Genomic DNA, 72,089 nt, shown 5'->3' with positions numbered 1-72,089 from the left:
TATATATATATATAATATATATATATATATATATATATATAATTATATAATACAAACACATGCATGTATATATTTACGAAAAATATGTAATGTTTATATATAAAATATATTTTTATATAATATAAATTATATGAATATAAATATATGCATGTAAATAGTACATGTAAATATTTTCTAAATATATACTGTATGTGTGTGCTTTTATATATACAGAAGAAATATACACAGTATGCACACATATAAACAAAAGCTTTTATTTTGGGTGCGATTAATCGTTTGACAACACTAGTTTACTTTTAATTTAATCTTCAAAGATATGCAGATTCTGTATGACAGAGCTTTGTCATGCCCTCATATCCTGTGCCGGTATAACCTGTTGCCTGCAGACTGTTTATGCTCCTGATAAACCTATTACCCTCTCGGAGGCTGCTTTCAAAAGGAAAGCTCTCAGCAATGGCGCGCTGCTATATATCAAAGCATGCAGCACCAGAATTAGCAGCACAGATATGGCTCAGCATGGCGCTTTAGTGAGAAGAGGGATTGAATATGCTGTATATCATTGTCGCTGATGTATTTTGTGAAGCTGTCAGCTATGCCTCTGTTGTGGTATGGTAGGGAGTTCCCCCAAATTGCTCTTTCCTTATATGTGATTTCCTGCTAATCAAGAGCCTATCGTCTAGTTTCATCTACAGGCCCTGAAGGCACATCAAAGAACCGAGGAATCTTCTTGGCGCATGTTTTAGTTGATGACGCTGCTTTGAAAGTAATCACCTAAATCACTTCACCTCTCTGCTTCATCAGGCGGTTATAAATTCGCCACTTAACGCAGTGTTATTGTTAAGGACTGGATGGATGCTGTGCCCTCTGGGGAGCGTGATATTGTCCAGACACTGAAACATGAGAGGAGCCACACGGTCACAGTGAGTGTGTCCTTCGTTCATAGGCGGATGGGGACACTGGTACAGAAATGGCATTTAGGATCTGTCTCTAGGATGGCTAGATGGGCAGAAGACCCAGCTGTGCTCACTTTAACAATCTGCCACTTAAAAACACCCTGTAAGATGCTTTATATGCTGTAAAACTGTACATGCCAGCTTGTGAAAGGCCAGCTAATAAAGTCAGAGTAGTGGACCTGTAAAAAAAAAAAAGAAGAAGAAGAATTACAAACAGTATGTATGTATGTATATGTACACACATATTGCAATGATAAAGATTCTACACTGGTAGTATTTGTTTTTAATTACTTGTGAAATTGATTTATATTATGCTGATTTTGATTTTATTATAAAGTTTCTTTAAAATTATTACAATTAATAAAGTTACAATTTTCTAAAAGTTTCTAAATTCTGACTTCATGTATGTCACTATTTAAAATACTTTATATATAATAATATTTGATTAAATATTATACATATTAAATATTATTACAAATAATAATATTGAATTTAGATAGATAGATAGATAGATAGATAGATAGATAGATATTTTTATTTGTTATTATTATTATTATTATTATTATTATTAATTTTTTCTAATTTCATTGGATGATTTTCATTACTGTGCTATAGTGAAGAATATGAGGTTTATTAATTTATTAAATTAAGTTGTAATAAAAAGACTGTAATGAAAAAACTATAATATATCTAAATATGAGATGTTGATGAGAAATATAAATTTGAAACCTTTTCCTGACACCGGTATTTCATCTTTGGGAAGAAAAAAAAATTTTTTTCCATGCTGTTGATTCTTCTCAGTTGTGTGTTACTGAGGTGCTTTGGAGCTGAACTGAAGTTGGGCTGCAATTTATTGATGCATCTTATGAAAGAGATCTAATCAAATCTCTCTTTACTGTTGGCCATGTTTGTCTAAGCAGGACACTGTGCAGACCCCTCTCTTCCCGCCGCATATCCTGAGAGATGGAATGTGCTGGCTCAAACTGAAGCGTTTTCAGTGAAAAGAGAGGAATAAATTTCTGCTGTATTTTTTCACTGCTTTTCTGCATTTGTCCACCAAAACCAAATGTCTGCACTATCTCACCTCAGAGACAAGAATTAGATCTTAGTTGAGTGTGAACTTTTCAATAATGCAGAAGTGCAAGCGATTGCCCATTTACAACATGCATTAACACTGCTTTAGTGCGTAAAATGAAGATTTGAAAGAGGCAAGGGAGGTGAAAGATGAACCTTTATAGTTTTTTAGGGAATAACATGCAGTTTCATTAACTAAAACTAATATTATTAAAAAAAAGTTACTTGGAAAAAACATTAACATTACTAATTTTTCTTTAGCTTTACTTAAAATAAGTAAAACCAAAAATGTAATTAAAAACTATATAGACAATTAAAAAAAAACTAAAATCAACTTATTACTGTTAATTAAACCTAAAACCTTAAAAAAAAAAACATTTTTGTTACTTGCAAAATAACAATAAATAACCTAAAATATTGTACTAAAATAATGAAAATAAAATTTATAAAAACTATATATTAGACATTAAAAAAAAATCTAATAAAATGACACAACCACAACAAAATAATTAAAGCTTAAAGTAAAAATAAAGTGAAATTATAAAAATATCTAATTTAAATATTGACAAAACATATCATTATTAATTTATTATCAATAACTAAAAAAAAATACAAATAAAAAAACGTAAATGTTACTTTAAAAAGTAAAACAAATTGTAAAAACAAACAAACAAAAAAACAATGTAAAACAAAACTAATAAAAATATATGAATGATACTGAATAAGCACTGGTCCCACTTCTCTGATCCTTTTGAGTTACGGAGAATCGTCTTTATGTCATAATTGTGACAAACTATAACCAAACGAGAACTTAAAACGAAAAGGAAGATCTGTTTGCAACTCATTTTGCTTTCAAAATCTGTTGTATATTTAGATTGTTTGGATGATGAGAAGTCGTCTCTAACAGGTACTGGAGAGAAGAGGTTACAGAAAGTCAGAGAAATGAATTCTTCAATTAAATCACCGACAAACACTTTATCTTTGAAATAAAGTGCACCAATGAATCATGCACAATAAGACCAAGAATATGCTTTAAGGGGTAAAAAGGGTCAAATTTAATGTCAAGCCAATTTTAAGCCTGCCAGAGTGAACTCTTCATATCCCGACTTGATCCCTATGCAGAGACGGCAGCCTTTCAGAGCACAAAACAAATATATAGTCCTCTTACAAGATCCTTAAACAGCTCATTCAGCATGGAGTGCCCAGTGCTGCTTTATCTTCTCTTCCTGTGCAGGAGCTGGTGGTGTTGTGTTCAGCTCTTTGATTGGTTCTTCCAGTCCTCTGACCCTGTGGAATGCTGAGAATTCCTCATCCTGCCTTGCTCAAGTGGATCTGTCATGGCTGCAGGTTGGGACAGGACCGAAAGAGAGGCAGAGGCATTTGGGAACCCGCTACCTCTCAAACAGAGGAGGATTACAGCGCTATTAGAGGCCTGCGAACCAGACATGCACAGTCATTTTCTGCCTCGGAGAGAGAGTTTATTAAATGCTGCGCTTTTGTTTTTTGATGGAGAGTAAGCTCAGATCGATGATGAGTCACACATTTAATTAAATGAAGGAAAATGTGTTGCTGAGCCGGACCATACTGTAACTGTCTGCGATCTATAGCTCAAGGCCATGTTTTTTAATTTGACAGGCATGATCTTCTCTCTCAAAATAAATCCATTAATGAGAGTTTAAACTCTTAAACATTCCATGAATGTTTCAGCTCCCTCTTATAAAACATCACTCTCGCTCCATAAATAATTCAAATAGTCTTTTTCATTCTCAGCTCCCACAATCCTCGCTGGTGTATACCTCCCTCTTTCTGATTGTTTACAATGAGATAAAAAAAAAAAAATGATCTCTAGAGCAAATGTTTGCTTGGACTTTCACATTCCCAAGATTAATTTCATGTCACTCTATTTAAACGAGAAAAATGCATATGTTTATGGGGGAATAAACAGAGAATGAGCTGTTCAGTGCATGGCATGAATACATGAGATTTGGCAACCCTCCAGCCTTGTCGTTTTTCATCCCAGCCATTCCTCTGTTTGATTCAGGTGTGGGTCTTTGAAAGCTCCAGCTGTGTACTGTGATGATGATCCCCTGTGGGATTCTGTGCTGACTTGTTGACTCATGAGCCTGGGTCGCCATCGAAATGTTGACATTTATCATTTAGACATTCGAGACATCAGCAGTATCTAATACTTGAGTGGTAAGTCTGTGCCAATTCTATTTTAAAGCAAGTTTGAAATGATCACTTGCTCATCCTCACATCATTCCAGACCAGTAGGATTTTTTTTTCTTCCTTGGAAAACAGTAAAAGTGAATTTTTTGTTGAATATCCTGGCTGCACTGTTACATATAATGAAAGTGAATGAGGATGTGTGCTGTCAAGATATAGAGTCATCATTTTTGCGTGATCTATGAATTGTACAGGATTTGGACTGGAAGTTATTAATTGCTGATTCAGACTCACTTTGTGATTCTTTTATGTATGTAAAATGTCACAGCTGGTCCTGAACTCAAGATGACACATTAAAATGATTTTTTTTTTAAAATAAACAAAATTAAAATAAAATAAATATAATAATATGAAATATAATGCTTTTTTATAAGCATAATAGTTTGTCTTACACAGTTACCATGACAAAATCAGTAGCCAGTATTATTTTAATATCATTGATATATATTATAGTTTTTGTTAATATTTTGTATTAATTTTTTTATATATTTTCCTATTTCACTTTCATTTTAAATTTTAAAGTTATTTATTTTTGTTTGTTTATTTGTCATCCGTTGTGTTTTATGTCATTTTTATTAGATTTTCCTATGTCTGTTACTTTTTATTTTATTTAAAACACAAAAAATATAAAATGTTGCCTTTTTTTACATTTTATTTTATTACATTTCATATTTATTTTATTTCAGTAATGAAATGTTTTATTAATCATTTATTTTTAGATAACAATACAGAAGAGCAATATCACAAAAATCACTTTAAGAGTGATTTTTTTCCCCCGCCTTTTGAACGGCAAAAACTTTGACAGCCAATCAAAATCTACACACTGAGAACAGCAGTGAGCTTAGAATAGGCATAGCGTTATAGTATGTTGGTGTGGATGTAAATATAGTTATCATTACAGTTACTGTTATAGTTTTCATTCTTGTTGTGAACAGGTGGTTTCATGTCAACTGAAGGTTTATTTTCATCCTATTTCGAATAATGTCAGTCCTCTAAGAGATGATACAAAATAACAAAAATTCCTAAGAGGAATTATGAATTTGTGCTTGTCCATTAAGTATTTGTCAGCATGTTGCTATATTGTTGCTAGGGTGCTCAGGATTGTGGTAGGATGTTGCTCGGTTTGTACTAGTAATTGTCCTAACAGCGTTAGTGGTTCATAACATTTGGGGCTGAAGTCTGTTTTGCAGATCATCTTAAGCTGAGCTGTAAAATATCCATCCATCAAAAGACCCCTGTTGGGAACATCATGAAGTCCTCACAGGGAACTGGCTTAAATATCTCATCCTGAGCAGATTATATCAGATGAGAAGGAGTGAAGGTGTCTCATGCATAAGTGTAAATGGTCACCTTGGGAGCTGGATACGTCTGGTTCCTCACTCATCATTACTCAGTGCTCTCAGGAAATGTAATACAAAAGGCCCACCTTTCAACACGTACAGGAGAATACAAATTAAATGAGCCCAGAGTCCCTCCGAGAGCAAACACTGCTCACAACACAAATGCATCATCAACCATGGGACTATTTTGTTCCACATTTGTTTAAAAGGAAATGATTTAAGGACTATAATGGTTTATTAAGATCTTTGCAGTCATGTACATTCCACAAAGGTCAGAGGTCTCAGTGAAGTCAAGCACACACTATAAGACTCAAGCTTGGCACCTTTGATGGTTTCGCATGATGACTGGTCTACTACAGGAAGTCTCCCCAAGCACTGTCACGTCTCTATTTTTGTCTGTTTCTATGTACGTATGTGCAAATCAATGCAAAGGTGACCTTGTAATCTTCAATTAGTTGTGTTGAGTGCTCACCAGCATGGAAGAAAAAAAAATAGGGTTTTAAGTGTGCGTAGCACTGAGTTATTTAATTGGCTTTTTCAGCATATTCTTCTGAACACTCCCACCTCTACCAATAAGAGAGCAGTGATGCATCCAGCATGAACTAGCTAAACAAGTTTCAGGTCAGCAGCTATTTTAATCTCCTACAGAGGAAGCGTGAGGTTCTGGATGTGCTTTTCTGTACCTCTCAGCATGAGCTTCTGATCTGTATGGATTAGAGAACTGCAGCTGAAGATGTTAAGGTCACCACGAAACATGTTTTCATTGTGGCCAGGTCACGGTCTCGCACAGCCAGACTTCTGCACTTCAATGTCTGGTCTACATTGAATCCTATTCTGGCCACAAAATGACCTGAGACTGACAATTTTTATGCATGCATGCATGTATTTATTTATTTATGAAGTAGGAAATAGTTGATGACAATAATGATCTGACTAATGACTTTTATTAGGACTGCATAAATAATTGCATTTTAATAGCATTTTGCATTTCTAATAAGAATAATGATCTGCAGTATTTTCCCACCTGTTATTTATCCTGAAAATAGTTCTTACATTTCAGTTAACTTGTATTGGTAAAATGTATAAATGAGGCATGATCATGTATAAAGTCATTTGTTTGTCATATAGCCTAAATATCAGTTATCTTTCAAAGACCTAATGCTTAAATATGGTAAACTTGGGAAAATCCAGTGATTGTGTTTTCATCAAAAGCTTTCTTTACAGAAACTAGCTACTTTGGCAGATAAAACAACTACATATTTTCCAGGTTACAGGACCTTTTGAGTCACAAATACTAAAAAATTAAATTTTTTGAAACTCATGTTAAACCAAAAGAATTTCCCCAAATATTGTCTTAACTAGTCAAACTGTTGTCTGAAATATTGCCAAAAAGTTAAGGGGTTGTGACTTACCAGCATGCATTGCAGCATGAATAAATTATGCAGTTGATGTTTTGTCATTATTGTGTTATAATGTTAAGAGCTCATCATTTTGCATTTGTTGATTGTCATCATTCTTAAGGGTTGAGGTCTCTAAAACTACTGTGCTTTCAGATAGCATAGTTTATTTCACACATTAAAACGAAATATTATGGCTACCAAAATTAATGACTTTGTCTGTGAGACTAATAATGTGACTGATAAAAGAAAGCCAATAGTTGAATCTGTGGTTTCCTCGATTAATGCAAGAATTATTAATTAATCAATTGACAAAACATAGGAATTACAAAATTCTGAATGGATATTTGGGACCATTTATAACCATTGAGAGTCAATTAATATAATGTTATAATAGATGATACAGTGTTGATATCATCAATCAAATCATAATAGCTGATACAGTGTTTAATTCTAATGCGTAGAGTTCAGATGCAGTTGTTTTGGGAGGTTTTCTTCAGGATGTTATATTCTCTGTTGGAGGTGTGTATATTGTAGCCCCTGCTCATCTCTTTATGGTTGCTGTTGATATTCTGTAATGATCTCATTGATCTCTCGTTAATAGAAATGTGCCTTGTCTTAAAGTTTGAAGAAAGGTTTGAGGAAAGATTAGCTGAATTTGCAAAAACTGTAAAGCTGAAAAAATGACTAGGTCAAAATAAGATGAAGGATTATACTGAGTTTGACAGAAGAGTTTAGTTACTTGTAGAAATGTTCTCAGGCTAGAGATATGGGGGGGGGGGTAATATAATCTTCTGTTATGAAAATGTTATGGAAATGATGGAAATATCTGACATTTTGACACCAATTATATTTCTCTGACTAGGGGAAACCTGCACTTTTGCTTAGTGGTACTATTTTACTTTTTTGTGAATTTATGAACAGTTGAATGGCAGTAATGTTGATAGATGATTCATAATCAGGTTGTGACTCTTCTGCTCAGAGTAGTAATTTTGCCATTTACAAAAAGCTAAATAGATTAAAGACTTTGTTCCTGGCTTGTGTTGTCAAATTCAATATGCCATCTGAGCGGCTGTATTACCCTGTTTACGGTATTTGTACTGAAATGATTATCTGGTCAGCAGGGAACTTCACTGAATAATCCAATCACCAATAATCTAATCCATTGAACAATCTATTTATAGAAAAGAATCGACATCAGCGAGGAGTAGAGAAGAAGCCCTGGCGTGACGGTGCTTTTTAGTCTTCTTGTTGTGCCAGTAAATTTGTCTTCAATCAGGGCTGTTTATGTCTTTCAGGCTATGTTAAATATCTTAAATATTATAATATATAAATATTATTTCATATATTTTATATTATATAATATAATATTTCATATATTTTTTCAATGTGTGAAATGTAAAAGCAAATATACAAAAATATAAAATGCTGTAAATACATAATTAAAGGTTAAAATAAAAATCAAGACACATTAATGTGAAATTTTGGATGTCATAAAAATATTGCATATAACAAAAAAAATGTATTAGACTCTTTTATATTATAGTAAAAAAAGCCTTAATTTTCACAAATTTTGATTTCTTTTTTTTCATTTTGACATGTTCTGACATGCGTTGTGTGAATGACCTGATATCAGCTCAATCATGTCTGCATGCGGGCGGAAAGATCCCGGATCCATCTCGATCAGTCGTCTGTCCCCCATTCAGATTAAGTGAGCGTAACTGTGGTGGAATCAGTGATTTTGAATCATGCGGGTTGTTTGGGTGTTCAGTCTCAAACAATATGTCTGAGTATCTCCTCTGATTAGTTTAGTAAGGATCAGCATGAACCTAAAAGTTGTCACTTTGTCACAGCACTACAACATTGCATTCCCAAATGCATTTTTAAACTAACAGCACATGTATCAATATGTGTTCAAAAATCAGTATTTTTGACCATACTCTTAACCTACTGATACTTCACCTAGTTGCTACTAACAAAAAAACACCTAACATTGTCCTGCAAAGCAAACATTTTAACAGTGGGTCTGTTAGTCACACTTTATTGTGAAGTTGAAGCTTGTCACAGTGTTGCCAGTTCTTAATGTCAGTCTCACAGTTCACTAAACAGCCCTGCTCTCAGACATGCCCTAATTTTCCTCAATTAATTGGTGGGAAAAAAGGTGGTGTTTTTTGTTTGTTTTTTTTTTCAGAATGCTGTTGTTGTTGGTGGAAGTTGTTGGAGTTTTTTTTGTTGTTGTTTGTTGCATGATTACTTTAAAGGGACAGTCCACCCAAAATTAGCAGTCTGTCATCATTTACTGTTGTGTTAAACATGTACAATGTACTTTGTTCTGGTGAAAACACAAAAGAAAATATTCTGCAAAATTGATCTTCTTTTGTCTATAAATGAAAAAATAAAAAAATCAATATGGTCCAGTTTTTTTAAAACCCAGAAAATAAAATACAGGTTTGGAATCACATGATTTGTTGTCAGAAAAAGTAGGAATCATGGAGACAAATCTTATTAAAGCTAAAATGTAGTGAAGATTAAAATACAGAATCCCGATTTTTTGTGTGTATGTGGCAGTGACATTATGTGTGCTAAAACATGCATGGTGGCTAAGAAGGGTCAAAATGTAAAATAGAATCAGGTATGAAGTGAATAATAAGTGATATTATGCTTTGGTTACACCCTGATTCTGTGCTTTTGTTAATATGGGAGGATTTTTAAGCTATGTTTCAGTAGATGAACCAGATATACAGGAAGTGGAAACTTGTGAGAAAACAGTCATTATTAACATAGTTTTGTTTGGTATCACTAGTGATGCAGAAATGATCCACTTTACTTTCAATCTGTGTTACTTGTTCATTTAATCTCATTGCTGTCCAGGAGAAACAATTGAGATATTAAAGATATATTATTTGTGCTTTTTTTCTGTATGGGAGCAGTCATCTCACTGTTCACTTTTCTCTCACACACTTACACACACACATAGCTGTGATGCCCATATCTGTGATTGTCTCCTGCTCTGGGAGTGTCTGTGGAATCTCAGATAAAGCTGGTAGTGAGTGATCCTCCTCAGAGCCAAGGCCTCTCTCTTTCACAGGATGAGATCAGACTCTTGCTGCTGTAAACCCAAACTATGCTTCTTACTGTTAATGCGGTACCATAGCACAGTTTTGGTCTGATGTGTGTTCAAGGTACCTCAAATATATATACTTAAAAAAAAAAAAACTTTTATAGATAAAGATAAAAAAACGTTTTGGTACTTTTCGATTAGTGATATTGCCTGTTAGTGAAATATTTCATGCTTATAGTTTGATTTTTTTTTCTTTTAACTTAACTCACACAACACAATTTTCAGTATTAAATAATATTGAAATATATTCATCCAAAAATGAGGATTCTGTCAACATTTACTCACTCTGATGTCATTTCAATCCTGTTGAACTTACTTTCTTCTGTGGACCACAAGTGTCTCATTGTTTTCCAATGTAGTTTGGTCAGTTCGGACAAAATATTAGGCCTATCTTTTGTGTTCATACAGTCTCAAGTCATACAGGTTTGTGTCGATTTGAAGGTAAGGTAGAAAATTTAATTTTTGGGTGAGCTATCCCTTTAAGATATGTAAAGAATAATGTAACAGGAGCTTATCAGGTCATCCTTTGTCTCTTTGTTTTGGCTACTCTGTAGTGTCTGAATTGAATGTGTGACATGTCATAGTGCTACACGTTACCTTGTTTTTTTTTACGTTACTTTTTTTATCAGGTGACTTACATGGTTCAGTATGGTTCCTTGATTTGCCGTGTGACTGTGATCATGTGACTTATATCATCCAATATAGTTGATTTAGCAATGTAATCAGGCATGAGAAAGGTCACCTGTGACTGAAATGCGCACTTTGTGATTTTTGTAGTGTTTTGTTTTTTATTTTGTTTTTGTGTTTTTGTGATATTGTGTAGTTTTTTTTTTTTTTTTTTTTTTTTTTGAACTACAACCATATTGTTATTTTGGAATTAATTCAATAACTTAATGTGAAAAATGATGCCAGGGCTCATTGGGAAAGCATGCCTGTTGCAACATTTCTGCAATATGATGTTATGTTGCCTTTTTATTGGATGTATTGGAAGCAGGCAAATTTGAATATGGCATTGTTTTATTATGTTGCTTGTAGTATATCTAAAAGGTTAAAGAAATACTTTAACCTTTAAAGGTTAAAGGGTTATTTTTGTTTTCTTTGTGTACAAAAAGTATTCTCATCGCTTCATAATGTTACGGTTAAATCGCTGATTGCAGATGGACTATTCTGACGAAGATTTTCATACTTTTCTGGACCTTGACACTGTTATTTATTTGGCAGTCTATGGGACAGTCTCAAGCCTCCCAGTTTTCACCCAAAATATCTTAAACTATGTTCCAAAGACGAACAAAGCTTTTACGGGTTTGGAACGACATGGGGGTAAGTGATTAATGACAAAATTTTCATTTCGGGATGGAGTAACCCTTTAATGCTCTACTGCGTTTTTAAAAAAAGTGCCTAAACTAAACCCAACACTACACCTAACCATTGTGGCTTGTGTTTCACCAGACTCGAACCCAAGTTCAGTGTACCAGGTGCGCTACCGAGCAAGTTTACTACGTCACAAAAGGCAAAAATATAGAGCTGGTTATGTGATGCAAATGAAAAAAAAAATTTATCAAATCACGTTCTTCTATAAAAGTGTTTTGAGGTAATAACATAGTATTGTGTGAAAAGTAGTCTTTATTGATCGATAATCTGCCCAATGTTAAAATGAATAAACATTTTGTTGCTTTACTACCACTATTGTTAATTTCGACTGGTAAGTGCAGTGAATTGTATATTCAGGTAGATTTTTGTAGTTTTGCTAAAATGTAAGATCCAGCATTTCTGCCGTTGTTTTAGTTCTTTCATTAAGTGCTTCTCCCACTCCTCTGTGGTTTGCTCAGTGTCAGCACTAATGTAAGCAGCAGGGTATCCGTGCTAGTATGAGACAGGTACTTTAAGTTTGGGGAGTCATTCCTGCAAAAACCACTGACAAATATTAGTCATGACTGATTGCAGGTTTGGTTCAGCACTCTCACCTGTGAAAAATTCCTGTAATGCCATTTTACTGTGGGGGTCTTGTCTGAACATGAGTAAACTACACTCCTTTAAGAACCGCAGCCCATTATGATGGCTGTATTCACTATATGAGTGTCAGAATGGAATGTCTTCCACTGATGTCCACTAGAAGATCACTCAACACTACTACTGCTCTTCTAACAAAATTTTTAGCAAAGAACAATCTCGGACAGGAGATATTGCACCTCTGATAGTATAAGGAAAGCTTTGTCATCTGCTATCATTGAGGAATGGGATCGAGTTTAACAACTCTGCAAGTCCAAACTATTCTTGCTAAGATCACCGCACTGACATCTGGCGATAGAGCGTGTCCCCAGGGCTCAGAAATAGCTCCCGTCTTTCATGACATCATTCACGCTCTCAGAGCAGAAGCTTAATTTCTTAGCTCCAAGGGCCAATAGCTTGTGGTTAGCAGCACTGAAGAAGAAGGTTAATATTGAAAAAAGTAAGGAAAATTTACTGTTTAAAAACTCAGTTTTTCTTGTTGATATAAGCTTTACACATACTGAGAAAAAGAAAAAAATTAATAAAAGTTTTTAAATAGGTTTTTAACCTTTATGCTAAATAATTATTTTCAATTTATGATCTTGGGGAAGTTCACACCACAATAATCAAGACACAGAGGAACAATGTTTTTTGCAATTTAATTAAGAACGTTTTTTTTTTTTTTTTTCAGCTGATAATTGATACATAGACAGCCAGTCATGGTGTTCAGACTTTAAAGAACACAAAAAAGACAGACACATAAATAGCACTTATAATAAACAGAACACTTTCATCCGTTGGTGTGAACACTTATCGTTTAAATCATCTTAATAATTATAGTTTTTGCTGTGGATGGGTTTGGTATTTAACCATTGTAAAATGTAGAGTAGCACATACATTTTCTTTGTTTCTTCCTATTATTTTCTTGTTTGTTTACTATTTTTTAGGGAAAGATTTTGACAATTCTGATTCACAAGCTCTTGATTTGACTCTTTGATACTGTAAATTAATTTATATCATAGGTACAAAAGTCCATACTGTTGAATTCAATTGCTATATATTTTAGATGTAGGCCTAACAATCAGCATTTAAAAGTTGTATACAAACATTTAAAGGAAGTTTTTTTTATGATATAATTGTTTGCTAATGATTAAAGTTTAATACTGAATTTTTGAAAAACTTTTAAGGGTGACCCAGTTGCTAGACTAATTTTCATTAAAAGAAAAATGCATCTTGATATCAGTTTCATGAACGTTTTCAGTGAGTTGCTCTTTTTTTCTGTTCTAGCTCAAGTACATGTTTTCACTGTTTAGTATGTATGCTTTCCACTTACTTGCTACCTAGCAACCTTATAAAAATCTCCCTTCTGTGACGCCATCTGCCTGTGAAGGCCAAAGCAGCGCATGACTCTAAAGCCCTGGTCATGTGACAGAGCCTTAAATACCATTAATAAATCTTACATTCAGTTGCATATAAATTTGTCATTTGTTTTTTTCTATACATGTGTGGGTCCAAAAAGAAGTGCAGTTCTAGTATATTATTAGATCAAATGGCATGGTGGAAAGTGCCTGTTTACAGGACGTCTCTGCCACTTTATTGAATCACTTTACCCTCTAACTTATTCTCATGTATAATAAAACGTGCCAGAGGGGAGGAGAGAAATAAAAGGAGAAACTGCACCTTTCCTTTCAGGTTTAGGCTTGTTTTCTTTCTCTAATCCTCTTTTCCTTCATTCTTTTTCTATACTAAGACCATGCACTTACAAATTTACCCTCAGCGTTCATTTTTTATGCATGGTGCTTTGAGTGCTGGATTTTATCAATTGTTTCCTCATTGAGATCCAAATCAGGAACAAAATTAATCATTTTGTGTATTCAAATGTAAGACTTTTAAGACCAGTGGTTGTACAGATGACTTTCTTTCCAAGAATCACTTGAGATTTGGCACTCTAGGTTCTCATCACCCAAATTTTGTTTATTCCGCAACCGAATGAAATGAGAAAAATTAATTAGCAGTTGTGAGAACATGTTGACCACTTTTACATGCATATAATTTACCGTTAAGGCCCATATTTTGGTTAAAAGTCACGTTGAAATGAAAGTAGCAAGCAACAGATATTTTCTTGAAATGAAAAAAGAAAAAATGTGGTCCTATGAATCGGTTGTTGAGTGGAAGTAGATGAACACACGCGTGTGGTTTAAACAGAGTAAATGACTGAAGGAGTCCTGGTCAATTTTTGTGTAAATTAAACATGCACTGGTGAATTGTTCACAATATAATATGCATTTAGAAAATAGATGAATAGTATTCAGAAAAATCGATTTAAATCTTTTATTGAGTGTTTTCTGTTCCTCTGTAGGCTCTTAGTCGGAGCGCCCCAAGAAAAAGCCCAGCCCCAACTCAGCACATTCAACATTAATGAAACCGGAGCTGTGTATTACTGTCCCATCACCATCGACCAGCATGACTGCGGGAGGATGGACCTCATCAGTCCACGTAGGTATTCATATGACTTATCAGAAATCTATGCTTAAAGCAGGAAAAATAATTTGATCAAAAAAGAATTGATTCTCTGAAACCTAGAAGTGTGCTTATTCTAGAAATCGTTTTGTAACATTATATACAGTATGTATTTAATTAAATGTGTCCTTGCTAAATAAAAGTATTAATTTCTAAAATATTAATTTAATTTAAAAAAAAATGTTTGAACTGGAATGTAGATTTGACTTATGGTGTCATTTTAGCTTCAGAAGCTGAATGTCATTGACAGTGTTGCCGTAGATCAAAGGACTAAGGCAAATTTAGGACATTCAGTTCACAGATTAGATCATGTGTCTCACATCCACGTATCAGCGCTCAGACAGTCCTATCTATTTCCCAAAATACCTGCTCCTGTTTTAGGCATAAGTGAAAGTTAAGACAAGCCTCAACACAGCAACCATAAAATTCACCTGTCTGAGTGCTGTCTCACTCCATGTTATTCAAAGACCTTCATCTTCACATTTCCAGCCTGCCTTTCTCCCTCCTCTGTCAGGTCGGCTTGACTGGCTCATGTTGCAGGCAGGTATTTGCTTCAGAATTAACATGATATGTTCAGCACAGGAAGTGTCTGAGTCTGGGTAACATAAAAGTTACTTTGAGCAGATGCAGAGCATGTCTGTTCTGGTTTACAGCAGTTTAGTAACACTTTAAAAGTATGGACATTGCTTAGCTTAGTAGGTACTTGTTAGCTTTTTAGCTTTAGTACTTGGTGAGGTGGATAAGTATCCCAAAAAACAATCAAACATAAAAATACCTTATTAATCATACAGCAACATTGAAGTGTGGTTAAATAGTATTGCACTCTTAGAAATATATATATATATATATATATATATATATATATATATATATATATATATATATATATAAATATATTACATAATATTAATGAAATCAATTAAGTGTACTAGAAGATAATGCAACTTTCATGACTGTATTTCTAAAAACACTTTTTTACTTCAAAGTACGTTTGAAAGAAGTATATTATTTTGGTGTGCTGACTAACATAATAAACCACAATATACTTGATTTTAATTTTAACTGTAGTGTGTTATTTGATATTACATTTAAAGTCCGCATGAAATCAAAATGGACTTTATTTACATTACTAGCGCACTTTGCTAGTTTTGATGCAAACAATTAATCCATGAAAGTTAATTCGCTGGAAAAATAGTTTGTCTTCATTTACTTCTGCTCTGGAATTGCATTCCTTTTCTGATGACGTCAGTTTGTCGGCTTGGGCAGAATATCGTTAAACACACCCCTCCAACCGTTAGCTTGCTATGAGTGAGAGACAGAGAGGAGGAGCGCAAACATAAAACCATGCCCTCTGTTCAATATTCCGTTTAAGCTGGAAATACGTCACTACACTGAAATAAAGTCGGCAGCAACTTCCGGTTCACGCGGACTTAAAAATGAAATGTACTAAACTTGATTTTAAATGTGTAATTACAAATATTGAAATATGACATGCCTCATTTAAATACAGAAGTCAACATTTGAAGTGGATCAAAACCTTTCATCAAAGTTGTCGTAAAACCTAAAACCAAAATGCGTTTTTGTCTTAGGACAACTTTGATTAACTTTTTTTGATCAAATGCTGACTACTATATATTATAGTATAGTATAATATTATAGTGCAAAGTATATTTTATTTTACCATAGATGCTTGTCAATACATTGAGCATAACCATATCTGAAAGACAACATAAGTAATTATGAAATTACATGTAAACATGCACTTTAATTCTACATAAGTGGGTCAAAAAAGCACTTTTAAGTTCAACCAATTGTATTTAATACACATTTAAACCACAATACATTTTCATTGCATTGTAAATAACATGCAGCTTACTGTCTGAAAATATTGCCTTCATTTGAAGTATATTATTTCCATTTTATACTACTACAAAAGAGGCACTGGATGAGATGCGGAAGAAATAGTCCTACTCACAATAGCGATTTAAGTACAAAAACCGGACGAATCCCTTTGAATAAATCATCAGATGGAGGTCTTGAGGTGTGGTAACCGTAGTATAAGCGGTTATACTAATTGACTCCGGGCCGTTGAATTATTAGAAAAATAATGCACTTACTTATAAAACGGTTAGTTCCCTATCTGTCGGTCACTACGAGTTATGTCGAACGACATATGGGGTCTCACTTGGGAGGCCAATCATCTCTGAGTTTAAGAGAAAACGCCAATGAAAATTGGCTAGTGGATTTAACATACCTGAGCCACTCCCCGTGCCTACGGGTATAAATAGGCGACAGGTGCATCCACTCATTCAGATTTTTGCTTCGGAGCCGAGTAGTTGATGGGATATCACTACAAAGCCGTTTCATCTTTGTGTTGTGGAGAGCTGTTCCTGGTCGGCGTGACGGCGCACTACAGCGGTGTCCCTGCAGCAGTGATTCCCCTGGGCGCTTCGGCTAAGAGAGCAGTTCCTAAAAGAGCAAATCACGGACGATTCGCGTCTTTTTCAAGATGCCGTTTCGTCCGTGTCCTTCTGGATGCGGTCGTTTCCTGTCCGCGGTTGACGGTCACGAGCGTTGTCTGCAGTGCCTGGGCGTCCAACACGCTGAGGCAGCGCTCGTGGATGACTCATGCGTCTATTGTGGGCGTATGAGCATGGCATCGCTGCGATCGCGTCTCTCACTCCTCAAGGGGAGTGCAGCAGACCCCTCTGTCGCCACCCGTTCCGGTTTATCTGGCTCGAGCAGAGGACCGCCGGCTGGCGCTCTGGGAGATCTGAGGGTGACAGTGAGAGCTTCTCTGCCGGGCCACACCCCACGGACCTCTCGCTCCTCCCGCAGCGCATGTCCCGTGCGGCTGCCGATTGATTCTGCTGAGCCGTCTCACGGCGGCCCCAGCGTGTCTTTCGGTGCACCGCCCGAGGATCAGATGTCGATTGCAGCATCGGGGGATGGGCTATCGGCTTCTGAGGATGAGGATTCGGCGGGGCTGCCCCCCTCGGGTGTTGTCGCCACTGCCGAATCTGACTTAGAGTTGTCAGCCATGCTTGCCCGGGCAGCCGTGAGCATCGGGCTGGAGGTGACTACACCGGCCAGCCCTGAGCGCTCGCGGCTGGATGATTGGTTTCTCGGCGCGGAGCGCGGCTCACAACTGCGTTCTGCTCCGGTTCCTTTCTTCCCGGAGGTGCATGAAGAGGTGACGAAGTCGTGGACGGCCCCTTTTACGGCCAGAGCCGCCGCTCGTCTCCCTCTTCCATCCTCACCACCCTCGATGGCGGGGCAGCCAGGGGGTACGTAGAGGTTCCCCAGGTGCAGAGGGCGGTTGCGGTGCACTTGTGCCCACAAAAGCCGCCACTGGGAGGAATCGTCTGCGTCTCCCGTCCAAGGCCTGTAAGCTGTCGGCGGCTCTGGCTGCCAAGGCTTACAGTGCTGCGGGCCAGGCTGCCTCTGCCCTGCATGCCATGGCTATCCTGCAGGTACATCAAGCCAAGGCGCTAAAAGCAATGCACGAGGGTGGTACCGACCCGAGGTTGATGCAGGAGCTGCGCACGGCGACTGACTTCGCCTTACGGGCGACGAAAGTCACGGCGCGGTCCCTCGGGAAGGCGATGTCCACGTTAGTGGTCCAGGAGCGCCATCTCTGGCTAAACCTGGCCGAGATGAGAGACGTCGACAAAGCTCGCTTTCTTGATGCTCCCATCTCCCAGGCAGGCCTGTTCGGCGACACTGTCGAGGACTTTGCCCAGCAGTTCTCAGCAGTGCAAAAGCAGACTGAGGCCATCCAACACATCTTGCCCCGACGTGATTCTCCGGTTGCCACCATTCCGTCGCGGGCAGCGCCTCAGCCTGCTCGTCGCCGTGGGCGCCCCCCTGCGTCCTCCACACCAGCTCCGCCCCGTGCTGAGAGTTCTTCGAGGCCGGCGCGTCGAGCCCCGCGCAGGAGAGCGGCGCCCCCCGTGTCACTCCCGGCTGCGAAGTCCTCGAGGAAGACGACTAAGCGGCCCTGACACGGGCAACTCGGAGATGTGGGAGACTGCTCTTCAGGAGTTGGCGGAAACAGCGCCACTCCTTCCCCCGGAGGAGGGCCGGGTGGAGAATCTTCAGTTTACGTTCTTTCTGTTCCGCCGCTGGTCCAACGGCCGGCGGCACCCACTTTTTCAATAAAAGAGCAATTTCCCTTTCCTCCGAGTTGCAAGGCTCGTGGGTTGACGATGAGCGACGCACTGCCTCCTCATTCTCACCCACGACGCCCCCCTTCGCCAGCGGTCAAGAGGTCGCGGTTCGGAGACGCAACGCCTCTCCACGCGTCTCTGGCCAGTTCCTCCGGGAACACGGGGAGTGTGGCTGTGATGATTCGGAACGCGATGCTTTCTGGGCCATCCGACACAGCTCCCCATCGCTGCACCACTGCGGGTATGTCGACTGTCCCTTTGGTGCCACTTGTACGGAGTTTGGGGGCGTGGCTTGCGCTGCCCAACCCATCACGCTGGCTTATTTGGATGGTCCAACTCAGTTACGCGATTCAGTTCGCCCGGCGACCTCCCAAGTTCAATGGCGTGCTCGAGACTTCGGTGGCAGTCCGGGACGCCTCTGTCTTGCGCGAGGAGATTGCTGTCCTCCTGGCGAAGGATGCAATCGAGCCGGTCCCGCCAGCCGAGATGAGGACGGGGTTTTACAGCCCTTACTTCATCGTACCCAAGAAAAGCGGTGGCCTTCGACCTATCCTGGATCTGCGAGTCTTGAATCGGGCCCTGCACAAGCTCCCGTTCAAGATGTTGACGCAGAAACGCATTATCAAATGCGTTCAGCCCCAGGACTGGTTTGCAGCGATCGACCTGAAAGACGCGTACTTTCATGTCTCGATCCTCCCTTGCCACAGACTGTTTCTGCGGTTTGCGTTCGAGGGTCGGGCCTGGCAGTACAAAGTCCTCCCCTTCGGGCTCTCCTTGTCTCCCGTGTCTTCACGAAGGTCGCGGAGGGCGCCCTTGCCCCACTCTGGGAAGTGGGCATCAGGATCCTCAACTATCTCGACGACTGGCTCATTATGGCCCGGGTCCCGAGAGGAGTTGTGCGATCACAGGGACTTCGTGCTCTGGCACCTCAGTCAGTTGGGGCTTCAGGTCAACCGAGAGAAGAGCAAGCTCTCCCCTGCGCAGAGAATCTCTTATCTCGGTATGGAGTTAGACTCGGTGAGTATGACGGCACGTCTCACCAGCGAGCGTGCCCAGTCAGTGCTGAACTGCCTGAGTTCCTTCAGAGGCAGGACAGTGGTACCACTGAAAAACACCTTCAGAGGCTCCTTGGGCATATGGCATCCGCAGCCACAGTCATGCCGCTCGGATTGCTTCATATGAGGCCACTTCAGCACTGGTTGCACTCCCGAGTCCCGAGAGGGGCATGGCGTCGCAGTACACATCGTGTCACCATCACACCGATTTGTCGCCGCCAATTCAGCCCCTGGTCAGACCTTGCCTTTCTACGGGCCGGCGTGCCCTTAGAACAAGTGTCCCGGCATGTTGTTGTCACAACAGATGCCTCCAAAACGGGCTGGGGCGCGACATGCAACGGGCAGGCAGCTTCAGGGTCCTGGACAGGACCTCGACTGCTTTGGCACATCAACTGTCTGGAGTTGCTGGCAGTGCATCTAGCTTTACGGCGGTTTCGGCCGCTGTTGCTGGACAAGCACGTGTTGGTCCGCACGGACAACACTGCGGCTGTTTCGTACATCAACCGACAGGGCGGTCTACGATCACGTCGCATGTCTCAACTTGCCCGCCATCTCCTCCTCTGGAGTCAGACGTGGCTCAAGTCACTGCGCGCTATCCACATCCCAGGGGAGCTCAATCGTGCAGCTGATGCGCTCTCACGACAGCTCACTTTCCCTGGGGAATGGCGACTCCATCCCCAGACGGTCCAGCTGATCTGGAGTCGATTCGGGGAAGCCCAGGTAGATCTGTTTGCTTACCACGAGTCCTCCCACTGCCAGCTGTACTATTCCCTGTCCCAGGCCCCCCTGGGCACGGATGCACTGGCACACAGCTGGCCTCGGGCTCTACGCAAGTATGCGTTGCCCCCAGTGAGCCTGCTCGCACAGACACTGTGCAAGGTCAGGGGAGGACGAGGAACAGGTCCTGTTGGTTGCGCCTTACTGGCCCACCCGGACCTGGTTTTCGGAACTCATGCTCCTCGTGACAGCCCCTCCCTGGCGCATCCCCCTGAGGAGGGACCTCCTCTCTCAGGGGCTGGGCACCATTTGGCACCCGCGTCCAGATCTCTGGAACCTCCACGTGTGGCTTCTGGATGGGACGCGGCAGACCTAAGTGATCTGCCACCGGCGGTGGTAGACACTATCACTCAGGCTAGAGCCCCCTCTACGAGGCAGGCCTATGCTCTGAAGTGGAGTCTGTTCACGAATTGGTGTTCTTCTCACCGAGAAGACCCCCGGAGATGCTCGGTCAGAGTCGTGCTTTCTTTCCTGCAAGGAAGGTTGGAGCGTAGGCTGTCACCCTCCACCTTGAAAGTGTATGTGGCTGCCATTGCAGCCCATCACGATGCAGTGGACGGCCGGTCCCTGGGGAGGCATGACCTGATCGTTAGGGTTCCTGAGGGGTGCCAGAAGGTTAAATCCTCCTAGGACACCCCTGATTCCCTCCTGGGACCTCTCTATTGTTCTGGCTGGACTTCAGGGGGGTCCCTTTGAGCCGCTGGATTCAGTCGAGCTTAAGTTCCTGTCTCTCAAGACAGCGCTCCTGGTCGCGCTCACTTCCATCAAGAGGGTCGGGGACCTCCAAGCATTTTCGGTAAGTGAAGAGTGCCTTGTGTTCGGGCCGGCCTACTCTCACGTTGTCCTGAGACCCCGGCCTGGATACGTGCCCAAGGTTCCCACCACTCCCTTCCGAGACCAGGTGGTGAACCTGCAAGCGCTGCCCCTGGAGGAGGCAGATCCAGCCTTGGCGTTGCTGTGTCCCGTAAGAGCGCTTCGCATATACGTGGACCGCACCCAGAGCTTCAGAAGCTCTGAGCAGCTCCTGGTCTGCTTTGGAGGTCAGCAGAAGGGGAAGGCTGTCTCCAAGCAGAGGTTGGCCCACTGGATAGTGGATGCCATCGCCTTGGCGTACCATTCCCAAGGCGAGCCGTGCCCCCTGGGGGTGAGGGCCCACTCCACACGGAGTGTGGCCTCCTCCTATGCGCTGGCGCACGGCGCCTCTCTGGCAGACATCTGTCGAGCTGCGGGCTGGGCGACACCTAACACCTTTGTGAGGTTTTACAACCTTCGTGTAGACCCAGTTTCTTCCCGTGTGTTGGGTAACAGGTAATTGGCGGGAAGGACTGGCTCGGTGTCACGCTTGCTGCGCCATTCCCCCTAACACGGGGATGCGAGCGCCTTTCTTCTCCCAGTAGAGTTCCCCGGTTGGTGTACCCTGGTCGAGCATCCTCCAGCACCCTCGGCGGTCAGACTTGGCGGAGCAGTCTGGCGCCAGGCCCAGTACTGGTGTTAGCATGCCCGGAGTTCCGGTCGGCCCCTGTACTGGGCTAGGTGTCCATATGGCTTGATTCCCTACGGGTAATCCCATATGTGTATTCTTCCACGGTAAGGTTTCCCTCTTGGTAAACCCGTGTCTTCCCTTGACAGACCCGCTCTGTCAGTCTCTTCTGGCAGCTGTTCCATCCCTACTCCAAGGTAGGACCTGCCTCAGAGACCCATTCCATATGTAGTACTGCCCCCTGGGTCAGTCCATATCAGTATCTCCACATGTCACCTCCCTACGGGTAGGATGTGGTCTCCGTAGCGACCTTTTCCCTAAGGCTCGCTTCCCCATCGTTCTGCCAAGCTGAAAGAACAAATAGGGAAGATTTGAAGCAATCTTTCACTGAAGGTTGAAATCCCTTCCAAAAACTTTTTTGGTGGACGGAACAGCAGCATGGCCTTCTCCAGCAGCGATGTACTCACCCTTTTGGTCCCCTTCGGTACCAAGGTCAGTGAATTTGCGCTGGGGCTTTGGGAAGGTCACGACCTTAAGCGTAGCTTTTGTGACACGCTGCGGCTTGTCGACAATTGCAGCGCCACAGGGTTGTGACGGTGTTCAGGTTGTGGCGTTTTCCATAGGACCCCATATGTCGTTCGACATAACTCATAGTGACCGACAGATAGGGAACGTCTCAGTTATGTACGTAACCCTCGTTCCCTGATGGAGGGAACGGAGATGTTATGTCCCCATGCCACAACCTTGAACCATTCACTGTTGCCGGGACACGTTCTCGGCTCCTCAGCGTAAAACCTGAATGAGTGGATGCACCTGTCGCCTATTTATACCCGTAGGCACGGGGAGTGGCTCAGGTATGTTAAATCCACTAGCCAATTTTCATTGGCGTTTTCTCTTAAACTCAGAGATGATTGGCCTCCCAAGTGAGACCCCATATGTCGTTCGACATAACGTCTCCGTTCCCTCCATCAGGGAACGAGGGTTACGTACGTAACCGAGACGTTATTAGTTTTATATAACGTCTCCGTTCCCTCCATCAGGGAACACGATACAGCACAGCTGTGACCGCATCACCCGACAGTTCTGTGTATCACTGAGCAACACCCTTAGCAACCACCTTAACAACTTAAAGAATGAATTTTGTAGCGTGAGCAATGTTTAATTTATCATCAGAATGGTTTCATTTTTTATGAATTTCGGCAGAATTAACTGTTTGTTATTCATTTAATGAAGTTTTGTTGAATCTTTCTTTTTTAATTTTGAGACCCCACCCTTCCTACCTGTATGTGTTTGAGAAAATATCATATATGGTGTTAAAAAATAAATGACAGCGGGTGATAAGAGCTCCTATTCTCTGTTTTTATTTAAGCCCCATTAACGTTAGATGAGGCATGTTCGGAACATTCTCTTGTCTTTTACTGTTGCTGTCAGGAACTATTTTATCGAAAGGACAGCATTTAATGAGCTTGCTCAAAAAAATTAACATTTCAATAGATAAGTTTTTGGTTTTTTGGTTTTTTTATTTTTTGTTGTGTGTTTTATGTTTTATAAAATATACTTTTGGTTTTGATGTTTTTTGTTTTGTTGTTGGATTTTTGTAATTGTTATGAGGTAAGCGAAGTGAATTATTCACGATACAGCACGGCCTCGAGTACCTTATTGCTTACATACTCTTTTTAAAAGCATGCTTATGTTATTATTTCTGTTAGAGAATCTCTCTTAAGCTGCTGCCTCATCATTCAGATTTGGAGATAGAGAAATGCTCTTTTTGGTGTGTTTCTCCTCCAGCGCAGTCAACAGAGATGGTGGAGGGCATGTGGCTGGGAGTGACCGTGGCCAGTCAGAGGAATGGAGGACATGTTCTGGTGAGATCAGAGTCATCTTTGGTTCATTTATGTATGTGTGTGTGTATATATATATATATATATATATATATATATATATATATATATATATATATATATATATATATATATATATAAAAATAAAAGCTTTTCTCAGGAGTAGAGTTCATTACCTTAGTGGGCCACCCTTCGTTATGTGGACTGGGACAATGTTCATAGCTTGTCCTGTGCTTTTACACTACGAGTCAAAAGTTTGTAATTATTAAGATCTTTTATTAGATCTTTTATCATAAGAAAGATCTTATGACCACCAATGCTGCATTTATAACATACAGTAAAACTTGTTATAATGTTGTGAAATATTTTTAGAATTTAAAACAACAGTTTTCTGTTTGAATATATTTTAAAATGTAATTTATTTCTGTGAATTATCAGCTCTTTGCATAATCTTTCAGAAATCATTTTAATATGCTGATTCGATGCTCAAGAAACAGTTTTGATTTTTATAAATGTTGAAAACAGTTTTACCGCTTGATAATTTTGTGGAAACTGATACACAACCATTCAAAAGTTTGGGGTAAACAGGATTTTTTATTATTTTTTATTATTATTATTATTTGGGAACTTTCTATTAATAGAATCCAAAATAAATAAATAAATAAATAAATGTAGCATGGTTTCCACAAAAATATTAATCACCCAAAACTGTCTTCAACATTGAAAATAGTCATTAAATTGCTAATCAATAATAATTGCTAATAATTTAGAAGCAAATCCTCATATTAGTATGATTTCTAAAGCATCATGTGACACTGAAGACTGGAGTAATGATGCTGAAAATTCAGCTTTGATCACAGCAATAAGTTACATTTTATAATATATTCAAATAAAAATCATTTATTTTAAATTGTAATAATATTTCACAGTATTGCTGTTTTTCTTGTATTTTTGATCAAATAAACGCAGCCTCGAGTATCAGAGATGTCTTTCAAAAACATTAAAAATCGTAATTATTCCAAACTTTTGACCTTATATTTTTAATGTATATATTTTTATGTATATATAAGACTCAAATAATCATAAAAAAAAATGACAGATACTAATCAGAATAACTCATGTTTATCTCTTCTTTCATGTTGGCAGGCATGTGGTCATCGCTATGTAAAGAAACTGCTGGGTGCTGAGGAGCAGCAGCGTATGGTGGGCAAATGTTACGTGCGGGGCAACGACCTGACCTACGACCCGTCTGATTACTGGCAGTCGGACACTTACGAGCTCTGCGACTTCAACTATGACCAGAACCTGGAGGGCATGTGTAACATGGGCATCTCAGGGGGCATGACGGAGAATGACGTGTACTTTGGGACGCCCGGCAGCTTTGTGTGGCAGGGTGAGTATGAGAAAACCAACCGAATCTGGTGTGTCAGCTCTGTGTCAGATCATCCTTCAGGGTCATATAGTTAATAAAAGGGGTTCTTCTATTCATGTAGGAACTGTCCATATGAAAGAGAGAGACCCCAACTCAGATTTTCCTGGAGATACCAATGAAATAACCTTTGGAAAGCTAGGCGAGGACAGACTCAACATCTATATTGGTATGTACTTTATTTTGCTTTTAATGAGGGGCTGTATAAGCCGTAATTCATTCTGCCGCTCTCACACTCTTGCATTCTCTTTTCACATATGTCTATTTCTGCTCTCACACACTTACTCTTTCCTTTCACATGCATATATATTTCTGCTTTCACACACATACATTCATTACTTTACTTTTCAATAAATGCATGTTTTCTGACATTCATGCACATATATTTACACTTATAAATTTGTTTCATTTTATATAATAGAATATATTTATATGTGTTTTATATATGTTTTTAGTTCAGTTAGTGTTAATATGCGCAGTATTTATTTAGTGATATACTGATCATTTAATAATAATTTGATTAATCATTGTTACATATTAAGTATGTTTTTATTTGCTTCATATGCTTTTATAAGGTTTGTATGTAGGCTATGCTTTTTTAAATTTGCATTTAAATAAATGCTGTTTACTATTGTCAATCTATTTGTTTTGTTTTTTTGTTTTGTTTTTTGCTAGATAAATACTGTTTTGTCTGCATAAAATAAAATTAAAAAGTCGGTGCCGATAACCTCGTTGTGCTTCGGGTGTCCCGAGTTCAAATCCCACCTTGTGGTCCTTTCCCAATCCTGCTTTCTGTCAGATCTCCTCTGTCCTATCAGAAAAATTCAAATTATTAAATAAATAATACAATAAATGTTGAATAGCTAACTTTTTTCCCCTCTTTTTTCACTAGTCATTTCTACTGTGATTAAACGTTCAAGTATCTTGGCAAGCTACAGTCCCAAAGTAGCTTCACTGCTGGTCACACACTGACGTTAAAGAATCCTCATCTCTTTCTTCAGGTTACTCTGTGGTGGAGGACAAAAAGTTACTGGATCGCTCTAAGTACACTGTGGTGACGGGGGCGCCCAGAGACAGTTTCAAAGGTTCAGTGATCCTTGCGGAAAAACAAGATTTGATTTTTAACCCAGTGATGACGATCCCAGGGGAACAAATAGGTTCGTACTTCGGCAGCTGCTTGGCGGTGACGGACCTCAACAATGACGAGTAAGTGACTGTGTAATCATTATCTATGCTGTAACTGGCTAATCTGTTAAACGTGTTCTTAGTATTTGATGTTCAGCGGATTTTATAAAATATATTCAAAAGAACACAAAATATGCTAAATAAACTATGTCTGTACAATAAAATTCGATGGGGTCCAATACATCACTGCATAAAAAATATTATATTACTTACACAGCTTTGTAACTATTGGTTCAACTTGCCAGTATCACAGTTTTCATACCCAATAATCCATTATCATCACATAGACTGATGTGTACCACACTTCACTGAGTTTGAAAGTAAATCCAGAGCAAGTAGACCAAAGCATGTCTAACTTTTCCCATGAGCCTTTGCAAAGATCCTGTAGAGCTTCATACTTAAGCAAGTCAACAGATACACGGCTGAATGCTTCTGTATGGCAGGTTTCTCCTTCTTTATCAAAGCTATGAAAGACTTCTATGAAAATAAAGAGTCGTAATGTAGACATAACATGTCATTTGTTTGGTCGCGTGTTGTTGTAGCTGGAACGACCTGATTGTTGGAGCTCCGTTCTACTTCGACCGCTACAAGGAGGAGGGAGGAGCAGTTTACATCTTCATGAACGAGAACGGATCCTTCCAGGAAAAAGCTAGCTTGGTTCTGAAGGGTAAAAAAGGCTCAGGGTTTGGATTTGCGGTTGCTGCGGTGGGGGACGTCAATCAGGATGGATTTCAAGGTATCGCAGAAAATACTAAAATAAATCATTATGAATTATACTACTTATAATAATTAAAAATACTATGCTATCAAAAATACTATAATAAATAATATGTGAATATATTAATAGGCACACACACACGCATACTGTATATACACTACTTTTTATAAATTTTGAAATAAGTTATTTTCTTTAACTTTCTGTTTATCAAAGGATGCTGAAGAAAATATCATGGTTTTTTACAAAAATATGTGGAGGGGCATATGTTTTTAAAATGTAAAACAATAACAACATGTTTCCTAAGCAGCACATTAGAATGATTTCTGAAGGATCATGTGACACTGAAGACTAGAGTAATGATGCTGAAAATTCAGCTTTGCATCACAGGAATAAATTACATTTTAAAATATATTCAAGCAGAAAATAGTTATTTTAAATTGTAATAATATTTCACAATATTACTGTTTTTACTGTATTTTTGAGCCACTAAACGCAGCCTTGATGAGCAGAAAAACTTTTCAGTGGAAGTGTATATGCAGAAATGTGTAATTTCGTTTCATTGATGTCATAATGCTGCCATCTGGAGGCCATGGAGGATTAATCATGTTGTTCTGGGGTTTGCGTCTTGGTTTCTTCGATCAGATTTTGCTGTTGGTGCTCCGTTCCATGACTCTGGGAAGGTCTATATATGGATGGGAAGTAAAAATGGAATAAATAAAGAACCCAGCCAGGTAAAGCAAAGCATTTTTAGAATGATTTATTTAAGATTGTTGGGTAATGTTTCTACAATTACTTTCCGTTCAATGTGTGTTAAACGGGTAATATGACTGTGTCTTAGGTGATCGAGGGGAAATCAGTAGGTCCCAGTGGCTTTCAGACGTTCGGCTACTCTCTCAGTGGAGGAATGGATATGGATGGAAATGATTATCCGGACATTTTGGTGGGCTCCATGGATGACCGCATCGCTCTCCTGAGGTTCAGTCTTTCAGCAATGTTTGCCATTTATAGATGTTCATATTATCCAGAGGGATTTTCAGCAATTCTTTCCCAAGCACAAAAGCCACATGAATATACAATTCAGATTATATATACACACACACATACACTTCCAATCAAAAGTTTGGGCACACTTGACTTAATGTTTGTTTCTCATGGTATTCAAAACCTTTTTAGTAGTTGGAATTTTCTCTATAGACAAATATAAATCGTGCATATGTCTGCATTTTCTTGTACCCAAGAATAATCTCTACAAAATCAATTATTAATAATAATAATTTTTATTATAAATGTTTTATATGTTTTGTATTTTATTTCAATTATATTTATAATTCCAAATAATATAAAAATAAACATGATGAATATTACAATAGTTATTATATTCTATATAATTGTCACACATGTTGGTGCGTAAAGCAAAGCGCAAGACAAAGAAGATATATAAAGAGTTCTTTTTAATAATCCACGGGAGAAACGGGCACAACAAACACAAATCCAAGTCAAACATAAGAACGTAACATTAATAGCGGACAAAGAAATAAAGGAGAACACAGACTTTAAATAGTGAACGTATTCAGTGGGAAACAGAAACAGGTGTGTGGCTAATTAACTAAACAAGAAAAGGAACATGACCAAATAAGGATAACACAAAAGGAACAGAAAGTCCATGACTGTGACAATAATTTATTAATTTTATATTAATACATTTATATAATGTATCATTATTTATTAATTTAAAAATAAATTGATAATTATAATAATTATTATTATTATAGATGTTCATATTATTCACAATAAACTGTGCATATGTAAGGATTTCTTTACAAATTTAATTATTTTTTGTTGTTGTTCATCTATTTATTAATTTTGTATATTTTTATATAATTTTATCTATTTATTTTCGCAAATAAATAAATAATATATTAAATCAAATAAATAATAAATATGATAATAGAATGTATTGTATTATTATTATTATTATTGGTGCTGTTTTGTTTTTGTAATGGTTTTTTATTTATTAATTTTGTATATTATTTTATATAATTTATATTTATTTATATTTGCAAACATAAATAATAAATATAATAATTAATTAATGTGCATATTGTATTTTATGTGGTTTATATTTAAACTGGTAGATTTTTCACTAAATCAGTCTGTTCTGCATGCTAACCTCAAAATGTGACATATGATATGTTTTTCAGGGCTCGTCCGGTCATCCACCTCGCCAAAAACTTCACAGTAGAGCCAAAGATTGTGATTCCAAGCAAGTGTAATGATTCCATGTGGTAAGGGGGCATAGCGCACCTATTGCTATTCTAACAAATGTTTCAGGACACATGCATTTGATTTTTCAGTACGAATTAGTCATAAACTTATTATACTTGTTCTGTAGTACTGTTTAAAATAATTGTGTTTTTTTTTTTTTATAGCATAAAGGTGACGGTGTGTTTCAGTTACACTCTCAGCAGTGGAAACAAAGCCTTCAGGAAGGCCATCAGTAAGTGTACGCCTGCTTCAGGAGTGTTTGCTCTGTGTTTTATTCAATTAACCGTGTGTTTATTTCTCTTTGCTTCAGCTGTGAAGTACACAGTAGATGCTGACCAGAATCGCCGTGGCGCTCGAGTCCGTTTTCTTAACAAGCAAAGCACATTTACAAGCCTGCTGTCTTTCTCCACTCCCGCATGTCAAGAGCTGAATCTTACTGTTAATGTGAGAAACCACCTGATCACACCATGATACACACAAGCACACAGGTTTCCTTGTTTTATGGGTTCATTCCATAGACGCAGAGGTGTAAAGAGAACCTGAAAACCATACCTGAGTAAAAGTACAGATACCCTAAAGTGAAAATTACAAGTCACTAATTCCAAAACAACCTGAGAGTATCTAAGAGTATCTGATTTTAACATTACCTAAATATAGCTTCAAAGACATGTGACAAACAACCATAACATTCAACAACTCACAAGGAACTAAACTAACACTAGGGCTATATATGCACAGGGGGCTGACAAGCTTAACAAGATAATAAGACACATATGGGGAGCGTAATCAAGGGGAACCAGTGAACTAACGGACTACAAACTGACTACAAACAACACAGGAGATTTGAAGTGTCATAAGGGTCTAAGAAAATGTATATAGATATTTTTACATAAACACACAGGGGGCTATAAAGCTTTGATTTGTGAAGAGAGCAATCATGTTCATTTTCTAAAGTAAAACTGAACACCTCAAAATTGCAACAAAAAAAAACAAAACAAAAAAAACAAGGTCTCTTCAGTATAAAAGATAAATAAAATAATGTTAAGTAAAATTAAAAGTCCTCATCTCATATATAAAACACCTGAGATTCACAACTACTTGCTATGGAGCTCGCAGTCATGTAAAGTAGCCTTGTTGACAAGTTTGGATGAGTACGGCCAAAACACACAAGATATAGTAAAAATTAAATTTAATTTTAATTTAATTTTAAATTTAATATAGTACTTTCAGTGCCCTGTAGTTGGCGATATCACTACTTCTTTGTAGCAGAAATAAACTGCTACATGCAAAATGTAATGTGTAATTGCAACACTCATTACAAATGCAGTGAAGTAGAGAGTAAAAGTTGCTAATATTTTTGATACTCAGTGAAACTAAAAAAGATACTCAAGTACAGTAATTCCATTTTCTCAAATATGATTTATAAGCTTGTTTTCCCATGGGAACAAAACATTTTTACTTAGGGAACACCAGGTACACATACACTGTACATTCACACAAATAAATTGTATTATATTATATATTGCAGTATATTTATTTACATGATGATTTATAATAATAATAAAAGATGAGTTAGATAAGATATATACCCAACATATATAGTGCACATATTTAATGCATATAGAACATTTGCATAGGATAAGATACTTCAGAGTAAGAGTGTTCAGTTTGGTATATTACTGCCTACTGTGTGTTTTCTACACTTAAAAACCTATTTAAATTTTAGTTTTAATGTACAATTAATAAAGAATTGGCATCTTACAAATATATATATATATATATATATATATATATATATATAATATATATATATATATATATATATATAATGCATGTGCTTTTTGCATATAGAACATTTGCATAGGAGAAGATACAGCTAAGTAGTATGCCATTCTGATCCAGTAATGTGAGTTAAGCAATAACTCAATATAGTGAATGTAAAGAAGCAACAGGATTGAAAAAAGCTGTTTTTTCTCCCCCTCTGCAGAATCCTGTGAAGGACAAACTGCAGCCCATAGTGTTCACTCTGAACGTGTCTCTAAACGAGCAGAAGGCAGCAGCACAGCAAACACTCCAGAGTCTGGATGATTTCCCTGTGCTGAGCGGCCAGCAGATCCTGACCGACAAAACCGAGGTACAAACCAGTTCGCATTTCCATCCCAGCTGAACAAAAACCTCTGCTCACAGCTCTGGTGTGTTTGTCCTCAGATTAACTTTCATAAGGAGTGTGGTGATGACAACAGGTGCAGCAGTAACCTGCAGCTCGAGGCCACATTTGCTGATGAGAATCACATTCCCTTCCCCGGGTGAGTATGAAAACTGGTAAATATGAACAAATGAAAATGTGTACACAAACAGATGAACGTTTATTCATATTTAAGTTCAGAGGTAGTTATTGGTCACATTTGAAATAAGTTTTTGTTTACATAATATGTGTGTGTACTTTGTATTTTCAGAAAAAAAATGTTGTATATATATATATATATATATATATATATATATATATATGTAATATATACTGTATGTGTGTATATTTATATATACATAATAAAAATAAAAAGTACACACATGTAAACAAAAACTTTTATTTTGGATGTGATGTGTATTGTGGATGGGTTTGACAGCACTAATTATATTATATTATATTATTTTTTATGTGTGTTATTGCAAAAAAGTGTTGGAAACTTTTATTGGAAAAAAATAAGTAGTTTTAATTTGAGTTTTAATTATTTTGTGATATTATGTGATAAAAAAAACATACTGCAGAGATACAGACCTCATGCACCTGCAATAAAAATAAAATTTATTTTATTTTACAAGCTAATGTCTTCCTCAAAAACTAATGTTTAAATGCACATGGGAATTATGGGATGTGCTGGTTTGTTTTCACAGTCAGACTATGGAGTTCAACAGTAACATTAAGAAGCTGGTGATGATGGTGGAGGTTACAAACACGCCGGATGGAGGCAGGCAGGCCGAGGACGCCCATCAGGCCATGCTGAACATCACCATTCCCCCCTCACTACAATACTCAGGAGTGCGCCTTCAGGTGACGCCACACAGAGGCACTCTTTCACTCTTCAGAAATGAAAAATCACAAAAAAATCTCTGTAATATCTAAAACAATTGAGCTTGGTTGAGCTACAGTATTAAAGAGCAACGTTTAAGATAAATTCTCCTGTATTTCCTGTACAATAATTTTTTTATTTTATATAATTTTTTTTTTTTTTTGGAGGGGGGGTCATTATATACAAAATTTTGCTATATAATTTTAAATGCATTATTTTCATAAGTAAAATTGTTTATTTGTAGGTATATAATATTATTTTACATTATATTGTATTATATTATACTATACGATATTTATGGTGTAATGTACAGGTTAGTCAGCTGTTATTGCAAAATGTAATGGTAACTTACTAATACATATTATATTATATTAACACACATTATATGCTATTATATTATATTATATTATATTATATTATATTATATTATATTATATTATAAAGGTGTAATGCACAGATATCCAGTCTTAATTGCAAAATAAAGTAATGGCAACTTTCTAAGAAATGAAAGCAGCTCGTGGAATAAAACTAAAATGAAATATATAAAGGTTGTTTATAGTCAATAATATATTATTTTATATAATGTTATATTTATGTTGTAAAATAAAACATTGGCATCTTACCAAAAACTGAATTAAAGTTCCTGTTAGATATTCTTCTTAATAACTCTTTAATTAGATCATTTCAATGTTCTTAATGCTGTTTTTGACTTTCTTTGTTTGTCTTTATTACAGTCTGGTTTTGATACGCTTGTGTGCAGCGCAAACGAGACTGTGATTTGCGATCTGGGAAACCCATTTAAAAGCAATCAGAAGGTAGCAGTCTGTTTTCTTACTGAAAACCTGTCCACTGTGTGACCTTTCTGAGGATTTGTTTAATTAAAACAAGCATCTCCAATGGCTCATTTTCCACGGGCCATTCGAATGAACTCAGCTAATCAGACTGTACAGCTGATATCTTTTGCTAATTTGCTCTCACCCTTGATTTCCGTCTCCACAGGGCTCATTCATAATCATCTTTGAGACTTCTGGTATAACACTGTACACCGAGCAGATTGAATCTCAGCTTCAGCTCTCAACGTATGTCTGGTCTAACTAAAATGCTTTCTTGTTTATAAAGTTTCCCCTCAGTGCACAGTTTTGGACTAATGTGTTTCCTGAAGTCATTTCTGCAGGCCTTTTCTTTTATTGTGACTTAATGAATGGTGTTTATGTTTGTCTTCAGTATCAGTGAACAGAAGGATCTATATCCTGTTCCTGTCACCCTCAACGTGAAGAACACGGTCCTCACTACCTTTTCCTTGTACGTACTTTTATATGATTTCAAATTGCGAAAAATGAGGAAATTTACAAGAAAAAATGATTCATCTGTGCATGTTAGACAGAAAAATTCACTTTATTGAATCAAACATATTGTCAGTACTGTTAATAATGACAATGACAATTCATAGTTAATAGTTTATCAAATGCAAATTTGTAGCAAAAACATTCCTCATGATAGAACTCTTATTTTGATTCTGTGATTCTCATTCTCTTTCTGTCGTGTGCAGAGAAAAACAAGTGATTGACACGTCGTTCAGTGGCAGTGTGATTGGTGAATCTGCTATGAACAGCACCAGTGATGTGGGGAGTCCGCTGGAGTTTGTGTTTCTTGTGAGTGTGGCTTCGTCTTTCTTCAGACAGACACCAAAAAGTTTTTTTTTGGTGGGGGGGTATCTGGCTCAAATCAGTTCAGCTGGTTGTAGTTCGAACAGCAAAATATTTTTTACAAATCTTGTTTTCTCTTTTGCACACCAAGCCTGCATTTGTTTTATCAAAAATACAGTAAATTATTTAATTTTACAAGTTAAAAGAAGAATAGTTTTCTGTTGTTTTATATATGTGTGTGTGTGTGTGTGTGTGTGTGTGTGTGTGTGTGTGTGTGTGTGTGTGTGTGTGTGTAAAATGTAATTAATAACTGTGATAAAGTCTTTTGTGTCAGTGATTATCAATGTTTAAAACAGTTGTGCTGCTTAATATTTTTATGGAAACTGAAACACTTTCTCAGGATTTTTTGATGAAATGAATGATTAATGAAAGTTCATAAAAGAACAGCACTAATATAAAATTATATATTAACTATACATTAAAAGTTAAGAAATTAGGGCAAAAATATGTGATTATTATATAATAATGTACAATTATATTCTACTATAATACTAGTAAATTCAATATTTAATTGGTACAGATTCCCAAAACAACAGTGGGAATAAAAAAAGTAGATGGAGACCACAATTAAACAATTGAGATTTGAGTCCACTTTTAAAGGGATAATTCACTTAAAATTAATTTGGTCATCATATATTCACATTTACTCATGACATTCTAAATCTGTATGACTTCGATTTTGTTTTTCTGAGAAACACAAAAGAAGATATTTTGAAGAATTTCCATACATTGTTTTTTGTTCATACATTGGAAGTCAGTGGTCACCGAAACTGTTATTTACCCACATTCTTCAAAATATCTGTTTTGTGTCCCACAGATGAAAGTTATGCAGGTTTGGAATGACATTAGGGTGAATAAGTGATGTCAGAATTTTCAGTTTTGGGTGGACTATCGCTTTTAAGCTCCTTTTAAACTGTTCGAAGTGTTAAGGCCTGTTCACACCAAGAACAATAACTATAAAGACAATGATATTAGTGTCCACACCAGCGAACGATATCGTCTGTTTATTCTAAGTGCACACGCGTCTGCCTCTTTAAATACTCAAGCTCGTTACAGCAGGATGGATTCTGATTGGCTGTCAATGTTTTAATCGTTCATCAGCTGGAAAAAATCATTCTGAAAGTGATTCCAACTATATTATTTCTCTGTGCCTTTATCGTTATAGTTGTGGTGTGCACTTTTCTTTTCTTTTATATTGAGAACGATTTTTAGAACTATATCTTCATAGTTATCATTCTTGGTGTGAACGGTGCTTTAAAGGCACAATATGCTTTTCATTAATGAACTTGTGACTTGCACAGTGTGATATATTTCATGCAGTTGTGTACTTACTTTATCCCAAACGTTCACAAGGATTTGTCAATCCATAGAAATTCCAGTTTTAAATAATGACTCATCCCTGGTCATTGTCGCCTATCAATGACGTAATATCCGCATATCCTTATTTTCCGCTCGTAGAAACTATGGCAACACAAGGACTTAAATGCTGCTGTAGTTAAACTAAATCCATTGCGGCTGTCGCGAATAAAATGAAAATGAAAAGTGTTGACCGCAGCATTAATCTTAGATCTGCTCAATGCTGTGCAATGATTTTTTTAATGCATTTTTACAGTGTTGCACATTATAACCAATCACACAAGAAGTCTGTCGAGCTTATGAAGGCAATGACCAATCAGAGTCGTTCAGATTAGTTTTTTGTTCACTGCACGCGCTTGCCGACTGAATTCAGCTCTCATGCGAATTCTCTCATCATAAACTACAAAGTGCGGATGTTCATATGATGTAAGAGATTCATTCATAAAACCGTGTATAGAACGGTTTTATGAATGATCATCCTCCTTCATAGTGTCATCAAGCTTCGCCTTTGTTATTGTTTTGAAAATGCGGGGAAAAAAGTACATATTGTGCCTTTATAACACTAAAAATGTTCTTTGTTTCCACTTTCCAGGTGCGTGTGCTGGGAGAACCTCTGGGAGATTTGGGAACTCTGATGATTGACTTTGAATGGCCATTTGAGGTAACCAATGGGAAATGGCTGCTGTATCTCACAGAGATAGTGATCACAGGAGAGTCAGAGTCGCGTTGTGTCCCACCGGGGAAGGTTGTCAACCCTCTCAACCTCACAGTGAGTCTGAGGAAATACAGCAGCCCACGTAACTCATTTCCAACTTCATTCACTCCATTCAATTGTCATCCTACATCATCTCTTGCAGCTGTCAGATCGAGCTACCAAACGGTCCAAAAGAGATTTGGAGTCAGGATATCCCCATGCAGAAGCTTCTGTCACCGTCCTGGCACCTCGTAAAGTGTCCCATTTGCTGGTGAGGGAGACGTCTGCTCTGATTTTCATGCTGTCCCACCAGTTTTTTTCATCATATCAGTGACAAATGTCAAAAAGCGTGGCTTTTGTCTCTGTTCAGGAGTGTTCAAAGCTGACGGCTCACTGCATGACCTTCTCTTGCCCGCTGCATAACACTTCGAAACAGGCGGAGATCAGAGTCAGGTCACGTGTGTGGAACAGCACCTTGCTGGAGGTTTGTATTAGTAGTTGTTTGTGAAGTACTCACTAAATGGTGCTCACTGAATGACTCAATTGATCTCTGTGGTTTTCTGGCAGGATTACGCCAATGCCCTGCGAGTGGAAGTGAAGGGCCAGGCCACACTGAGACTGCTGACAGATAAACCGGCCATCAGAATGGACAACCAGATCAGAGAGGTCAGCGCTGTTCACATTAAAGTTCGCCTAATAAAGATTTATCTACTTCATAGTTCATAATCCACACAGACACAAACTCCAAAAATGCACTGTAAAACATCATGAAAGTAGTCTTTTTACTTTCAAAAGTAGTATTGTAAGTCTTCTGAAATATCTTGGAATTTATTGCACAAGTCATATGAACTGGGGTTTAAAAGACGATTGATATTCAGAAATCTTATCGTTTTGACTGCACTAACACTATTGAAAAAGAACAAAACTCGAGCTGGATAATGATACTGTTGTCTTCTGTTGAGCTGCTTCACAGCTGAATTTGAAGTTGTTTCATAATTGATGAACTTTGCAATATTGTCACAGTTATTGAATCATCTCTGTTCAGGAGTGTTCTAGCTGAAGCTGAGCTGAACAATAACACTGTTGTCCTGTGTAGAGCTGCTGTAATTCAAATTTGTTTCATAATTGGTCAACTCTGAAACATCAACTGTTACTGAACTGAACTGAATCAATATTGAACCAAATTAAGCGAACAATGACACTATTGTCTTCTGAAGAGCTTGTTTTTGATTATTGATAAACTTTGCATTTAACGTCAACAATGTTACTGAACTGAATCAACACTGGATGAAATTCAACTGAATAATGACCGCTCTCTTTGATAGAGCTGTTTTTCAGTTTAATAACTGTTGAATTTGGCAACATTAATGGTTATTTTCCTGTTTATAACTGGGAGCTGTGTTAGTGTATAAAAATCACTTGACTTCTGAAACCATTTTGATAACTGTACATTGCAGTGCAAAATATAAGTCATTGCTTACTAATTTTGACATGAAGGAGCCAATGATGTTTGATTCTACTAATATTTAGTATTTGATATGAGAGCTATGAAAAGAAGATTTTTAGTAAATAATGACATAAATTGGTCTGTTCCTCACACAAAATGATTAAATGACTTCAGAATACTTGTAATATCGTGCACAAGTCATATGGACTACTTTATATGCTTGAAAGGAAATAGTCACTATTAACTCTAAATAAATTTTTTTTTCTGTGTTCCATGGGTTTTAAATGACATTATGGTGAACAAATCATGGCAGAATGTTAAAGTTTGGATGAACAAATCCTTTGAAATATTCTCAGTGTAACTGCTAATGGCATTGCTGAAAGCTCTTCTAATTGAATTGTCTGTAGTTTTCAGTAAACATTGATCCGGTGCTGGGAGAGGAGACGCCGTATGAAGTTCCTCTCTGGATCATCATTGTTGCAGCCGTTGCAGGGATACTGTTATTAGGCATCATCAGTCTCATTCTGTGGAAGGTATTTGCAATTTTATATTTGGTCAACATTCCATCAAGATCAAATCAAAACATTCAAAATTTTCACAATAGTTTGCCCATCCTTTCGAATGATCTGAAATCCAGGTCACAATTGGGCTGGGAAGTGTTATGATAGTAGAAATGTGTCACCTGAGAAATTTAGTAGTACACATTAGGGCTGCAAAAAAAATTAGAATTTCGAATATATTCGTCGAATTGAAAATAAAAATCCACATTTGTATCCAAAAATGTTGCATTCGAATTTTAGGTGTGCGTTATAGAGGCAGCCTTATCAGTGGCACACGAGATGCGATGACAATGTAAGTGTCATTGCATTTTAATGTTTTTGTTAGCCTATCCAGTTGAAGCCACTAGATGTGGCGCTGTTCCGTTTATTAATTACAAATATTGCGGCAAAAGAGAACATCAATGTGGAGAAGATCTTGTTTAGGCCAAAACTGAAACCAAGCTGTTCGCACAGAACGCATGTTTCGCACATTTTCTAGAGGGACATCTATCACCGTTGCACTCGCATCTCGCACAAAAGAGCCTCATGTTTAGAAAGCCATGTAAAATTAATGCAAGTTCAACTTAAAAAAAAAATTTAAAAAAAAATCTTGAGACATTATGGCGTTTTTTTTCCATATCACTGTGAATTTTTTTTTTAAATAAAAAATGTACTCTATGTGATTGGCTGTTTTGTTTATAGTTGTTTAAGCAACTTAATTATTATTGGTTTATAAACATTATTTTAAACATTATGCACTTTTATCACAGATAGTCATGTTATCTTATGCTTTGAATAAATGTGCATTAGTAATATTTTGCTCGATGTGCTGTCTTTTGGCCTCAAGAGAGAAGCCAAAAACTTTTCTTCACCCTAACTGAAATTATGCATTTTAAATTTGAATATAATTAATCATGTTTAATTATAATATTTAAGTAAAAAAGCCATTTTGACAGCCCTAGTACACATGTATGTGCAGATACAGATCAGGACGTGTCCCAATTTTTATTATATTCAAATTTACCATCAGATTCCACTGATGTGTGGTCATGTGTGTAAAGATCAGCTATTTTACATTCAACATTTTATTATATTGGTTTTATTTTGTTTTTAAGTCAAGTGTTGCATAATGTTAGGTTAAGCTTTATTTTTGTTTTTTCACTGATGTCAGATTTTTTTGTTATAAATAATTTTATGTTAGTTCAGATTTTTTTAGTTAGTTTCAATGAAACGAAATGAAAAGATTAAGTTATTTAAGTGTATTCGTGTGATGCAAAGCTGAATTTTCAGCATCATTACTCCTGTCTTCAGTGTTACATGATCCTTCAGAAATAATTCTAATATGCTTATTTGTTGCTCCAAAAAATTATTTCAGTGTTATTTGATGAACAATGTTCAAAAGAACAGCATTTTTTTTAATGGAAATCTTTTGTCAATTTTGATTTGAACATGTCCTTGCTGAATAAAAAAATAATAATTCTAACCCCAAACTTTTAAATAGTACCATTACATGAAATTACTCATAGCGTGAAACCAACTTAACCAGGAATGGTTAATAAACGCCAATGAAAGGACAGATTTAAACCACATGCCTGCAGTCCATGAAATTCAGTTTAACCCAGTGCACCCTTGATGTGAAATGTCACTGCCTCTTGTTATTTAAATCAGTAATAAATGTCCCGCCTTGGGCTCTGCCCCTCCTCCACAGTGCGGTTTCTTCCGACGGGCCAGCAGGAGGGAGATGTATGAGGCCAAATCCCAGAAAGCAGAAATAAAGTTCCAGCCCTCTGAGACAGAGAGGCTGACGGAGGAATTCTGAGCCTGAGGGGGCCCTCGGGCCACTATGGCAGCACTGTTAGGGCCCTTCGGTAAAGCAGACCCTGGAGATCTCTCTAGTTACCATATGCTTTTTCTGACTTTTCACTTCGCAAATCTTTTGTCTGGCTTTCTTCCGTAATTCCTTCCCTGCCAGAGTCAAATAACAATCTTTTCATTTCTCATTCTCTCTGTCTTGCTCAATAACCCTTAATATTCCCAGAGAAGTAGAGCTCAAATGGGAATCTCAATGCACTTTTTCCACTAATTAAATATTTTTATATTTTTTGTTTACACTAATTTCAATTAATCCTAATTGAAGCATGAAGATTTAGTTTTTTCCCCCATTCTTTAATAACATCTATGCATTTATACAGTGCTTTAAGGAATAGTTCACCAAAAAAGGAAAATTTGCCGGACATTTACTCACCCTCAGGCCATCCAAGGGGTAGGTGAGTTTGTTTCTTTATCAGAACAGATTTGGAGAAATTTAGCATTCCATCACTTGCTCACCAGTGGATCCTCTGCAGTGAATGGGTGCCGTCAGAATGAGTGTACAAACAGCTGATAAAAACATAACAATAATCCACATGAATTTAAATTATCAATTAATGTTTAGTGAAGTGAAAAGCTGCGTGTTTGTAATAAATTCATCAAGACATTTTTACTTCTATCCATAATATTGCTTTATCCAGTGAAAAAGCCAATTCTCTGAATCGGGAGAGAAATATGCACAGATCAAGCAATGTTTAAAAGCCAGAACTAATATGTGAGTGGATTTTGATGTGAGAGGACAACACGGGATGGACTTTTTCACTGGATGAAGCATTCTTATAGATCATAAACAACAATTTAATGTTAAAACATGATTTGTTTCATTCTGATGGCACCCATTCTCTGTGAGCAAGTGATGTAATGCTAAATTTCTCCAGATCTATTCCCATGAAGAAACAAACTCATCTACATCTTGGATGGCCTGAGGGTGAGTACATTTTGAGCAGATTTTCATTTCTGAAAATCTCCAAAAATTAACATTCTGTTATCATTTACTTGTATATTATTTTCTTCTGTCAAACATAAAATGAGATGCACAATTTCCATGCTGCTGTTTTTCATTTAGATTGATACTGCAAAGCTCCAAAAATGACAAAAAGCATCATAAAAGAATAATACAATTTGCAATAAAATTGTATAATACAATAAAACAGCTTTTCTCATTCGCCACATGACCAATCACAACGCAGCTAGTCTGAAAAACAACTAGAGAAAAAATATAGCTGTCAAATGTATCAAATGGCTTCAGAAGACTTGAAATATAGAGCACAGGTCATATGATCTTCTTTTACGATGCTTTTATGGAGCTTTTTGCGAAAGAAGAAATAATAGAAGGTTGTCTTGAGGGGGAATATATGCTAAAATCTTATTACTTTTTTCCTCTTAAATTTTCATTACGAAGCTTATCCGTCACTCTTACCTGAAACGTTTCTTTGATTCTCTGTCTGTCTCAAACAGTGTGGTTTCTTCAAAAGGACCGTTTACTACAGGATAATGCCAAAGTACCATGGAGTGAAAGTACGCAAAGAGGAACGCTATAACTTGGCCTTTCAGCCTGAGCAAGAACTGAGCAAGAAACTCTGGGTCACCAACTGGACAGAAATGCATGAATATTACTACTGACCTCTTCACCTCTCTCCGTCCAGAGCCAGGGGAGCGTGATGATTGGAGGATGTCTTTTATTAACGCCGTCTCAACTCAACAGACACTGGACACTGGCGTTTGGAGCCGCCAATCACGCAGTCTGAACGTTTCGAAATGTTTGTTGGTCTGTGTGCAATATCATGATTTGTAGACCATTAAACCGCTTTCAACGTAGCCAGAGTATTGTCTGGGACGTCCTTGACTTAGTAATGAGCAGCTGATTTATTTTCCTAGTTTTAAATCTATAAATCTTGCTTTGTGTGTTTCATTGCATTTTAAATTTCATTCCATTGTAATGTTTTTATAATGTCACTTGAGATTGAGATAAGGAGATCTTTTCCATCATGCTATAACTGATTTGAAATCAAACAGCACTGAGGAAATAGATTTTCAAGTTCCAGTTGCTTTGTCTTTGGATGCTTATTTTGGAACACTGCATAAGAACTGCTCCATTTTTTTCCAGCTACTTCCTCCCGTGGAGAAAGACTACAGTGTTTAAGTGTGTAAAATGTTTGCCCAAACCGTCATGTTCCTGTCAGCATTAGTTGGGTGAATCTCTCTCGCTGTCGCTCTCTTTCTATATATATATAAACACTTTGAATAAAAGCTTAATTTAGGACTTTTTTTTTTACGTTGTGAAGCAATTAAATTCTCATTACTGCAACGCGAAAAAGAACATTTGCATTGTATGAGCAAAAATCAAAGCTGATGCGGTCAATACAAAGTCCTGACCCAAACTTCACTTATTGTTTGATGACTCAGTGTTGATTTGTTTTTGTTTTTTTTATGATTTTGTGGTGTAATATGACGCAAGTCACTCTGTTCTTATCTATTTCAGATTTTTGATTTAATTTTATATTTTAAGTCAAATTGAAAATTTTGTCATTAATCACTTACCCCCATGTCGTTCCAAACCCGTAAAAGCTCCGTTCGTCTTCAGAACACAATTTAAGGTATTTTGGATGAAAACGGGGAGGCTTGTGACTGTCCCATTGACTGCCAAATAAAATACGATGTCCGGGTGGAGTATGGTTTTAAAGTAATCATCAGAATAGTCTGCTATTTTTGTTTTCTTCGCTTACAAAAAGTATTCTCGTTACTTCATAACGTTACGGTTGAACCACTGTTGGCAGATGGACTATTCTGTCCATGTCTTTCATACTTTCCTGGACCTTGACAGTGTTATTTATTTGGCAGTCTATGGGACAGTCACAAGCCTGCCGGTTTTCATCCAAAATATCTTAAATTTTGTTCCGAAGACGAACGAAGCTTTTACAGGTTTGGAACGACATGGGGTTAAGTGATTAATGACAAAATTTTCATTTTGGGGTGGAGTATCTACTCAAATAGTATTGCTATAGAAACTACTAGAAACTACTGTCTTGGTGCAATTCATCATACAAGTGAAGAATGTTGATTTTATGCTTGAACAAATGCTATAACTTCTATAAAAAATATGTAAATGTACTGCCAAGCCACAAGGATTGTTTCAGATTTCAATTCAGTTCAACTCAGATCAGTCCACTTTCAGTGATGGGAATACTGAAAATGTTCACATGGTTAATTGCTTGAAGTTTTATATTTTAGTGAAATTTAATATAATCAAGTGGTGGATTAGAGTGGATTGTCAGAAAGAAGACATGGTGGTCTGTAAGGTCTTTTTTATATTGTACTGATATTAAAATGTTTTTTTTTTTTAAATTGAAGGCTCATTTTTATGAAATGTTCCTTGCACTCAGACAATACACAAAGCCAGGACGTCTGTATAATTCTTTATATTCTGAAGGTTTACAAGTAAAATCAATCAGAATACAGACTATACAAATAATTGAAAACAGCAGTCAAACATTAATTTTTTTTTTACAAATAAATTACAAGTCACCTTTCATTGCATAGTCAAACAAATTTGACCAAAAATAATAAATATACATTACATTCAAAAAGAGGTGGATTCTGTCAAAAAGTAATGACTGCATGGTTAGAATAGAATGTTTCTTTTTAATGATTTTACTTAAGCTCCATCTGAGACATTGATTTGCCTTGTAAGCGTTTAGTCTTCCTGTATCTGTAGACTAAATAGATGATGCCAAGCAGGAAGACGATGCTCAGAACCAGGAGAATCCACTGTCCCGCCACAGCGCCTGCCTCATCCACACTCAAACCCAGGAAACTGACTGCTTTCGGCTTCTCTTCCATCTGTGTAGTGACTGAAACAAACAGGTGAGAAGTGTGTGAGCACTTTACTAATGTTAAGAAGTTTTATGGTCTGGATTTTTGTTATTGATGGTAGTTTTACTTTTGTGGGACAGATATTCTGTTGTTATAAATAATAAAATTGTACATATACAGTACCAAGTTTAAGTGAAAATGTGATCATTATGAAGTTCTTAAAGACATCTTTTTACAAATGTATTTTATGCATTTTATAAATGTATATTATATTATACAAATTATTGGTGTGATGATAGTAATGACAGCAGTATTGAGGGCAGAAATTCTGTAATAAATAATAAAATTGAACATATACTTATGTTCATACGTTAATTGAAAATTTGATCACTGTTGATCTTTTTTTTTATAAATGTATTATATAAATGTTATAAATAAATTATAAAAGAGAAGTTAAAAAGTATGGGTAAGGGGATTAGTCAGAAATGTAGAAATTCTGACATTTTACTTTTTAGCACAAAAAATATATAGATAAAATAAATAAATAAATACAATTACAATTATAAAATTACACTTATATTACATTCCTGAAAAAAAGTGTGTGTGTGTATATATATAATTTTTTTTTTTTTTGTTTCAGAAAATAAACTTTCTTAATTTGAATAATAACCCAAATCCAGTGCTTTACAACTGAGTTGGTGCTTCTTGGAAAGTTGTTGGGATTGGCTTACTAACATTCAAATTTTACTCAGTTCCAATTAATTTGACTGAAATCCATCCAAGTTTCCCAGCTGAAGCACATTTATTTTTCAATAAAAAACAGGAAATTGAGCGGTAAACCAACATTTGAGTGTCGATTCATGAACTCCAAGCTTACTTTTGTAAGGCGTCCAATCATACTCTGGCCATCCCAGGACGTCACCGTTCTTTTTGTTCTCCTCTTCAAGCCACTCGATGAGCGGCTGGAAATACTCCATCAGAGGCTGGACTGACATTTTGGCCTGGCCAGTGATCAAAGTCATGGCTTCGGGCCAGGGTTTACTGAAGCCCATCTTCATCACATCACTGAGGAGGAGGGAGTAAAGCTCTTTTACTCGCGAGCAAAATGATGAGAATCCATAAAATCTTACTACTTTATTGCTCCTAGTTCTTATAAAAACTGGAAAGAGTTCTCAGTGATTTACTGACCCCAGGAGTTTCCCTGCTTCTTTGGACTGGTAGATGTCACAGTTGTGGAGCGGAGCTGGCTGACCGGCAGCTTCACACAGGGCTTTGTGGAACTGGAACTGGATTACAAAACTCACAAAGTACTTTTGGAGCCAAACCAAATAAACGGTCAATCCAAAGGCTTATTTGATTACATAGATGCAAGATCTTTCCACATTAGTGATATATTTCATTGTCTACCTGACGTAGGGCACATTAGCTGGGATGTGGAACTTTGCACCAGGGTCGAAGTCTTCCTCAGTGCGAGGTACAGGTGGACACAATCCCTGGTACTTCATTCTGTTAGTATAATATACACAAATACACAAATTCAGCTCTGGTACAGCTTAAAAAACATATTGCACAGCTTTGATGTTAATATAACCAATTAGCAAACAACAGTAATAAAAACTAGGGGTGTAACAATACCTCAATATGGATAAATGCATCAGACGACAAACAATATGATGCATCGGTGTAAAACGTAAAAATTTTATAATTTGAAAGTGTGTTTTTAAATTTAATTATTGAAAAGTTTAAACAACTTTATTTTAAAATGACATGCTCTATTTATTTATTTTCTATATAAATGTATTTTTGGAAAACATGGATGAAAATGAATGTAGGCTAATATTCTTTTTTTATGAACTGTATTATTAGTTTTGTTATTATTAGGAGAGTTACATTTTACTGTAGAGTAGTAATATATGTTATAATTTCTTCAAGCTAATCTTAAATTTTATTTTCAAGGGTTGTCGTGAAGACCGTTGACGATATGATTGCAGAAACGAACCTTTTTGTTTCGAAGCGTTTGAAACACACTGGCGACACCTGTTGGTCAAAACTGTGTAACTACAACAAAAACAGCTTTTATGAACCCCAAAACCAAATGTCTCATTGAAAATTTAAATTTGTTAAATGCAGTTAACAAATCATTAATAGCATTAAATGAAATATGAAGAATGTAAACCATTATGAAACTTTTGAAACAGTTATGACGAAGCATCGTTTACTAAAATCACGTGACATTGTCAATTTGATACATGCTCCGAACCACTGGTTCGAAAACAAATAACCCAACTCTAGGTGAAGTGACTCTGAGGAGAAGGTCTGGAGATGAAGTTCATTTGTTGATGTCCTCATACTGCGATCTGGCGAATAACACCTCATACTTCTCCTGCTAAGCCTTATTAGAAAAGGCATGAATAACACCTCATATTGTGAGATGGCAGAGGCTGAGAAAACAAGCACCACGACTTCATATTTAAATAGCGGTCTTTTGCGCTTTAATATTCACACACAGTAGTCCATATCGCGATTTGATTAAGTATACAGCCCTACTTTTCATTTATTTATCCGAATTTTGTCCGTCCACTTTTTCCTCATTACCTAATCATAGAACCCAATTAACAGTAACGTTAGTTAACTTATGGATGAATGGAAAAATGGTCACCTCATGTTCCACCACTCTTTATTGTACTCTGAGCTTGAGATCCTTCCATCAAACACCTTCCACCTCCACTGGTCCATTAGGTAACCAAAAGGCAGGAAGGCAATCTTATCCAAGGCAATGCTCATCAGGAAGTTGATGGTGCTTTCTACAGACCAGTAAGACACTTAGGGTTTGAACTAGCATTTTATGTGTTTTGTTGCAAGCTTTATTTTGTAGATGTATGAGCTGTACCTTTATTGTCCTCCACCTTGTCCAGCAGGCCAATGCTCTGGAGATGTTTAGGTGTTGAAACGGACAGGGCCAGTACGTCACCGATGGCCTCGTGGAATCCAGGGTTGGCGCCGTCGCGGAAAGAGATGGGTTGATCCTTATACTGCAGGAAGTACTGAACGTGGCCCATCTCATGGTGCACGGTGATGAGGTCATCCATCGTCACCACCGTGCACTGCTTGATCTTCAGATTGTAAGATAATAGGAAAAGTTAACAGTGAGGTTCACAAGATAACACATGGAAAGGAAAAGGAAAGAAAGTTGTTGTTTCAGAGGTCTTCACAGCTCTAGCATCCTTCCTTTATCAAATGAACAACAGTAGCGGTGGAAATTAGGGTTTGTTTGGCCAGGGAGACATATTTGACAGTTCATGAGAAATAGGCTCAGTCCCAAACTAGCGAGCTGCCTTGTTGTGCTAATATTAAACAATCTTGGATAGATTTTTGGACAAACTTCACAGCTTTTTTTTTTTTTTTTTTTTTTTTTTTTTTTACAAACGATATCACATCTTTTGTTATTAAACTAATATATCAAACCTCTTCTGCCCTAGTATGGACCATCTTACTGTGATATGAGGCTTGTACCTGAAGTCTTTGCGGTTGTAGAAGTCCCAAGCAGAAGCATGGCAGACCACTTCACGTCCATCTTTTGGCTTTTCCAGCATGGACTTGTCCCAGAACTCAGGAGGCATGGGCAGAAGACCTATAGAAGTGAAGAACCGGTCCGATTCCTCGAACATCCTCTTGGGGTCCCAACCCTGAAGAACCAAAGAGCACCACACAATCAGAGGACACCATACAGACATTTACAGGTATGAGAGCCATTTACAACATTTGTTTACAATGTTTGTATTTCAATAATCCAAGGAGATTTTGAATGCACACAGAGGCATAAAACATGTCTATCATACCTGTTTGCACTCCACGCAAACAAGATGCTATTTGTTGCTATTTAGGCTTGGTGCAAACAGTATCTACCACTATTTACACTCAGTGTAAACAGCATCTGCCTTCTTTGACATCTAATTTAAACAGCCACTGCTTTATGAAAATGGGGCTTTTTCCAAGAAATCAGACTCTCAGAATAGAAATAGATTAAAGAATGTGTTTTAGTTGTAATCTTACTTGAGCAATCATGGCTGGCGTGGCATCCACTTGTGTGGCATCAGGGTACGGAATGACAAGGTCCATGATAGAAGACCACGTTTGGGCCCACATATTTCCTGAGAAAAACCAAGCAGAGAAGAACATCAGCCAACTAAAAGGCAGGATGTGAGAAATGGTGTAGTATCTCTGACCAGTGGCACTGGAGGAAACCGCTGGGCTTGGAATTCCAAGCCATTTAATCTCCAGCCATGTGGAACCATTGTGTACACACAAACAACAAGTACACACAGTTTCCCACATGTGCAAATGTAGCCACTGATATGTACACACACACAGTCACGCTTGATGATTTTGAAAGCACATTAAATCCTGTCGATTGCTTTGGACTTGCCGCAAACAAGTACAGAATATCAATGTAAACCCTCAAGAAAAAAAGAAAAAAAAAGGGTGGATGGTGTTTTTTTAGCAGGGGAAAAAAAACATAATATCCAGGCCATTTTCAGTGATTTTTAATCTTTGATAAATTTGGCTAATTTTAGAAGTTATGTAGATTTTGTCTAGTTGTTCATGTTTAACCACTTCTGGGAAAGAAACTTTGGGTTTAAAGAATTATGTAGAATTATGATGCATGGTTAGAAAAAGATTCGAAAATGTTAAATCAAATAATTTGCTATATTTGCATTGAGATGGCAAAGGATGCAGAATTCAGATTTGGCTGACAATAAGAAGAAAAAAACATTTTGTTATCATTTACAAAGTTGTTTTGAAAAAGTTTATGATTTTTTTTTTCTGTTAATTTACATCATTACACTCAACCATTCTATTCTATTCTATTCTATTGTATTCTATTCTATTCTTAGTAGTAGAACACTACTATTAGGTAGTATACTTAGTAGTACGCTACTACACACAATGAAGCCAAAAATATACTGGTAATTCGTTAGACATATTGATAGGAATATTAATAAGGAATAAATGTTTATTATTCAAAAAAGCCTATGAAACTCCACAACTGACGTAAAGCAAGATTTAACAGACATCTCAATTTCATGGTAGAGTTTTATATCGTTTAGATAAAAACATAAATTTTGACAAAAACTGCTTGAGGTCCAACAATAATAAATATTTTAAGAAAAATAATTTTTCATCGGATCTATTTAGGAGTTGAAAGTTAAAGGCTTGAGGCTGTTGTCGTGATTTGCTATATCGTTTATATCGCAGTATGACATTATATCTGCTCAGCACAGGACTGCTCAAAGTATTTTACATTAGATTAATAAAGAAACTTGCATGAATGATAAAAAAGGAGTGAGATATGCTTGATGCTAAAACGAGTTATTAAACGTAATAAGCCGTGAAAAAAATGTCAGGGTGCTAAATCGAGCTTGTTTCACTAAAATGGTCATACTTTGGTTTTTATTCATACATTTTTTTTTTAGATTTATTTTTTTTTTTATATTTAATTATTTTGATTTAGTTTTTTTTTTAATTTTTTATTTTATTTTTTTTTTTTTTATTTATTTTTTTGTCTTCTCTTTTCTAGAGACATGACATTACAGTTTTACTTATTACTCATGTGGTCTTGTACACTGAAATACAAATTTAAATGTAACGTGAACAAGAGAAAACAATTACTTAAATCGCAAATAAAACCACAATAGCCATAAAAAGAATGGAAATGTGATTATTTTGTCCATATCGGATGGCTCTAATACACACACACCTTCACGGAAGAGCATTAGAACATGCACAGCTGTTCAAGTGTTGTTGTTTTTTAAACGGTGATTATTCAAACGATCACACCTATGACATCACAAGCATTCCAGAAGCTTTAGACCAACCTGGTGCCGGCTGCATAAAAGGTTAAGACTAGTCTTAAAAGTTAGTCAGCTAATTTTTTTTCTTTAAGACTAGTCATAATTTTTTTTTTTTAAATTCAGTTACATAAAAGCATAGATTAGTCCAAGTTGAATCCAAAAATAAGACTGATTACCCGCTGGCTAACTGCTAGCTGGTCAAACTTGTACTTAAGACACTGACTTATCATGGCGGGTTAGTTTATGCAACTGGCCCCTGGTCAAGTTTGGCATAAAACCTGCTACTAGCAAAATTTCTCTGTTGATTGAATTTCTGTGTTGATTTTTAATTTAAAAATAACTGATTCTAATTCAAATTTCAATTCCCATGAAGTAAAAGGGAGCCAGTGTTTAAATTCTGAGTTTAGATAACAGTTACATGTATATCATGTTTTCGGTTTACTTACCAAAGCATTTTAAAAAATCATTTAAGTATATTTCATCTCTCACCGAGCAGATGAGCTGGAATCGGTCCTTTAAGGTTGATTCGTTCTGCTCCGTATTTCTTGTACAGTGCCCTGCGCACATAGGCATGAATGTTGATGTAGAGCGGTTCTAGATCTTTCCACAAGGCCTCCAGATCCTCTTCAAAGGTGGGGGTTTCATACAGAGAACGCCAGAATGCCCCATTATCCGTGTGACCTGATATTACATAAACAATCAACATTAGAGCTTAATTCAAAGCTCTCCAGAACTTTTCTTAATGTGAGTCAGTGTTTATTGCCACTTGGAATAAGTTTGTAAAATATTGCCTGAAAATGCAATTCACAGAAAGATATTAAATATCTTTCTCCAGCTGCCCCGTGTTGAAAGAGATCCATTTACTAAAAGTGCTTTATTTTCAGGCACTTACCATTGCTCTTTGCAGCTAAGTTGGCAAGCTCCACATATCTCTTGTAGCTGCTGCGGAGCTCTCTGCCCGAGGCATTACGCCAACCCTGCCAGGCAAACAGCAGCTCATCGTAATCCCTGGACTCGGCCATGATCTTATTCAGATCTGGAAAACAAAACACAAACACATCAATATCAGCGTAAGGGGTTATAGCAGTCAATTTGGCAGACTGTGATATGAGAAACAGACTCTGTTAGCACTTTCATTGTTTGTGGTTAGCATAACTAACAAAAGACAGAAAAGGCCACAGTGAGTTTTTGCACAGCATGTGCAGAACTTTTAAAACATCAAATAAAAAAAAAATTTAAAAATCTAGTCTAAAAGTGTTTAAATTTTTCAAAATTCTTAAAGCCTCTTCTGTTTACCAAGGCTGCATTATTTGATCAAAAATAAAACCGTATTGTAAAATATTATTACACTTTAAAAGAACTGTTTTCAATTTTAATACATTTTAAAGTATAATTTATTCCTGTTATGCAAAGCTGAAATATTAGCACCTTTTACTCTATAGTCTTTTTCCTCTTTTTGAAAGTATTGAAAACACTGTAGTGGGCTATTTGACCAAATGGAAACTATATTTCTCCCATTTACAACTATATAACCCAGAAATGTGAAAAAGGTCAATATGCTAATTTGCTGCTCAGTTTTCTGTTATTATCAATGGTGAAAGCAGATGTGCTGCTTAATATATATTTTGTGGAAACTATGATACTTTTTTGGTTAATAAAAAGTTCAAAAGAACAGAATTTATTTGAAATAAATATATTTTGTTACATTCTTTTTCATTTTTGATCAATTTAATGCATTCTTGTTAAATAATAATAGTAATAAAACTTGATTCGAATTCTTGAACGATATAGAAAAATGAATAAAAGTGAACGCACCTGGATCTAGAGGCAGACAAGTTGATTGATTCTTGCAGACTGTGGCTACACTGTACAGGGTCTCCATGGATGCTAGCAAATTATTGTACTATGAACATGAAAAAATATATGAGAAGTCAAAATGTAGTCTTTCAAAAAGTCCAAGTTCAGCTCTAACAAAAACAACCGTAACCTGTTAACAAAATGTACAAAAAATGTAAGAGTCAAAAAGAGAAAAAGTAAGTCACCATATCTGCAGACATGTTGAGCTTTCTAATTCCAGTTGCATTTAAATGTTGCATTTCTATCTATCTATCTATCTATCTATCTATCTATCTATCTATCATCTGTCTGTTTGTCTTACCTCTATAAGATCATCTTCAGAAAGTGCAGCTCTCTCAAGGTCACTCAGTTTGGTTAGGATTCGCTTCACCGACTCGTCCTGGAAGTCGCTGGTGTCAAACTTACGGGCCTCTAGTCCATAGATCTTTGTGTGGTTGGCCATCTCTAAGTTTTTTTGCAGCTAAAGCCAAAAATTGCAGCATGAGACTCTGACAATGAGTGGTGTTGTAGAATAGAGAGCAGGCCGGGCCTCACCATGATCTCCTTGTTGGCTTCAGTGATGTCAGTGTTGTAGGTCCAGGAGGCCTCCGTGTAAGCGTTCCAGACCTCCTCCGCTGTGCTGTTGTATTCCTCTAAGAATTGCTTGGCCAGCATCTCATCTGTTATTTGACCTGAGGCATTCAAAAAAAACATGAGAATGAGTTCTGCTCGTTTTCTGAGAAGGCATTGTAGGCCTAATATATATAGTAGGAGCATTTGAAAATATCAAAAACAGAATCGGAAAAAATAAATCAAGGCTGATAAAGACAACATCATGTCTAACTTTCACATTAAAGAGAGAAAAATAAAATCATCCCTATGGAAAAACCAGTACACTTTTAAAGAGTACTTACAGTAAGTTGTACTTAAGAGTACTTATTAAATGCAAGATTACTTAAAGGTGAAGTTTGAAAGATTTTTTTTTTTTTTGTCAAACTACATTCCCTTAACCCAGTTTATTGGGTTTTAGTAAATAGTAAATGTACTGCTATAATGGGTTTATCACCCTCAAAGAAATTAGTATTTGGTTACAGAAGTGCATGCTTGCAAAGGTTGTTTGAAAATATGCTTTATTTTTGTAATTCCACTATGTGACACTAAGAATATAATTTGCTTTTAAACAACATACTTAAGCGCAGACTTAATGTGATGCTTCATTGCATGTTCATTTCAATTCATTTAAAACGTATTATAGTTTAGATATTATAATAATATTATTAAAACATAATGACTTAAAATGTACTTTTAATTAAATTATACTTATAATTTTACACTTTTAACTTTAGTCATGAAAGTATTTATTCTTTAAATACACTTAAGTGGCATTTTAATAAATTTCACATTATAAGTACATTTTTAAAAATATACTTTTGATTTCAATACACTACATTCAGCACAGTTAAGTACACTTGTTTTTCAAAAGCTTGAAAAACATGGATTTGGCAACTCTGCAGCTAAGAGACACAACATTTCCACCGGGTGTATTTACATGCAGGTCAGGGGACATAATTAAATGTGTTATTTGTAATGTGTTATGTTATTTTCTTTATATAATTAACTAAATTCATTAGCTAAGCTAATAAAAATAGTTTGCACACATCCTTACCAATGTCTTCAGGGTAGCCTTCTGGTACTGGTGGCACCCAATTAAAATCAGGCCAGCCCAGCGTCTCTCCTGTTTTCGCATTCTGTTCCTGCAGCCAGGTAGTAACTGGCTCAAAATAGCTCATCAGGGGGCCGGCGTCCATTTTGTCAGTGCCCAGAGCCTCTTGTAGCACTTCTGTCCAAGGTTTTGAAGAACCAGCCTTCAAGACTTTCTTCCAAACAGAATAAAGTAGCACTTAATCTCAAAGTACAGATTTTCCGTTCTTCATGATGATACAGTGGTTTCATTCAAACCCCCGGCAGTCGCACTTTAAACTAAATACATACTCTAAAATAGCTCCAGCCTCTCTTGATCTGTAGATATCACATTTGTGCAGAGGTCCGGTATGTCCAGCAGCCTGACATAACTTCTGATGGATCTGGAACTGCAGAATGAAGCTCACAAAGTATCTGTGAGAGGTTAAGTGAGAGAAAGTAGTTATCTTCTCTGTGTATTAATTTTTGATTGCTAATTAAGCACAAGCAGCTCATGGTGATGAACCCACCTGATGTACGGTGTGTTTCCAGGAATGTGATATTTCGCTCCAGCATCAAAATGCTCCTCTGTACGTCTGGTTGGTGGACAGATGCCTTGGTATTTTGTTCTAATAAAAGGAAAAATATCAATATAGGAAAGTACTGTTAGTTTACATTTAAATATAAATACCTTGTCTTAGTTGACTGACAGCTTGAAAAAAAAATTATTTACACTCCTATTTAAAGGTTTGGGGTTGGTAAGATTTTTTTATTTTTTTTATGTTTTAAAATAAGTGTCTCATTGTCAGCAAGGCTATATTAACTTATTAAAAATACAGTAAGAAATCATTATAATATGCTAATTTACAGCTCAAAAAACATTTATTATTATCATCACAGTTTAATATTGTTGTGGAATACAATCTCTCTCTCTCTCTCTCTCTCTATACTGTACATATATATATTCCACAACATATATATATATATATATTCCAGGAATCTTTGCGTAATAGCGCTCAATAGAACAGCATTTGTTTAAAACAGATATCTTTTGTAACACTATAAATGTCACTTTTGTTCAATTTAATATTTCTTTGCTGTGTAAAAGTATTAAATTCTTAAAATAAATACATACAAATTTTACTGACCCCAAACTTTGGAATTGGATTGTAGAGTAAGCAGCAAATAAATACATAAAAATAAAATATAAAAAATTGATATCCCATAAAAAGGTACAGTAGGTTACCTAAGCATAAATATCATGACCTGTTTAATATTAAACAGTTGTGAAAAATATGTGCACTTAATTAAATTAAATGTGTGCTTGTAGTGTACTTCAAGTATATAAATATATTAGGGCTGTCAAATGATTAATCACGATTAATCACATCCAAAATAAAAGTTTTGTTTACATAATATATGTGTATTATGTATATATAAATACACACACATGCATGTATATATTTAAGAAGAATATGTTATGTTTATATATTAAATATATTTATATATAATATAAAATATAAGAATATAAATATATAAATGTATATACATGTAAATATTTTCTAAATATATAATTTATGTGTGTGTATTTATTATATACATAATAAATATACCCTGTACACATACATATATTATGTAAACAAAACTTTTATTTTGGATGTGATTAATCGTGATTAATCATTTGACAGCCCTATACTTCAAGTATATAAATATATATAAAGTACAGGACAGGGATGCTATAAAGTGCTGACCGCAGTGTTCCATTATGAGACCCTGTTTTTGTTTGTGTTTTACTGTACCTGAGGTACCACCATTCTGCATTGTAACGGTCAGGCGGTGTTTGTCCACTAAACACACCCCAGCGCCACTGATCAATAAGGTATCCAAAAGGAAGGAAGGCAATCTTTTCCAAAGCCATCTTCAACAGGTAGTTGATGTCACTCTCTATGGAATTTCAAATACGTCATCAGTTTATCTCAGGTTTACACTATAAGTATCATTCTGAATGTCTTTCACCTACCAGCATCATCGGTCACTTGGTCCAGGAGACCGATGGTGTGGAGATGTTTGGGTGTGGACACAGACAGAGACAGCACATCTCCTACAGCCTCATGGAAGCCAGGGTTGGCTCCTCCCCTGAAGCTGAGCGGCTGCTCTTTGTACTGGAGGTAATATTCCACATGGCCCATCTCGTGATGCACGGTGAAAAGCTGCTCCATAGTCACAGTGGTACACTGTTTGATTCTGTCAGGGATCACACATTTTGCTATATTACTTAAGAATACCTTTGATGGTGATTTTTTTTTTATTGCCTTTTACAATCCCTTCCTTTCCCTACCAGTCCCTTCTTATATTTCTATAATATATAGTGATTTACTTGAAAAGCTTAAGAATGTAGTGCTATTAATCAAATTATTCTGTTGATTTGATAATCCTGACCAATCTGACAGTATAAAAATCTTATTTCAGCCACAGCATTAAAAAATAAATAAATAAATAATATTATTGTGGCTTTTAATCACACAATTATATTTTTTTGGATTCTGTATATTACTATAATATCAAGCATGCTTTCCAATGACACTGTTGTCTTTTTGCTGTCTACTGTACTGAGATATGATTAATGTACCTGAAGTCTTTGCGGTTGTAGAAGTCCCAGGCAGAGGCATGGCAGACCACATCCCTTCCGTCACTGGGTTTCTCCAGCATGGACTTGTCCCAAAACTCAGGAGGCATTTCAAGCAAACCCAGAGAGGTGAAGAACTCCTCAGCCACCCGGAACATGTGAGTAGCATTATAACCCTATGGGTACAAATCACTTTATCACTCTCTGGAGTGCTGAGGATATTATTCACTGATCAAGATATAGTTCTGTTCGCTTACTTTAGCAACCATTGTGTCTGTCACATCTACATTGGGCTTCTCAGGAAAAGGGATCATCATGTTGTAGATGTTGTTCCACGTTTGTGACCACATATTGCCTGAAACAGAAACCAAACACAATGAGAAAACGTGATAAAAAACAATAAACATAAACAATTGTCACCAACGTTATAATGCATTATATTACTTGTATACTCCTTGTTACATCTGAAATTGGCTGTTTACTGTGTTTCATTGCATTATAGATACAGATTTTATAATTTCATTTAGGATAGTTTTATAATGTTTTATAACAGTTTTTATGAGATCATACCATGCATTATTAGGTGCATTACAAGGCATAATTAAAGGGGTCATATGATGCGATTTAAATTTTTCCATTTTCTTTGGAGTGTTACAAGCTCTTGGTGCATAAAGAAGATCTGTAAAGTTGCAAAGACTAAAGTCTCAAATCCAAAGAGATATTCTTTATCAAAGTTAAGAGTCAACCACACCCCCAAAAACAGCCCGTTCTAACACGCCACCCAGCTAAAACATGACGTCACTATGTATGAAGATTTGCATAACGCCGCCCAAATGTTCATGCAAAGAAAGAAGGCGTAACTTTTATTCTCGCTGTTGCCGCCGCTGCCATGTTGTGGAGTCGTTGTGTGATTCATTGTGAAGGCAAAACTACTTTGTTTGGCCACGTCACGACTAGAAACCAGTGTTTAAGTTGTATTTCAACACTGTTCCAGAACAGTCCAACCTAAATATTCAGATGTGTGCTGCACATTTTATGGAGGATGAGGACTGTTTCCTGAACTAGTAGTCTGCAATGCGTCTGTGACACAACGGCTGTTTCTATAAAGTGGGGCAGTTCAAACTTTGCAAGGACAGTCTGGCGCTTCTGATTCACAGCCTGTAAGTACGTTTTTTATATTTAAATAATTTGCCAATGATGATTCAAACGTGAGTTTTGAGCAGTAGAGTAGGCTTGTTTTTTGTTTTTTTCTCAGATCACATATGCAGACATGGTTTTATGCAACGCGTAAAAAGACAGTATAAGTTATTATAATCAGTAATTATGTCCCCACTGGATGCAACAAATGCCTTGTTTGTAATGGGTTTTATTTGTTTTGTCTCGTCTAGTGATGTCCAGATCACAAACTAATCTTTCAATTAAACCGGATCTTCTTAGTGAACCGGTCGAGCCAGTTCACCAAATCGAACTGAATCATTTGAAACAGTTCGCGTCTCCAGTACGCACTAATCCACAAATTACTTAAGTTATTTGGTTTATAAACGTGCCTTACACTCACTCTGACACGAAATAAACCAATATCCTGAGTTATTCAGTTACTCCTAACAGTACATTGACTGATCTGCTAAAAGAGAACTGGTGATGGGATGTGCACGAGCAGAGCAGCTGGACTGAGTCTCATGTTGCTGGCCTGGGAGATGGCATTACAGTATGTAAAGGGGCTTAACATTTCCGTCACAGGCTTGAGGCATTCGGCCAATCACAACGCACTGGATAGCTGGCCAATCAGAGCACACCTTGCTTTTTCAGGACGATGAGCTTTGTAAAAATCGATGCGTTTCAGAAGGCGGGGCACAGAGGAGAAACAATTATGTACATAATATGGAAAATAATGTGTTTTTTTTAACCTTAAACTGCATAAACACATTGGATTACACCAAATACACAAAATAATGTTATTTTTAGCAGCACCATATGACCCCTTTAATGCATTAAAATTCATTTTATAATGCATTATATATACAGGCTTCATGTAAAGTGTTACAAATGTGGCAAATTACTTATGCCTCTATTGTAAGTTTCTTTGGACAAAAGTGCTTGCTGAATGCACAATTGTACAGTAAATGTAAGCAGTCTGAATCTATTTTCCTGTCTAAGTGGGCAATTTTTGGCCAGAATATATTGAAATGAGGACCAGATTTTATGCATTATGTCAAAGTCTGGCTTTGTAGTTGTGTAATATTCTTAATAATAAACCATCTTCAATCATTCGCAAATCTGTATTTTTCACAATCTAACGACTTACCCAAGAGGTGGGCGGGGATGGGACCCTTGAGGTTGATGTATTTAGGACCATAGTAGTCATAGAGCTTTCGGCGAACAAAGGCATGCAGGTTTTGGTAGAGAGGTTCCAGCTGCTTAAACAGATTCTCTAGGTCTTGCTTAAAAGTCGGAGATTCGTACCAGGAAAGCCAGTAAGCGCCTGTATCGTCAAACCCTGGGGAGAACAGATAAAAGAACGGGGAATCATATCTTTCTTTCTTTCTCATTCTCCCCTCTCCAAGAATTACTCACTCACCGTCCATCCGAGATGCCCTGTTGCTGAGCTCCACAAACTCAGGGTAGAGGGATCTGAGTGGGACCCCTGAGGCATTGTGCCAGCCTTCCCAGGCATACAGAAGCCTCTTATAGCTTCTTGAGGTAGCCATTATTTCTTTGAGCTCTAAAGACACATAAATAACATAAATGCATAATAATTAGAGGAATAGTTAAACCAAAATGTATTCACCCTGAGGCCATCACACATGTACTGCAGTTGAGTTTGTTTCTTCATCTTCGGAACAGATTTGGAGCAATTTTATGAATATATATTACTCACATTTTTAGCCAGAAGCAGTGGTTTGGCTTTCACTTCACAAGATGTTAATTTGGAGACATGTGGGTTACTTGTGGATTATTGTGATGTTTTTATCAGCTGTTTGAACTCTCATTCTGACGGCACCCATTCACTGCAAAGTATCCATTGGTGTGTATGTGATAGAATACTAAATTTCTCCGAATCTGTTCTGATGAACAAACTCAGGGAATTTTCATTTCTAAGTGAACTATTTTTAATACCAACTTTATTTGCAGTAAAACAACTTCTAGTTCAGTATTTAGGTTATGCTGAGTCTTGCAAATGAGCCCCAGATGAAGAAAGGGTGTTTTGTTTACAGCTGTGTTCCGGATTTTTGTGGTTCATACACGCTAAATCATTTCAGTTTCTCAATAAAAGCATTGAACAGAAGCTTTTAGGAGTACAGGACACAACACATGTTGATTTTAGCTTTGGATCATATGACTGGATCAATAAAATGGAGGACAGAAACAGTAGGCAAGAGTTAATGGACATCAGCTAGAATTTAGTGTTGTCTATTCATACAGAGTCAGATTTATTGCTGTTTGTTTATGGCTTTTTTGGTGTATGTGTATTTGGAGATGGGGGAAAAGCACACATCCGCTGCAGATATAAGCAAGTCCACATGTATGAAACACTGTTAAAACAAACATGTGATGTCATCCAAATAAGCAGATAGTTTTGGATTTTGAATGTTATAGAGATCAATGATGTTATTAGCAAATGCGAAACGGTTGTGAGATGGATCTATCTGAGTTACTTTTTCAAAAAAGTAACTCCATTTACTTTGTTTTCCCATTTATTGACTGACAAGTCTCCTGTCCCCATATTGGGAGAAATCGGAAGTACAGAGGCATTGAACATGATGTTTCTGTAGTTCTAGACTAAATGTGAATGTGCATTAATTCATCCCACTTGCAAAAAGCAGATTTAGTATTCATCAAAATTAATTAAAACAGTGAAATGCAAACTCAGAATATGACGCAAACCTGCAATAATTAAATATGTTAAATAACACATTATTTTGGTTTAATTCCATTGTCTTTGTTGTTGACCTTTGTTTTTGCTGTTGAACTTTGACAATAAGCAAAAATGACTTTAGATAAACTAACAATTGTGCTTCATTGTTTTGTTTTGTTTTTATTGCTGAAGAGTGTTCCTTCCTCTCCTGTGTTCTACTCTACAGACGTGAATTTACTTTTCCTTCAGCCTGAGGTTTATTCATTACACTTTTTGGTGTGAAAGAGCTTTTATATTTGCTATAAATAGAACTTCTTGTATTAAAAACAATCAAGCCCTGCTTATATTTAAAAAGTAATGTGAAAGTAACGCAAAATTAATGTAACGCATTACTTTCCATAAAAAGTAACTAAGTAACGTAATAAGTTACTTTTTTAGGGAGTAACGCAATATTGTTATGCATTACTTTTAAAAGTAACTTTTCCCAACACTGTGCATAATAAGGCATTGATATGCACTTTATAAGTAATAAACAGCCAAAATGCTTGCAACAGTCCCAGATTGGCTAATCGGGAGCATCGGGAGGATTCCTGGTGGGCCGGTCTGTTTTTTTGAAAAGTCCCACTTTGGCTAATAATATGCATGCTAGTTAATAGTGAGAATCGGTCCTTAAAATAAAGTGTTACCCAAAGTTACACCTGTAGGTGCAACAAGTCTTTATAAGCGGATCTTGGTTTTTCTATAGTCTAGTGAAGCACTTTCAAACCCAGAAGCTTTCTGTTGGTCAACGCTGCAAATTCATTTGACCAATTGAACCTGTTGTGAAATCTGCATTGGGAAATCTTTCACCCTTGTGTGAAATTCCAGATTGCTTGGATTATCATTGTAATTACTGCATTTTGCATGCAAAAATTGGCCGAACGATGGTAAATGTGACCTCAGTGAAACAATTTTTCAGGAGCAAAACAAATGACTTTTTTCAGTCATTTAATAATTCACTACTGTATGTTTCTCAGAGATTTTGTTGGCTGAACAATTAGTTACTAAGTATTAACTTCTTTTTTTGTTGTTAACTGTTGTGTAAAAGCAATATCGTACATGCAATCAGGCTATTGTCCTGAATATAGGATAAATAGCACATTTAGTTACAAATAAACATATTTTAAAGCTGCAAAATTGCCCTTTGGAGAATGTAAACAATGTTTGAATGTTCTCTATTTTAAATATAATCTGTCTGCAAAGGTGTTATTGCTACTTTTGCGTTCTCAGTTGTGATTAGTGTTCTTTGCTTCATCTCTTTAACCATCTATAGCTTGATCAGCGTGCATAAAATTTAAAGCCTCAAGCTTATCTGAAACACAATTCTTTTGTTGTATTGCAAGCCCTTGTACTTCCTTGTGCATATGCATGTGTATTTTCACCTTTAGTTTGACCTTCACTGACAAACATCAACAAAGTGTAGGGAGCGTTTCTCACCAGGCTCCAAAGACCAGCATTCCTCTGAAGAGGGACACACCTTTGCCTTTGAGTAGATGCTGTCCATCTGGCTCAGAATGGTATTGTACTAAGAAAACAAAGAGAGCGATCAAAACACATCTTGATGTGTCGTCGAGAGCTCTTCTTCCACAGCCCCAGTGGTCAACTCACCTGCTCTCTCTCTGCAGTAGGGAGATTGGCAGGTCCCAGAACATTGATCTTACGGATGATTTTCTTCAGGTCTGGATTAGTGAAGCTCTCCATGAGAGAATCAGTGAAGATAGCTTTTGCTTTTTGACCCCATGCCTCTGTGAAAGCCTGCTCCTCCAAAGATGCAGAAACCTGAAGGAAACAATGAGGAGAGTCTGATTATTCTACTGGTCATTAAGGGTCATTTGTTCAGGAATCAGTACTCTACACTATTTGTATTGTATGTTTTTGATTCACTGAAAAGAACCGCATCGTAAGAGTCATGTGTTTAAGAATCAGGCTAGATATGCTGCATATTTTGGTTTTACCAAAAACAACCAGTTCATAAGAGTCATTTGTTTGTGAATCATAATTCACAGCATGCATTGTATGTTTTTGATTCACTTAAAAGAATCATAAGAGCCATTTGTTTTGGAAATCAGATGACACTAGTCACACTGAATGTTTTTGAATTACTAAAACAAATGGGCTCATAAGCCTAATTTGTTTGTGAACATGAATGCACTGATTGCATTGTATGTTTTTGTAATGTGTGTAAAAAGGAACTTATTCTCATTTGTTTGGGAATCAGACTAGTTGCACCTCTTTTTTTCATTCTCTGTTAATAATCATTTCTGGCTCTTGCTCAGGCCTAGAACAGTTTGGATTTTTCTTCATTCTTATGTTTTCAGTAAGACCTTGAATTGCTTTTGCAGCAACAAGGGATGAAATGAGGTGAATGAGTTCACACCATCCATCAATTTATTCTTTGGATCCTGACAGGAAATCATTTCTTTTGCGGAACACGAATAGCACCTGAAACAATCCATACTGAGGTATAAAGCAACTGCTCGTTCATATATGCCATAAAACAGTAGTGTGCCTGCTGTGGAGAAACTTTTAGCCATTAAATTTCAGTCAGTTAGACATCATTGAGCTGAGAATGTGGCTATATTGTCATGGACAATGATTTCGCACACACTCTGTGTATTTGAGAGACTTAGGTTATTTGTTGGGTGAGGGATGTGGGGAAATAGAGGTGAAGTTGGATATTTGTCATTTGTCACTGGATATTTCAAAGCTTCACCAAAGATTTACACATTACTCACTCTCCCTCATGTTGTTCAGTTTCTTCCTTCTGCAGAACACAAAAGAAGATTTTGAGGAACTCAAACTCATTGACCTCCATTGGATAGCCCAAAAATACTGAGGCATTCATCAAAATATACTGTATATTTGTTTTATGTTACACAAAATAAAGAAAGTCACAATGTTTTAGAATGACATGAGGGTGAGTAAATGTTAACCGAATTCACTTTTATTTTTTGGTGAAGCATTCCTTTAAGAAAAAAAATCTGGAGTGGAGATTAGTCTATTCAAAACCGATGTCTCACATATACATGGCTTTTCAAAGACGGCGCTTCATCGCCAAAAACATCATATATGTCCACCAAGTTGAGGACGTGATTTTGCGTCCAAATGAATGTGATAAGAAAAAAAATATTATTTGAATTGTTCTTGTGAGCTTGCCTGAAAAACAAACATTCTGGACCAATTCACGTACAACTGATTCTTTTCATGAACCACTCAAAAGAATCACAAGTTGCATGTTTAAATGAATCTGATGAATCCTTCACTAAATGAAGTCACGAACCTGCCAGAACTGTTAAAGGGATAGTTCATCCAAAAATAAAAATATAATGCTGTTTCTGTGCCTTGACCGTGGTAGGAACCTTGCTGTCTATGGAAGGTCAGAAAACTCTTGGATTTCACCAAAAATTTCTTCATTTGTGTTTTGAATGTCTCAGGGTTTGGAACGACATAAGGGTAATTAATTAATGACAGAATTTTCACTTTTGGGTGAACTATTCCTTAAGGAATCAAGATCTGATTCATTTGTCGAACTGCGAGTTATCATTACTTTTAGAGATGTACGATTACTTCAGGAAGATTTTAACAGACTAATTAAAAAAATAAAAAAATTCTCCAGGACACACTAAAAATGACACACAACACTAAAATAGTGCAATAAACTTGAACTAAACAACATAAAATGCAACATCCTATGATGTGCATAAATGCTCACAAAAACAAACTATACATAACTATTTAAATATTATATTCTTTTGGTGTAAATTAAAGGTGGTTTATACTCTTTACTTCCAAAAAAAAAAGGTATTAAAGAATAAAATAGATTTTTACGGATAAAATAAAACAAACAATTATTTTAAAAATGATAACAGTAAATTTATGTGGGTTTTTTTTATCATACAGTATGTTAAAGCAACAGCAGGGTTTAAGCTAGCATTTTTACATTCGCTTTCTGTTAAAATTCCTTAGATTTCTAGTGTACATTCTTCCTAAAGGTTTATTGTATCCTGGTCTTGGGTGCATCACTCTTTCTTGATGTTTAACCCCTTCCTGCTGTGGACGTTTGACCCCAGCATCCCTTTGCTGTTATGATAACCGCAGGGCGCGATGACCCTGTCACAGCGGTTGAACTCATTAGTTCATGAGGGGTTCAACTTAGTTGACCCGAGCGGAGGTGAGCTTCCATCACTGATGAACAAGCTGGTGACATGTGCATTTATCTCTATTATCTCTCGTCCTTCACTTGCATGTTCACACTCAGTTTTCCTCCGAGATAAAGACGGCTAACTTCTTGTTTTTTCACCTCTTCTTCCAAGGTCCCATTTGTTCTGTCATGTTTATGCAAGAATGTGATGATAAGTCCGAACAGGGTGCAAGGTTCAAGGCTTGACATGAAACAGTAACATCATAATGACTTGTGACTGACACCATAAAAAGGGTGATGAGCTCAGTCTAGTGTGCTTTGGCTTGGCTCTGAAACATCCCTGCAAACCTCCCTAAACACTTCCCTCTCTCTAATCGGCAGATGTTGATGATAAGTATGGAATGTGAGTTTTCCGAGCAGATTGTACTTGTTTTCAACCTCATTTTGGTGTAAACTGTTTTTAAAAGGCTCTTTTCTGAGAGCTTTATTTTTAGAGGCTAATTAAAAGACCTCTTGACTTATTCCAGCCTCCTTTGCCTCACTCAAAGCAGAAATGAAATTATGGGCTACACATGACCACTCTGCCACAGAAACTGAGCGGAGAGAAAGAGTGTTTCTAATGTATGGGTATGGCATGGCAGTAAAGCCGATTGTGGAATTCGCTGCATGAATAATGCAGACTCTAGGGATGCATTTACATAAACATTTCAGATTTTATTCACAGACATCTGGGACAGATCAGATTTCTGACATCTGATTTAGGCCAATTTCAAATGCGGTTCTACTGGTGCACTCTCTAAATAATAATTCAGTGGTTTTGCAAGTATCACAATAATAAATAACTATGCTACTGTAATAAAATCTCTAAATATGACTTAAGTTGGAAATCCAGCAGTTAATTTTGTCTTAATCTGTTGTCTAATTTTATGTATAGAAATTAATATGTGACTAATGAATGATATGTTTTGTTAAAGTTCAATCAAAATATTTGAGAATGGAGAAGACAAATTAAAGAACTGCAATCAATACCCCATCCATATCAATATATAATTTTTTTTTTTTTTTTTTTTTTTTTGGACTGTATGATGCCAGTAAATGTTGAAATTAATTAGTTTGTTTGTTTATTTATTTCATCCAGTTTTTTTGCAGGGCTAAAATCAGGGTAGAATATCACCATTTATATCCAAATTATGTATATGTACCATAAACTTAAATTAAATTTAAGTTGCTTTGGATGAAGGTGCCTGCCAGATGAGAGAAAAAAAATACAGTTATATAATGTTCTATAACTCTCCATGTCAGTTTATGCTGTACATTTAGTGAATAATGAACAGAAAAGCTAATTTTAAAACACTACGAAACGATTTTATCATAATAATGTAATGCAGCAATTTTGACTCATTGATGCATTTTATTTGCTTAAAACTAAATCATTATCTGCATGGGTGCCACCATGTTTACATGACGTCATGCATCGCATCACGGTTCATTTGGGGTCGTGGCTTTCCAGACAAGTTTTTTTTAATTACAAAATCAAAGTTTTCCAAGCTGCTTGGAAGTTGGAATTTTCAACTTTCTCTTCTAATTTGATTTGCAGACATAAGCGGCTTCTTGCTTGTGTTATTCTAAATCGCTGCAGTCAACAACAGGGCCTGAAAAGCAAATCAGCATATGCCGCATTAGCATAACCTCCGTCAACCATCTGTTGAATGCACACCACTAAGATGCCTACAGTCATGATGACTGCGAAACCAAAAATACCTGCTCCAGCAAAACAATGAGTTTGGTCCTGAGACTGCGGTCTCTGTGGAATGAGTGCGACGGGTACATTGCTTTGATACAGTGCTGCTTTATCTTCATACACAGTAAGGCTGAGTCCCCGCTCACAGGAACAACCTGGCCTTGCGCCTACCGCCTCCAATAGAGATGCTCTTTGATCACCTCGTTTGATGTGTCAGAAATAATAGACATCACACCAGGCATCGCTCAGGTTCTGCCCAGCTCTCTATCAACTCTTTTTACAGCTTTTTGTATTGAGGTTTGGTTCAGATGTTGAGCGGCGAATTTGAGCCGTAAGCGGTGCCAGCACCCATTTGAAAAGCTGTGAGTGACTGTTGAGACAGCTGTGAAACCGTGTTGAAACAGCTGTCTGGAGGAGGCATGCGTGTGTGTGTGTGTGTGTGTGTGTGTGTGTGTGTGTGTGTGTGTGTGTGTGTGTGTGTGTGTGTGTGTGTGTGAGCAATGTTTACCACCTTGCCTCTGGATTCATCCCATTGGCATCCGGTCAAACTTTTGTTCAGAGTCTATATCAACTTCTGTTTTTCTGTTTCCAACTAAACTGAAGTGCTTTATCATTTAAACACAGATTGGATGGAGAAGCAGATCCAGTAAACAGTTTGTTTTACCATGCTGAGATGTTATAAACTTTTCTTTCTACCAGTATAACTATTTTAATATTAGTCTAATTACTGGGGTTGTTCCTGACTGCCTAAAAACAGCTACAGTAACTCCATTATTAAAGAGGCCCAATCTTGATTCTTCAAATTTTAATAATTTTAGGCCTATATCAAACTTGCCATTTTTTTAAGATTCTTGAGAAAACTGTGTTGACCCAGCTGCAGTCCCATTTGTTGTCAAATAATATTTTTGAAAAATAAGTCTCAACACAGCACGGAAACTGCACTTTTAAAAGTTGTAAATTATATTTTACTAAAAACAGATAAAGGGAATGCTGTGGCTTTGGTGCTTTTAGAATTAAGCTCTGCATTTGATATGGTTGACCACAATACCTTGATTTCCAGGTTGGAGAGCTGTAAAGCAGCTGTTAAAGCAGAATCTTTTAGTGTTAAACAAAAAAAAAACTTAAATCATTTTCTTTGGTTTAAAGTCATATGAAGACTGTGCCCTTCATTTCGGTCATCTCTCTTCCTGCTTTACATCCTGGGCTAAAGATCTTGGTGTTCTTTTTGATTGCAACCTGGGTTTTGAGAAACAAATTAGTGCCGTGATCAAATCAAGTTTCTTCCACTTACAGCTTTTATCAAAAATCAAATCTTTACTCTCTATAAAACAGTTTGAACAGATTATTCACTTGTTTGTTCTATCTCGTTTAGATTACTGTAATTCACTATACTATGGTATAAGTCAGTCCTCTATAATGCGTTTACAGATGGTCGAAAAATGCTGCTGCAAGGTTGCTGACAGGCAGATGGAGGTTCGATCACATCTCGCCCATTCTTAATTCACTAAACTGGTTACCAGTCAAATTTAGAACTATTTTGAAAAAATTTTCTTTTGTTTTTAAATCTTTGGATAATCAAGCCCCATCATATGTCCCTGAGGCAATCTCTACTTATAAACCCAAACAGATCCCTAAGATCCAGTAATCTTGGTCTCCTCTCTGTTCCTAGATCAAGGTTCCATTGCAGATGTGATCGAGCCTTTGCTGTTGCAAAGAAAGAAAGTATATAGGGATAAATAATATTCGGTATTGTATCCATTATTGGCTGATATATTGGTAACTTTTCACAATAAGGTCCCGTTAGTTAATGCATTAAAGATATAGTTCACCTAAAATTTACTCACCTGCCAGTTTTTTCAAACCTAAAAGAGTGTTGATAACCAATCGGTTCCTGGTAGCCATTAAAGTCCATTGTATCCAAATAAATAAATAAATATGGAAATCGATGGCTACCTTCAACTGTTGGTTACTCTCATTCTTCAAAATATATTCTTTTGTGTTCAACAGAAGAAAAATTCATACAGGTTCCAAACAACATAAAGGGAGTAAATGATGTCAAAATTTTGTTTTGTTTTTAGGGAACTATCCTATTAAATAACAATGATGAATACATTTACTTCTGTATTTTTTTATCTTTGTTAATTTTGTAGCAACCGTTCATTGTTAGTTCATGTTCTCAGGTCCACTGAATAATATTAAGGTATTTTTGATAGTAATCATGTATAGTTTTTAATAATTAGTAAATGTTAAATTTAACAGTAACTAAGATAATAAATGCTTCAGAAGTATTTTTCATTGTTAGTTCATTTTAACAAATCTAGTTAACTAATGTTAACAAACTGAAACTTACTTTTAACTGTGACCTTTTTTATTAAATTTATTGGTGTTGTCAGTTTATTTTTAATTTAGACCACATAGTGTTTTATATTTTATAATTTATTTATAATTTGTTTTTTGTTTTTTTTTTCAAATAAAGCATTTATTGGTTACCACCCATAACATCGTCCATTAAATAGCTTTCTTTGCGCTGTCTTTATGCAGAGTGAATAATGGTCCATGCAGCGCACTACACATAAGTAGTGCTCTTCCGCTTTTGGTGCATTCATGAATTCTTGTGCGCTAAAGAAATGACAGCGCATATGAGCAAATTTCAATAGACAAGCTGCGGGCTGTTTGAAATTCATCCACAGGCCATATTTGGCCCGCAGTCGGACTTTGGACACCCCTGCCATACATAGATGCTATTTACAGTGAAAATAGTGATATGTACTATTTACACTAAGTGAAAATAGCCATTCTATTCACGTTATATAAAAGTAGCAGATCTTTTCAAATTGTAAATAGTAGCTAATTTGATGCTATTTATACTTATAAATAATGATAGATACTCTTTGCACTTCAGTATTGTTGTACATTAACAGGATGCAATAATAACATAGAGTGTAAACGATTTTATTTATTACAATTATTATATATCCTAGATGCTGCCTTATTGGGACAACAAATCTCTCCCTATAGCCTGCCTACCCTTTATCAAACTACAGACTCTGCGATGATTTAAGCTAGTTTAAAGGCAGAGGAAACAGTGCTGCCATTCTCAACACCACTGATGCGGAAAACAGGAGAAACACTGTGCAACAACAATCCAGTTACAATACTTTTTCACCAATCCACAAATTAATATTTACAATGGATTTATTGTAGTAACACTAAACCTAGCCAATTGATACATTATTATTAAACATTTGTTATGCAATTGATTTTCCACTTTCCACTACATATGTGATTAATTTAATGAGTTAATTCTCAATATTTTATTTTGCCTTTTTTCTCGAAATGTAAAGAGTTTTTTCTTGTAATTTAACAAGTTTTTTCTTGTAATTTAACAAATTTATTCTCAGCATTTTATTTGAACTATTTCTCCAAATTTAATGAGTTTTTTTTTTTTTTTTTTTCGCGAAATTTTATGAGTTTTTTCTCGTAATTTAACAAGTTTATTCTCAACATTTTATTTCTAATTTTTTTCTCAAAATTTAATGAGTTTTTTCTTGTCATTTAATGAGTTTATTTTCAAACATTTTATTTCTAAAAATTGTTTTTTTTTTTTTTTTTTTTAAATTGAAAGAGTTTTTTCTCAAAATTTAATGACTTTAATCTCGAGATGATTAATTTTTTTTATTATTGCTTGGCCCTAATCCTCTTCCGTACTTATCAATATTGGAAATTGGAAATGTGATCTGATTGCATAACTTCTGTCTGATTGGGACTTTTGCACAATGAAATGCCCAACACTTGAAAGAAAGAAAGATCCAAATAGGATTTCAACATCTCAATGGTTTCTCCTTGACAGCATTGATATTGACCTGTCTGTATTGAATTTAAGTCCCACCTCGATGCCCACTTCTAAAGCCCTTCCTCTTCCACCAGTTCTGTCTGGCTTGTTAGACTGCCCGGTTCTGTCTGGGACCCTAGACCTTCCTCCTCAGCTAAGCCTGTCCAGCTAATGAGGCTGCCATTTGGTGTCACCATGGTCCTCCATTCCCTTGGCTCCACCATTGTCCTCCGTCCCACTGGCTTCACCTCAGTCCTCTGAGCCTGTGATGTCGCCCTGGTCCTGGCCTTCTTGGTCTCCACCAGCAGCTCTGCCTCAGGTTTCCGATTCCATGGCTCACCATCACCTTTCCCTTCCACTTCTTAATTACTGGTGTTACACATCTGTGTACGTCAGGTCTGGTTTGGTTTAATTCTTGTTTTCTTAGTTTCTACAGTATGTCTGTTTTTGTGGTTTCTGTTTAGTTACACTTGTGTCTCCTTTAGTCCCTACTTATTCCAGTGTGTGTATAAATAGCACCCTGTTTGTTCATTGAGTTGTCAGTCGTCTTTGTGTACAAAGCTGTGTGTATTTACCTTTACCTTTACCTTTTGGATTATTAATAGGAATTCTTGGATTACCTTCTTTTTTTTTATAAATACCTGCTGCATCTTTTACTCAACTTAACCCAACTTCTCATATACTGAGAAAGACCAAGGAAAGGATGACACATGGATACAGTATAGTCTTGTAATGATTAGTCACGTCCTTTAACACAAGTGTTACACAGTAATCTCACAATTCTTGCTCGCTCAATTTAGTGAAATTTTACAGGAGTCCCCAAACTCCATAATAAAACCCAGTGGAAGACTTGTAAGTGTGGTGTTTTGTTGTAAGCTTTTTAAATTATTACAGGCAGTCTAAAGAGCTGTTGAAATGGCTCATTTATCAGTCCTTTATGCAAAAAAGGCTTTATAGCAGAACCACGCTGCTTGAATTCAACCGTTCCACATGCAAGTTAATGGTGGATCGTGTTACATCAAGTTTTGTGCAGTTGTAGCTTGTCAGACTACAAGCAGTGTTACTAGGTGTCTGTAAAACCATTCGTTCACAGTACCTGCAGCTGCGAATTGTGATCTGTCAGGTTGGTGTTGTAGTTCCAGCTGGCTTCTGTGCTGAAGTAGAAGACCTCCTCGGCGGTTGAGTTGTAGTCGCTCACGAAGCTCTCAGCCCCAGCCTCTGTCATAAAATAATCCCCTGGTTTCCATTCAGGTTTCAGAGCTACGCACGTGCTGATGAGAGTCAGCAGCACCACTGCCCGGTACATAATGAACCACAGCTGCGACGTGAGGAACGAAGAGTGCAGGAATGAAAGTTTCCAGAGGATCCGTCTTGACACACTCACTGCTGGATGCTCCTGTCCTGTGGTTGTTTTCGATCTGTGTCCTTCTTCCTCCCTTTCCCCTGTTAATCAGGCACAGAGCAACCACAGTCGGCTCTTTTAAGTGCCAGTTTAACCCAACCCACCCTCTCTCTTGAAAGATACACACAGTTGCTCTCTTTCTTTCTTTCTCTCTGTCCCTCCTACTTTCCCCTTCTTCCTCTCTACCAGGATCTCCCTCTACCTTTAAGTCTCTCTCAACTTCTGGACATCTGAATTGCTTAATATCTCAGTCGTTTCTCTGAGACAGTAATTGTTGAGGTTTCCAATACATTCAATCAGATGTCTGGATATTAACTCAAAGATTTATTATCTTTTTAGAACAAATGATCATTCATTTTTATAGCTCTTCTTACTGTATGTCAGTATTTGTCTCTGTTTTTATTAAAGAGAAAATATGCTACTTCTGTCATCATTTACTTACTATCATGTCGTTCCAAACCTGTATGTCATTCTTTCTTTTTGGAACATAAAATAAAATATTTTGAAGATTTGTCTTTTAAAAATTGTCCTCTGTGGAACATAAGTGAAAATATTTTGAATATTTTCATTTAAAAAACAGCTCTGCAGAGCCCTTTCTTAGAATAGAAAATGTCAAGTATTTTAATATTTATACAAACTGAAACCTGTTCCTTTGGTCCACTGTAACAAAGTCTGTATAAGGCAAGGCAGTCATCTTAGTGGCAAAAAATGATTTTTCAAACTGTAAACAAAAGATTATTAAAGTATAATTTACAAGAAAATAATTCTACTTTTTCTACTTCAAAAATGCATTTAATTCATTGTGTTTCTTGGCAATCCTTTTAATTATTTGTGAAATCTAATAGCAATTTCTGAGTGAAAATTGTATTGAAAACTAACAATATATAAGTTATTCTTAAGTTTACTTCATGGAAATCAGTGAAGCTTTCACAGCAAAAAGATCTGAAACATGCATCTACTGCATGAGACAATTGGCTCTTATATTTGAAAGGATTGACCTCCGCTCCTACAGCTGTTATAATGAGCATTGTGATTTTTTCTTTTCATACTGTA

At 36.8% G+C, this 72,089-nt stretch overlaps 2 protein-coding genes across 3 annotated transcripts; one reads left to right on the top strand and one right to left on the bottom strand.

The window, feature by feature from the left end:
- Positions 1-14,329: 14,329 nt before the first annotated feature.
- On the top strand, positions 14,330-42,707 carry LOC109082501 (integrin alpha-3-like). 2 transcript variants are annotated; one of them, XM_042735003.1, is made up of 25 exons: positions 14,339-14,596; positions 23,890-23,966; positions 25,089-25,335; positions 25,436-25,540; positions 26,373-26,577; positions 27,099-27,292; positions 27,917-28,005; positions 28,113-28,249; positions 29,476-29,559; positions 29,704-29,771; positions 29,850-29,983; positions 31,527-31,673; positions 31,748-31,845; positions 32,432-32,588; positions 33,342-33,422; positions 33,607-33,686; positions 33,832-33,909; positions 34,157-34,259; positions 36,262-36,438; positions 36,527-36,634; positions 36,734-36,847; positions 36,931-37,029; positions 38,218-38,343; positions 40,058-40,217; positions 41,677-41,814. In XM_042735003.1, exons 1-24 carry the CDS (start codon positions 14,398-14,400, stop codon positions 40,166-40,168), a joined length of 3,018 nt encoding a protein of 1,005 aa, XP_042590937.1. In that variant the 5' UTR covers positions 14,339-14,397; the 3' UTR covers positions 40,169-40,217; positions 41,677-41,814. The 2 variants fall into 2 exon arrangements, with proteins under 2 accessions (XP_042590936.1, XP_042590937.1); XM_042735002.1 differs by lacking the exon at positions 40,058-40,217 and having other exon boundaries at positions 14,330-14,596; positions 41,677-42,707.
- Positions 42,708-43,621: 914 nt separating this feature from the next.
- On the bottom strand, positions 43,622-70,993 carry LOC109060366 (angiotensin I converting enzyme (peptidyl-dipeptidase A) 1). The gene is made up of 25 exons (XM_042735001.1): positions 70,731-70,993; positions 61,529-61,699; positions 61,358-61,445; positions 58,604-58,747; positions 58,331-58,522; positions 56,283-56,380; positions 56,029-56,201; positions 55,420-55,643; positions 55,199-55,343; positions 53,930-54,028; positions 53,712-53,834; positions 53,386-53,597; positions 52,275-52,411; positions 52,042-52,200; positions 51,699-51,786; positions 50,776-50,919; positions 50,373-50,564; positions 48,085-48,182; positions 47,545-47,717; positions 46,922-47,145; positions 46,691-46,835; positions 45,439-45,537; positions 45,220-45,342; positions 44,909-45,096; positions 43,622-44,069 (listed from the first exon to the last, which is right to left on the bottom strand). The coding sequence occupies exons 1-25, from the start codon at positions 70,938-70,940 to the stop codon at positions 43,870-43,872; spliced, it is 3,849 nt and encodes a 1,282-aa protein (XP_042590935.1). The 5' UTR covers positions 70,941-70,993; the 3' UTR covers positions 43,622-43,869.
- Between the last annotated feature and the right edge of the window lie 1,096 nt (positions 70,994-72,089).

The sequence above is a fragment of the Cyprinus carpio genome, chromosome B12, assembly GCF_018340385.1.
Source record: "Cyprinus carpio isolate SPL01 chromosome B12, ASM1834038v1, whole genome shotgun sequence".
In the NCBI taxonomy this organism is placed as follows: domain Eukaryota; kingdom Metazoa; phylum Chordata; class Actinopteri; order Cypriniformes; family Cyprinidae; genus Cyprinus; species Cyprinus carpio.
This window is presented reverse-complemented; position numbering and strand designations above follow the sequence as displayed.

Excerpts from the sequence above, each read along its gene's own strand:
- LOC109082501 (XM_042735002.1), top strand. The coding sequence starts at position 14,398 with ATGAATAGTATTCAGAAAAATCGATTTAAATCTTTTATTGAGTGTTTT. Across the intron at positions 33,910-34,156 it reads GTCCTCACTACCTTTTCCTT|AGAAAAACAAGTGATTGACA; the intron begins GTACGTACTTTT and ends TGTCGTGTGCAG. Across the intron at positions 36,848-36,930 it reads GGAACAGCACCTTGCTGGAG|GATTACGCCAATGCCCTGCG; the intron begins GTTTGTATTAGT and ends GTTTTCTGGCAG.
- LOC109060366 (XM_042735001.1), bottom strand. The coding sequence starts at position 70,940 with ATGTACCGGGCAGTGGTGCTGCTGACTCTCATCAGCACGTGCGTAGCT. Across the intron at positions 54,029-55,198 it reads GCAGAATGGTGGTACCTCAG|AACAAAATACCAAGGCATCT; the intron begins GTACAGTAAAAC and ends TCCTTTTATTAG. Across the intron at positions 45,097-45,219 it reads GAAGCAGGGAAACTCCTGGG|TGATGTGATGAAGATGGGCT; the intron begins GTCAGTAAATCA and ends CCTCCTCCTCAG.